Source organism: Arvicanthis niloticus, chromosome 2, assembly GCF_011762505.2.
Source record: "Arvicanthis niloticus isolate mArvNil1 chromosome 2, mArvNil1.pat.X, whole genome shotgun sequence".
NCBI lineage: Eukaryota > Metazoa > Chordata > Mammalia > Rodentia > Muridae > Arvicanthis > Arvicanthis niloticus.
The window spans coordinates 22,124,267-22,196,355 of record NC_047659.1 but is presented as its reverse complement, the minus strand read 5'-3'; the positions used below and the strand labels follow the sequence as shown (position 1 = coordinate 22,196,355).

Genomic DNA, 72,089 nt, shown 5'->3' with positions numbered 1-72,089 from the left:
GCCTTCCCTCTGCTTAGGCCCCTACCACTGAGACAGGAAGAAATCTCCCAGAGATAGTCCCTAGGAAAACTCCCAATACTGAACTTCGTGTTTGTTTAATAGTAAAATTACTCTTTTCTTATAAAATAGAAAGTAAGCTGATTTTTAGTCAGAAAAGCAAAATGTTCATTAAAATGATCTGAATAGGAGTTTTTCCACAATTGGAGTTTTACATCTGCATAATAACAAATTGTTTCCAAGCACCAGCTTGAACTGAAAATGCCCATCACAACAGATTGTAAATTTTTTTTCTGCTGCTTTAAAAGTGCCTCGATCATTTCTACGGCTTCCCTGCTAAAGTATTTGCTATTTTATTTAAACATTTTTTGAAAAATGAACATTCTGAGACTTTGCAGCATTATTAAGAAAAGCTGTCCATACTTTCCCATGTTGTTGAATGTGTTTATCTGCTGATTATAAAATGTGTTAAACAGTATTTTAGAAACAACAAAAATGCAGCGCTGCGCTTTGATGAATTCAGTGAACAAAGCATATGCTGCCGGGTCTGTCCCATGAAAGTCGGGTGGTCAATGGAATCTCGCAAAGAGCAGCGCTGGCATTTAGGAGAACACGGCCGACCAGGATTTCTGTCCCGGCTAGCTGTGGCTCTTCTGACTACAGTGCTCATGCCTACTGCCCTCCTGTCCTCTTTCTGACATTTCTGCAGGTTGGAAGCTGTGTACTGTGGCTGTTACCCACTCTGTCCCAAAGACTTGGTTTATCCTGAAATCTTTCCAGGTAGCTGCTTTCATGTGCTTTCTCTTTGTTGTGATTTAATACAGGATTCAGGCTAAACTAAAAGTTTGAAAATAAACTTAAGTAGGAGCAATTGTTTATTTGGCAAGTCAACATGTTAGTGTTAAGGAAAATTTTATGTGTTTTAATACATTAGAGTAAGCTTATATTTACCATCTGTTCTTTTAAGATAACAAAAAAAGCAAGTTTTCAAATAGCATTCTTTATTGTTAGCATACACATCTCATAATGATGGATTTTTATAAGCAGGTCAGTACTGCTGCAATTGCTAACAGATTTTTTTTAATGATATACACAGAGAAAATTCAAGGATTGAAAGTCATACCAAATTCTTTAAACAATTGACTAGTTAATAATATGCAACTGTTGTACAGAGTACATACAGCTATCGTACTGGTTCTTTGAAAAATTCTCATCACTAAATATATCACATATGCATTGTGCTGCCTTAGAATAATGTATTTTAATCACCCAGAGGAGATGTCTAAACAGCACAACTACACAGTCTTATTTAGCATTAAACATCCTTGTGAGCTGAGGTAACCCTTATAAAATCATGCTTAAATAATGTAAAACATGAGGCGGCACAGAGCAATATGCATTTTTAATTAGTAAAGTGACTAATATCGAGTGTGTGCTTTGAGGTTTTTGTTTCATTAAAAATGTATCTGTTTTTCCTGCAGCTGAGTATCTGTATTCCACACCTGAACAGCTTTCAAAAAGGCTCAAGAGTTTCTGCAAGAGACCAGATATTATAAGAAAACATCTTTATAAGGTAGCTATTGAGAAGAAGTTTACGTGATAGAAATGCCACATTTAAGTACAAAGAAAAATTTTTTTAAAAAAAATCTAATTAACATACTAATGTTTAAAGGAAACATGCTAGGGAGGGGTATCAGTTGTTACAGTAACAAGGATTAATAAACTGGATGCCAGTTGTATTAACCTAGGTCTTAGGAAATACGTGCACTTCATGCACAGTGCATGCTTTCTTTTTAATTTATTGTTTTCTAAGATGACTGTCCTGTACATTTAGCCTCAAGAGGCTTATAAAAATGAACCTGGATTAATGTAACTCATTAGTTTAAAAGGAAGTAAAGGAAAGAGTCCACAATTATACTAATAAGAATAAGCCTTTCTTCCCATCATAACGAAATCTTAAGTCCTCAAAAATTTAGCTGAATGACATTAGTGAAGTTTGCTGTTGGTTTTTAAACTACTATAAAGATACCTTTCAAAAGTTGTATTCCCCTCATCCTGTTTAAAATGAGACATTAAAAATTCTGTTTATTTAGAGTCAGATCCGTGGGTCTTAGCTGAAAACGCCAAGGCAAATGGTTCATATAAATAGTACCTTCAGCAGTCACCTCTCCCCTTACCTGAATCCATCCTCTTACACTGCTGAAACAGCATGGAGAGCCCCCCAACACTGTAAGGAGCTGAAGTGGGTCTGCTTTCTGGGTTTCAGAGGTAGCTTCAGGCCGTGAATAATTCACCTTTTGATGGTCTTTGACCATAGTGTCTTCATTTTTTCATAAGGCTAGTGTAGTTTACAGCCTAGTACTTTTATAATCTACAGACTTCTAATTTCCTTTGTTAATATGTAACCTTCCACATGAAATACACTCCTGCCTTTTCTCTCTCCTGTTTCAAGGCCTAAAATACATGTTTACATGGTGATACATGAAAACATGACTTTATTTCTCCAGGAAACAGTTAAGCTTCAGCAAAAAGGGAGAGAACCAAAAATGCAATTTAACACCCAATTTCAAGCTCATTATCTTTCATTGTCTATTAACTTGGCGATGGTTCAGAAGGTAGCTCATGATAGTTTAAACTGCTGACTGCACAGTTCCAGGCTTCAGTGTGGCTCCCGTAGTGGGTACTGTTGCATCGTGCCTGTGAAGCCTCCAAAGAGTCCAGGCCTCCAAGGTTTGCCCCAGTGTGTGCTCCTTCCACAGTTCAGTCATAGTTTTGCTCACATCCAGCATGCATCGGCCAGTGCCCCGTAGGGTAGGCAGGCAGAACATGAAGATTATGCAAGCTAAGGAAACAGACATTTTGGCTTAAGTAGATTCATACTATATTTGTAATGTGAACCTACTTCAGTAAGTTCACAGCTAAAATACCAATTTTTTTTTGTTATGCTTCAGGAAAATTTTGGATAAAATGTTTTCACATATGTTATACCATCAAATGTATTTGTTTTGATGTTGGTTAGGGTCAAACCTTATTAGCTAGCCCTGTTTCCCTACATCTGAGTCCTCAACTGTTTCTCAAGGGCCTGCAACAGTTGTCTGCAGTTTGAAAGGAAACAGATTTCTAGCTGACCTTTTTCAATAGAATTACCACCCTTCTGGGATATAGTGTTTATTTTATAAATAAATAAAAAACAATCTGAAGGAATGTTAGCTTGGTGTATATGATGTTAATATACAAAATTCCTCACGTACTTAAAAAATAACTCGTACTTGAACTGCTACATTCTAGCTCTGACAGCAAGTTCTAGTCTGCACATGATAAACCCTGCAACTCAGTGTTTTATAAACTACTAATCTATAAGAATTTACATGTATATTTTATGTATTTTGCAATGTATTTTAATTTTAAATCTGATATGCCATCATATATGTCCTTATTGATAGATATTAGTAATAATTCTATCTAAAAATTATTCTCCAACTTTAAAGAAATGTACCTAAAATTATAAGTAATTGAGAACTTTTAAGACAAATGGTCCACTATGAGACACTGGATTAAAAGCACTAGGAATGGTCTCAAGTTTGGTTTGTTAGAGTAGCACAGGTCACACAGGTGAGAATGCACGTGACCGAACGATAGCCTGACTCACAGTTCATGTCCGTTCACATCCGTTCACAGGTAGCATTGCTCGCACTGGATGGCAGAGACTCACTTCCAGCAGGGCAGCCTCTACTACTTATCCTACGCAATGGCAGAGCACCTTTTGTGTGTTTGTAAAAAGAGTGCAAGGACTTTTTAAAGTCTTTTCTTTTCTCTTCTTCCTTTTTTCCCTCCCATTGGACAGTTGTGCTTTTGTAAAGCATGCGCTTCCAAGATCTAAAAGGACAGAATGTCGCTGGATTCCTCAGTTTGTTCCTTTTACGGCTCACACTTACCTTATTGTTAAAGGTTTATGTTTAAAATCATTCGGGCTTTGTACCTTATAGAGTTTATCTTGGGGTAGACTTTTTCATGTGGAGTCACACTTAGAAATGTAATTTCTGGGGTAAGACTATTAATATATAATCTCTTATATGAAATTAACTTATAATTTCATATAAGAAAATTACTATCTTCATATAAGAAAATGCTAATTTTAAATATAATTATCACTAATATCTGAAAAATACTAATTTTTCTAATATGAAACATTACACATTCAATATGACTGAGAGCGTGGGGCTGTCACTTGCAGCAGGGTTTGAAGCAGACACGGAACCCATTCACTCTTGGTGTTCTTCCATTTCTTAAAATGACTGTTTGCATTAGAACCCTATGACCTTTTCACCTGAAGGATTTTAGGCCACACCTCTATACATACATATGTATGTGTATATGTGTGCGTGTACATGTGTGTGTATATGCACATATATGTGTGTATGTGTATATATATATATATATATATATATATATATATATGCATATATTTGTCTCTGTTGTCTCCCCCATATCTATCCCTATCTATCTGTCTCTCTCTCTCTCTCTCTCTCTCTCTCTCTCTCTCTCTCTCTGTCTTTCACACACACATATATACAAGATCATTGGAAAAATCTAATACATGTAAAAAGTAAATGTTTTTTAATAATCTTAAAATGTAAAGCCTTTTTTATTTTAAAAAAAAAATCTAAAAACCACTTCTTAAAAAGTTTCCATGTATGAATTACACACAGGTTTTAACTGTAACTTTTATCTAACATTAAGCTGTGTCTTGCTCCAGGTAGGACTTCCATAAGAAAAAAAGGTTAATTTCTCTCGAAGTAAGAGCCCTGTAGACTGTAAAGAGCTTTCTAGTATGACAGACACAGGTGTGTTGACTTTCACAGCACCAGCAGCACCCTTTCTGCAAGCACGTCTAGACCAAATACTACACTTTTTGCCTCTCTCTTTATCTGCAACTCACTTCAATACTCTAACAGTTGTGTGAAACTAGTACTTGATACTTTTAAATAACTTTTGTTGCTTGTATTTTAAAATACTTTGAAAAAAGAGATGGTCTCTTATTATCAGTATTAACAGTAGGACAGGACATGATGGAGCTGGTGTGTGAGGTGGACATGATGGAGCTGGTGTGTGAGGTGGACATGATGGAGCTGGTGTGTGAGGTGGACATGATGGAACTGGTGTGTGAGGTGGACATCACCTGGACTGACAACAGAGGCTTCCTTCATGTCCATCCTGTTCCTCACTTGTTTTGATTTACAAACTGAGCAGTGGGTTGTAAGTGCATGTAGTGTGTGCATCTATGTGTGCGTGTGTGTATCTGTGTGTGCACAGTTGCACATCTGCGCACATACGTCTGCACTTGTATATAAGCAAGTGTCTGTGTGTGTGTCTGTATGTGAGTGTTTATGGGTGTGTGTATGTGACTGTATGTATGTCTGCATGTTTCTGTGTGTGCATGTGTCTGTGTGTTTGTGTGTGTCTGTGGATGTGTTTGTATCTTGTCTGCGTGTGTGTCTGCATGTGTATGTTTTTGTGTGTGCTTGTATATCAGGGAAAAGAAAGACCATATCTTTTTACTTTTTGAGAGTGGCCTGTAGTTTCTTAAGGTTTTCAGAAGGTAACTGTTGATTTTTTTTTCTCTGTCCTTTTTAAATTCAACAGTTGAGACCTATAAAATCTATTATTTGAAGGAAAGAATTTTCAGATTTTTGTCTAAAACTAATTCCAAACAATGATTATGCTTACAAAGCAGACTTGGTGCCCAGAAAAGCCATTTGCAGTTGTCTTAATTCTGTCAGCTCCAGCCATCCAAACCGCAGCCATGCTGCTTCTGAGCTCTCTTCAGAGACAGGCATATTGTAATTTGAGCATATAGTCTAAATATGGACAAGGTGTTTCCCAGCCGCATTAGCTCTCCTCTGAAATCTTACTTTTTCCTAAGAAAATGCAAAGGTCTATAGTGATATCTTAAGAACTTAGAAAATCTCTAAGCAACACCTGTGAATTGTAATGCCAAGTTTCATTAAGCTCTCTCCTTTTTGTCTCCTATGTACTGTTATTCTCCCCTCCCCTCCCCTCCCCTCCCCTCCCCTCCCCTCCCCTCCCCTCCCCTCCCCTCCCCTCCCCTCCCCTCCCCTCCCCTCCTTTCTCAACTTCCTTTCGCTGTCCTGCCCATGGTTTTATGTGGTTTGGCTCTGTTTAGGCCAGTTCACCTTGGTTGAGATTTGTCTTCTTGCATAGGTAGGTTCTTGGCCTGTGGTTACTCATCTGCAGTTCGGAATTTTTCTCTTTCAACCATAATAGCATTTTCCCCTGAGGAAGTGCTGTAATGAAATAATGAATAAAACCCATTTGGAAATGTGAAGCACCTTATAAATTCCATGTACAAGTAAAGGCATTTATCTTGTGTCCTTGCTGCTTAAAAGTAGAATTCACATTGGCAAAGCTGTATATTGAGAGTACTGTGTACCTTTTGTGTATAAAAGCTCAGACAGGTGGTAAACTTCTAAGAGCAGTCATCTATGGCAGGAACCAGGGAATGTGTGCAGCACTGTCCCCATGTGCAAATGGCTTACAGTTAAAACGAAATGACACTAAAGCAATCAGAAGCCAGGCAATCTTGGGGTGATGGGACTTGGTGGCTTTGGGGTTAGAGTTGGAGAGATGAAACAAGTTTGCAGCATGAATTTCTGCATTCTCTTGTCTCTGGGCCTGTACTTATTCACTGCTTTCTAATCTCTTCCTCCCCCTTGTTACAGGGTGAAGTGGCTCCATTTTCTTGGGCAGCCCTACATGGTAAATTCAGGTCTCTGCTCACAACAGAACCCAGGGAAGATTTGTGACAGATGGGGCTAAGTCGCAAACTTGCAGCCTAAGGCAGAATCTGAAGAACTTTCCAGAGTGTGCCCATATTTACCTGATCAGAGAGAAAAGAAAATCTGCAGAGGAAGCCGAGCCTGGCTGCTTGTCATAGCTGACACAGAGCCATCTGCCACAAACCTGTGGCGGCTTCAGATCTCCAATCCCTGCCACCACCCCAACTCAAATTAAATACAGATTCCTAGAGACGTTATGATGGTTACACATGTCCTCGGCATCACATGTAGGAGACTGTTCAAAAAAAAAAAAATATGTGGCCTGTTGTATAACCGCACTCATGTATCCCATATGTGGTGCCACATTGAATTTCCGGTTGAATCCGTTTTTATCCTTTGTACTGGATGACATGGTGCCTGAATTCTTTCTTTCTGCCGACACGATGGCAGCCAAACTGCAGCTTCAAACACTCACACTTGGCTGAGTTTCTACCTGGGTTGCCAGGTTATCATCGGAGCCTTCTTGTGTCCTCAAAGGGCCACGGGGCCTAGAAAGAGGATCAGAATGCGACTGAACTAATTGGGCAGCCATCTCAAAGCTGCTGTAGGCAAAGGGCTGCTTTAGCACTTTTATTTTAGCAAATTAATGACTCTCTGGCAAAGGAGTTTTTAAGTGAAGGTATTAATAAGGGGTCTGGCAGGTATTCCCATGATTCACAGAGTTTCATTTGCATTTAATTAATCTTAAAGAAACTTGCAAGATAAACAGCTGTAATTCGGACAAACATGGCAGATTCGGTGAGTGAAGTCCTCTCATCCATAAAATGAACACGAGATACTTGTTTTAAAATTTTTTCCCTGTGGGTAAAAAAATAGAAAAATCAAAATGCTTATAGCAAAACATAATTTGCTACAAAATTCTTCAAAAAACTTGCATCCAACTATAAATATATTCTTTTTGAGATAAGTCACTTATGATTCTTGTAGTCAAGCTGCTCTGTTTGTTGGTGTAAAGATGTTTTAAATGGCTGGATTGTAAAAATAAATTTTTAATAAACTGCCCGCTGCAGTTTTAATTAGCATATTCATTTGTGTCTAAGTGTGTGCACCTATCTGTGTTTGTTACTGAGTGTTTTCTTGTGTCAGTGAAGACAGAATACAATTGTCTCTTGTAAAGATGAACAAGGATCTGTGTTGCAAATGTTTGTTACATATTATGACATTTCCAAGACTTTCTTTGCATTCTGGAAAGCAGGAGGTAAACATTTGTAGTCATTAAGGTAAAGTCTGTTGATAAACCATCTTCTGTTTACTAACAGGTAAATTGTAGCTTTCCTGGCTATTGAAATGAATAACTTCTATATACTGTAGAGCAAGAAAAAGCCAGAGAGAGGTGACTACAGGAGGGCCAACCTTGTTCTCTAGAGGAGCTGGGTGGTCTAACAGGCATCCAAGATGGAGCAGATGCTTGCACTGGAGGCCTACAGAGCCCATGTGATAGGTATCAAAATAGAAATCCAAAAATCAATCAGGGTTAGGGAGCCACACACAATCCTCAGGGTAACAATGGTCGTGTAGGTCAGTGAACCAGGAATGAAATTCCTGAGAGCTGCAGATTTCAAAGCAGGAAATGGAAACAGCAGAAACAACGAGATGTCTGTGAGTAAAGTCATTGTCACCTGCTATGAGAACCATAGCATGTGGGGGCCCTGTGTCACTGTCTCATCCTAGCCTTCGAGGAAGCTGCTAGACGAAGATACCTCTCCCTGCCCTGCACATAAAATAAAGCGCTCAGAAACTTTCAGAAGTCCCTTCTTGTCTAAGACTTTGGAATTGGGAATAAAGTAGGGATGATCCGTTTGAGAGCAAAATGAAAGATATCATTGTAAATAAGAAGCTTGGGCAAGGTTTTACTTTATACCCTCTAATGGAATGATCCAGTCAAAAAGATGCTTTTCCCAAGTGGCCAAGAAGAAATGCTTAGTTTTTCTGGTTTTCTATGGTGCTTTTTAACTAGTTAATGGAAATGAATGAATGAATGAATGAATGAATGAATATCTTCAGAAAGTATGTCCCAAATATTTAAATAGTTCCTGTTTTTTTTTTTTCCACAGTAAAGTCTTCTGTTCCCCTAGTTCATCTCAAACTTATTATATAATCCAGAGTGACCTCGAGCCCCCTGTCCTCTTTCCTCGGCCTCCAGGTGCTAGAATTTGTACTACTATGGCTTAGGTAATATTGGGAGATTAGAACCCAGAACTCTGTGCATGCTAGGCAAACTCTACCAACCAAGCTACATCCTTAGCCCTATTTTTCTGATTTTGGGCAGTGGTAATAATGATATTCCATGTAACTTTTACATGGGATTTTCTCCTCACTCATAAATCAAATCAATTTACGCTTTTCCCTGTCCTCATCATTCCATACAGGGTAAGAATCTACATTATAATTACCATATATGAAGAACTACACACTCACATTTGATATTCCTACATCTAAGTAATAAAAAGTTTTGTTGATCCATGTACTGCTCAATAATGGGTGTGGTTCTAACAAGCCAGCCCATGCTCTAAGTCAGGGAATAACTGAGAATATATAGACTCATCAGTATTTTAGAAGAGAGACTAAATATCCCCAGTATTTCCTGGGTTTTAGTATGTTGGGTTTTTTGGGGTTTTGTTTTTTAGAACTTTTGGTCTTTTATAAGCAATTCTATTTTGGTTTGTTGTTGTTGTTGTTGTTGTTGTTGTTGTTCTGTTGTTTTTTATTTTAAACATCTTTAAAAGGTCTACCATTCTCAAAAACTTGATGCAGTGTCTAGAATGCTTGCCTGTATTTACCTACTCTTTAAAAAAATAAGTAATAGGATATATAGTTCTTAACCTTGTAATTTATACCATATCAATAGATAGATCAAAAGACTGTCAAAACATTCCTCTTTGGTGGGTATCTTTCAGATACAATTAAGTTTAAATGGCCTGCTCTTATTCCCCAATCTTCAACCATGGCACATAGAAGGGGACAGTAAAACCCATAATATAATGGAAACTCTTAGCCATAGAAGGCTGCATGGATTAATTTCAACACCTTGAAATGCATCTGGAAGCAAAGACTTCATTTTATGTTGAAAGTGTTAATTATATTTGATATTTTTAAAAGTAAAATCTGGTTTTGAGAAAGCATCTGCTACCCAGAAATATCATGAGCCACAAAAAAGATTTCATGTAAGCCTCAAGACACTTCCCATGGGTGGTGGAGCCAGTCTTCAGATGCTTCCCTGATGTCTTTTAATGCTGACATGCTCTGCGGTTTCTATTCCTCTCTAGAATGTTAACAAGTCTCACCTCCACTGCCTCTGACTCTGGCAGAAAACTGGAGTGTTCATTATCAGATGTGATATTTAACCATGAAGAGAATATATTATAAGCATCAGAGGAGATGTGCTTCATCTTAAAACCTGAACTGAGATATAGGACATCTTGCCTTGAAGCATTCATCAAAATGCAGCTGAGGAAGTTTTAGAATAAACAGTTCTACCTGCTGTTCAAAGAAAGTAAATATGTGATTAAAATCCTGTACAACAAGCTCTAACTTTGCAACTGTTCCTTTGGAATTCAGGTGGAAAGAGGCCCACTCTGACATGCTCCTTCTCTGCATTGGCTCAGAGAGGTTTATTATCACTCGATGTCTGCATCTTTGTGCATCTTAAATGTTATTATCGATGTTATTATTATAAAAGGTGTCCCTTTTGACTGGAGCTATAAACACTTTGGGCAGCCTGTGGTAAGGGCAGGCTGTGGTAAAGTGCCCACTTTAACCTTTCTTGACTCCCTAAAAGCAGGAAAACATTGTTTTTCCACAGAAAGTAGTAAAAACATTATGCATGACAAAAGGTCTCTTGACTTGCCACGAGCCAAAGACTTGACTATAGCCTAAATGTGAATCATATTATGGACAAAGTCAGACTTCACGACCTATGGTTTCCCCAAGTATCTTGCTTTTTTGTCTTGAACACATAGAGATCCTAGAAGCACTTCCCAGTTGCCTGTGTTCAGAGCTCTTCCATCTGGACTTCCAACCCCGGAAGCTCTGCATTGATGGTTTAAAGAGAGTTTATAATGTTTGTATGACTATCTGTTACTGTGTTTAAAGACATACTGTAGCCTACTGGATGTCACTCCTACTGGAAAAAATATACTCCTGTGACTTTGGATTTTGGAATGTGAAGTCATTTGTATTTGAAATCCTAACGTTCCTAGTACCAATTCACAACTGAGAAAATTAAACCAGACCAACATACTTAAGAGCCAGACTATGTTAGAGCTACAGAAAGAGAATTTGATCTTTAGAGAAACACCAAGTTCAAGTTGCATTACTCAACTGGATCCTCAATTTGATTTCTTTCCCTCCATGTAAAAGATAGCAGCTTTGTGGCCATGCTGATGATGCTAAGAGGCACAGGAGAGACCATGAAGTGTGGCCAGTATTTTATGTATTTTTATATTGTTGTTGTTATCCAGTCCTTGAATATGAATGATGTCTGGAACAATCTCTGCCATTCTCTGTGTTTTTACATTTTTGTTTGTTTTGTTTTGTTTTGTTTTGTTTTGTTTTGTTTTGTTTTTCGAGACAGGGTTTCTCTGTATAGCCCTGGCTGTCCTGGAACTCACTCTCTAGACCAGGCTGGCCTCGAACTCAGAAATCCGCCTGCCTCTGCCTCCCAAGTGCGTGTTTTTACATTGTGCTGGATTCATCTATGTGGATAAATTATTAGCCCTCTTACCCAGCATTTGTCTCTGTGGCCTCACAATTTAATTTGCTTATGAGAATCTGGAGCCCTAAGAGAACACTGTGCTGCTTTAGGTCCCCTGGAGACAGGGACTTCCTTGAGTTTATGGTTGGTTGCATTGATCAAGTCCTATAAAGAAAAGGAAGTAGGAAGTATGTCTTCAACTATTGGCTTACTGTGTTCCCCCATCTGTGGTTATCAGAAGAAGCATGGAGAGGTAAGTTGCTAGTTACCCCACTAGAGACATACTCCCCATGCTTTTTCTGGCCATGTATACATTCTAAATGAACAAAAGGAGAGCAATGCAAGAGCATCGATAGCTGGTGTTAGGACCCCCAAATGCCAGCTGTGACATTTCTGAACTGACTCTTCTCTGTTGTCTTTTAAGTCTAGAAGGATGAATTTGCTCATCCACATGGATGAAGGCTCTGAAGGGCAGCCCCCATTCTCTCAGAGGGTCGGGGCCAGTGTGGAGCACTGATGCTGGCAGCACCTTTGATTGTGCATTGCTAGGTCTACTTCCTCTCATCGCTAGTAGATAACCAAGGAACAACATCCTGCAACGTATTTCCCAGGAAGAGAAAGAATAGAGGAGTAGCTTAAAAAGAAGCTATGAAATGGTATTAGGCTCTAATTCATAGGGAAATTTATGCCTGAGATATGAATTTCTGAAAATAGACGTTATTTTTTTAGAGGAAAACACTGACACATCCTTAATTATAGAGTAATAAATACCAATGGCATATTAGCTCCTGATATTTCCTTACACAGATATCAAAGCACACAGCTGGTTTTGAAAACTGATAATCAAGTACAATGTAACTCCATTACATCTTGTTCTTAGAGCCCTCCCTCCACCACGCACCACTGAAGGACTGAACAGTGAGAAGCAGAGCCGATTCTAGCAAAAACCTAACTGAACAAATTAGCTTTGAATTGAACTTAAGAATTGCAGTCAAACCAAAATGTCTGTCCTTGCCAGGAAAGACATTCCAAAGAGCACGCCAAGAAAAAGCTGTTGCTTCAGGATTATGGAGCAGTTCTGAAAAACCCAAAGAACTTGGTGATCAGTCAGGGGAATGCAGGGCACTAACTATGTAGCCGGAGGATATATAAAACTTAGAAAGCATTAATAGTGGATCAGAGACCTAGAACAAGATTTTACCAGAAAGGACTAAGCTCCTAGCTCTTCTTTTTGCCTTCAGTCCAGGCAGCAGGGAGAAAGAATCTCGGTCAAAGAAAAGTATGTGGACAAATGTGTGTGTGTGGGGGGGGGGGGGGAGAGAAGAGGAAATGAAGGTTAAACAAGGCCAATATGATTCAGAATAGAAGGGAGGGTGGAAGTGTAAGGAGCCAGCTGCAATTACTAACGTTACATTAAGAAGAGCTGAAATTGAGAGGGGGAGTTCTGGGTATTTTACTAAGTGGATTAATGTCTCTTTTTTGAGTGTCTGAACTTGCTGATTTTAATTTATTTGGTGCAGGGGTTTATTATGAAATTCTTAAGGGGAGGAGGGGGTAAATATGGACAGTTATAAACACTTAAAACTAGGAAAGAAAAACTGAGTTTGAAGCCATGCGCAAAGTTGAGTATAAAAAAAAAAAAAAAAAAAAAAAAAAAAAAAAAAAAAAAAAGCCATACAAGAACTTAAAGAGAAATAAGAAGTACATTCAAAAAAGAAAGAGAAAGCCTCTCCATGTGTGAAGCCAGATTCTGAGTGACTTAAGAGCCAGTTTTATTGCCATTCTCCTTTCTCCACCCATTAAACAATGAAGAAATCTTTACTCTGGCATCTAGAAACCTATTCGTGAGCATCATTTGTTAATATAAACTGAAGCCTGCCCCACTCTTCGGTGGGTGGTAAGAATTAAGAACTCGCCTAAATCAAGAGCAATGGGATGGTGCACCCAAGGGAGAGCTGTAAGAGAAGGCAATCTCCCAGTTTGCTTTTTCCGTACTTTTCTGGGGAATAAAGCCAGATTGTGCAGAGGGTGCAGCTAGCTCACCGAAGTGGATGCTAAAGAGCTTCTGTAACAGTCACCTAAAGATGCATGCATTGAACAGTGGGGAATGGACAAGACCCTGTGTGGTTTGCTAATCCCTTAGTCTGTTTGTGGGAAGTGAAAAAGCTGTCTCTCTGCCTTCAACTGTTGGAGAAACTTAACTGTGCTTCATTCCAACTGCAGGACTGTCATCTGGCTGCAACCAGTCCACATACATCTTGATTCAGGCATTTGCTTTGCCTGCCCAATAATGTCAGGATCATTTAAATTGAAATTATGCATCAGAAGGTATTTAAGAATCACTGATATGCAGCTATTAATCTTGAATGCAAATGGTATGATTTGGGGTATGGGCAAATCACTTCACTGGAACCACATGAAAAAGCATTTGGAATTTTTTTTTTCCTAAAGTACTGTGGGAAACAAAATAGTGTTGTTGGAGGAAAATACAGTTGAAAAGAAACCTACTCCTGTGACGGGGAGAGGCTGGTAAAAATGACTAAGGAGTTGTGTGGCCTTGTTGCCTGCAGTGTAGCTGGTGATATGCAGGCCGACCAACCCCTCTGCTTCTGAACTGATTGATACAGCAATGCCAGAAAACCCAAAAGGGAACACAGGTTGGTGATGCGATTTCAGAGGTCATTTCGCCTATTTTAGTATGTTTAGTATTGGCAGGCAAGAAGGACGAGAGGTTTGTAATGTTGAGCCAGGGAGCCTTGCACAATTACCTTCTTCGCAGAACTCAGGACATAGCTGAGTGACCTCTATCTTAAATCCCAGGGGCAGGGTGGAGATTGTTTCGGGATCGTTATTAATTACAAAGAAAGGAAACAAGTGGCCTTTTTTTCTGTTGATCCAGAGAGGCATCCAGAACTTACGCTGTTGTGCTTACAGCTACTTTCCCTAGATTTCAGTCTCTTGGCTTAGCCCCTATATTTCTAGTAGGCGGTACTAAGCCAATAAAATGGAATCTACAGAACTGCAAAATAAAATCTGTGTGTGTGTGTGTGTGTGTGTGTGTGTGTGTGTGTGTGTGTGTGTGTTGTAAGGATATTACTGAAGATAAATTGCAACACTTTAAGCACCAAATTTTAAAACTTAAAAAATGTATGAATAATGAAGTTTTAAAGCAGCAAAATATGCTGGAGCAGAGTATTTCTAGTCTTTTCTGTAAGAGGTTCCCTAGACCTCTGGGTGCATCAGCAAACTGTCCTCCTACACCGTTGAATGTGCAGCTGCGATTTGGCCCCAGGCACCACCTACCCGTAGTCACTACCTCATGCATTTTACATTGCACACATTATAAATGGGGGACACCCCCTCCATCGTGTTCTGTTTCCTTTTGTCGCGGACATCAGCTGACACGTGGGAAATGTGGCGTGCGTTTTTGGTGTCTTTTATCTGTAATTAAGGATCCCTTATCTGGGGCTTGCCACCTCTGTGTCCCTCCTTCCCAGAACCAAGTCTCTACCCTCGGTGGGGTCTGACCCTTGCTGCAGTCTGGGACTTTCCTGGCCGTGTTGCGGTACGCCCCACCGGAGAGTGCTGTCCTCTGTGCTGTGTGGGCCTGGGGTCACCGGTAGCAAGGCATCCCAAAGGACCTGATGGCTTCTGCCCTTGACAGCTCGCTCGGCTCGGTGCAAAAGGACGAGGGCGAGCAGCACCTTGGCGCTCAAAAGCAGAGCACAGGAGAGTTTCCGCGTCTCGCCGCCCTCGCAAGCGCAGGGCCCGGCCCCGCAGCCGCTGGAACCCGAGGGCTGTAGAGTCACGAGCCGGGGATTCCGCCAACTCGGGCTTCAGCATCCCTGCCTGCTCACGGGCACTACGTTGGGGACCCGGTTCTGAGGTGGCTGCGCTTGAATCCGAAGATGCAGTAGGCAGACAAGAACTGCTGCTTCTTTCACGTACACGCGCGAGCGCGAGCGCGCGCGCACACACACACACACACACAGAGAGAGAGACAGAGAGAGAGAGAGAGAGAGAGAGAGAGAGAGAGAGAGAGAGAGAGAGAGAGAGAGAGAGAGAGAGAGAGAGAGAGAGAGAGAGAGAGAGAGAGAGAGAGAGAGAGATGTTTTAAGTTTGGCCAATGCAAATCCCAGTGGAGATGGGCAATGGGCACCGGGACTGCAGCAAAGATCCCGGGCTATACGATTTCAAACACTCCTCTACTCCTCTGCACGCTGGCCTTGTCAGACTCTGATTTAAATCACATGCCCAGAACGAGTGTTGTTGGGTTGGTTTTCTGTTTTGTTTTTTCTTTTTTTCTCCCATGTACATCATGCCTATAACGGAGATTATGAACGGTTTTCCTGTCTGTCCACCGCTGTTTCTAGGAGGGTAGGGGCTCGGAGTATTTAAAGCGATTCCTTTGGACAGAGTCATTAGAAGGAGCTAATCGATTTGTCTTTGACTTGCTCTAAGTTTGGGAGAAATGGGAAAATAGTTTAGTATTTTGAAACTTCTAATTGCTTAAAAAGCGTTCCCATCAGTGCTAAGCCTCGCATCATTACCTACTTGAATGTGTACACATGTGAAGGAAAAAAGGGTTCACGTTCCCTGGTATCAACAGTGGCCTTTTCCTTCCCATCCCATGTAGCATTAATTACATCGTATATAGTCGACATCCGGTATGTTATCCACCCTCTTTTTTCACCAAATAAAATAAAATAAAACAGGTTGCATGCAGAAGTGAAGTTCAACTGGACCCCAAATGTTACCCGATTAACCCAGAATGCTGAGCGTCTCTGACGTCACTCAAGATTTTCCTCCAGAGAATTTGAAATATTCCTCGAATTATAGATTCAAGATATGAGTAGATTGTCAAAATGTGAGAAAAATCCGTATTCTGTCCCTATACATAAAAGAGGCTGAAAGAGGGTGACCTTCAAGAGCCTACCCCAGGAAAACTGCCCAAGAATGTGGCGAGCATACTTTAGAGGAGACTAGAAAGAGCCAAGATGGGGCTTTCGGATCGCAAAACAGATTGAAGTAGCTGATTCATTTATGCAGCACAGCAAACTCTGCAAACCTTAGAATAGTGTTTGGAAACGAAGCACCTTCTATTTTGTACGTCAAGAACAGCAGATATGTCTCCCTTCCAAACTGGATAAAGGGTTAAAGCTATTATCTAGAAAAACATCTCAGGTAGTAAAATTACGATCTGATACTTTTCCTTTTCTCTCTGGCAACAATGTCACCAGAGAAAAATATGCCTCTGAGTGTGTGTGTGTGTGTGTGTGTGTGTGTGTGTGTGTGTGTGTGTTTAAAACTGCGAGACACTTTCACTACTATGAAAGCTGTCAAGCCAATGAAGGGGGACTTCTTTTAACTCCATAATAGCAGGTTACATAGTAAATGAACACTGATGGTCAGATAGCCAATTATGGAATAAATATCTGTTGTTTACAGAGAGGTGTTAAATGACCCTTTGGAGGACTAAGGATTAGGCCTGCTAAGCTACAATTTGTTCTTCAACCCATTATGCCTTCCCTCCACCAGGCCAAGCCACTGTCGGCGGAGAGCACACAGAGCGTGTTTCTCTGTTGATTTTAGTTTGCTTTATTTCCATGCACACTGTTGTTTTCTTTTGAAAATTTAAATAAATGTCAGCATTGTATAATTTCTATGTTAACAAAGCAGTGAGCAAAATCCCTTGTATGTTTATAAAATATTATTGTTTAATTCACATAGTTTAGAAATTCCAAATGTTGAGAATAGGAAGGAGGCCAAATACCATCTGTTTATAACTATGATGCATCGTAATATGTGTACTTTTAAAAGGAGTTTGGTCAATCATGCCACTATTTTATCTGCTCAGAATATGTTGAAGATTTAAAATGCAATTTACAGGATTACTTTGAGTATGTTGCATCCAACTGTGAGTTGTAAAGAAATCACTGTCTTCTGTTTCCCTCAAATTAATCATGTAACAGCCCCCAATTAATAGGGGCTGTTAAACGTGGCACTTTTGCTTAGCTGCAGAATTATTCTAACTTTGGCTCAGTCCACGTTCTTTATGCTGATAAAAACCCCAAGGACAAATGAAACAAAAAACCTCCTGGCTGTGTCTTTCTGCCAGGAGATAGTCACTTAGAATGGGAGGCAGGGAGTGGTAGCTAATAATTAGCTAACATCAGCCGGGAGAAGTCACCTGTGAAACACCCTTTGGTAGTCAGTGGAAAACCAACATCTGACACTGCCTGTTTTAAAGTAGCATTTTCCTGTCTATGAAACTTCTTATTTAATGTACCTTTTATTTCACATGTATCTAATTACATACCATGTAACAAAGGAAGTATACTTTCTTAGATTACAAGATCAAGGATTCTTTTAGTTGGTTGGCTTCTTTGTTTTGTTTTTGTTTTGGTAAGTTACAAGCCCAACTTGTTTCAGTTAAGAACTCTGTGCAAACTATAGAGAGGAGAGAACCTGGTAGCCTTCTGCTACAGGCAACAATAGTTTTGCTGTCCAGAGGTGATTATAGAGTCTCACGCCAAAGCATCTGTCTCCCCTAGCCCTTCCCCACCACCACCAAAAGGAGAATCAAAGATGGAGGCGGATGTCTTGAAAGAGGGGTTGGGGAATGTGATTTCTTTAAAAAAAAAAAAAAAAAAAAAAAAATCCACTTAGTGGGTGATAGTGGCTTGTTTTGTTTTCACAGAAAGGGGCTGAGGCTTGATGCTTTCAGCCTGTGCAGAGGCTTGACAGCAAACTCACATCAACCGGGCACATTCTGGATGTTCTACTTCTCACTGAGAGTTCAGTGCCGTAAAGTCCTGTCTTTGTGCTCTATTCAATAGTATCTGTTTTCTCAAACATTTTAGTTTCAGCAGCTTAGTTGGAAATTATACCAACCTAGATTACCTAGTTATGCATAGCTAAGAACAGTGGGCATACTTTACCTGAGAAAACAAACTGACCTGTATATACTATGTTTCCTGCTTAAATTTCACATGCTAATTTTTTTTTCTTACATGTCCAATGGATCTCTATGTTCTAGAAAGATGCCGAGGCTCATCTGAAGGAACAATGAGAAAATATTCAAGTCGAGGAGGGGGTTTGGGAAGGTGGGCAGAAAGATGTGAGGGATAAAAATGAAAGTGTAGGAAATGAAGGAAAAAAATTCCAGATGGCGTTGGAATAAAATCGCTCTAGGACAAAATCGTCAAGATGACTTCCCATGGATAAGACCTAAGTATTAGGAGTGCCATCATTACCCGGATTGTTACATTCGGATACTAAACAGCTGAAGGAAGCTTCCAGAGAAGCCTTTTTGATGCACATGGGCCAGTTTTCCAATTCAGCATTCTTTAGCAAGCGTGTGCTAGATGCCCATATTCCCATTGTATGAAACAGCAAAGAAGGCCTAGAGGCAAGCTCTGCTTTTAAAGCATTTGCCATTTAGAAATGAGCCGCTAGAACATAAAATGAATATGACTGTATAATGTTACCTTCCCTACTTATGAAAATGATGATTTTTAAATGGATGAATTATTTGAACGCGTTTTCCTTCTGCATACTTTGGCTAGCCATTAATTCCTAAGCAAGTAAAGGAAGCCATAGAGTGAATAAATTCTTCAGTACTGCCCCCATCTAATGAACTGCAGTGGATAGATGATCAAGGCTGAAATTAGGTAGGTGTACAAATCTTGATCTTTTAGAGCAAATGCAGAGCCATAGTAATGACCCACCACGTGCATATATCAGCTATTGTTGCAGTTATGTAAAGTTGACAGTCAAAGCTTTTTATAAAATGTACTTTACTAGGAGCTGAATAGATGGTCCCATGGTTAAAAGGGGGCACATGTTGCTCTTGCAGAAGTCCCAAGTTCTATTCCCAGCACCTACATGATGGGTCACAATCTTCCATAACTCTGGTTCCTAAGGATCTAATGCCACCTTCTGACCTCTGCAGGCATCAGACACTCATGTGGTACATATACACACATGCATGCATGCAAAAACATGCACACACAATTAATTAATTAATTAATTAATTAATTAAAATATATCTTCTAAAAAATTACTTAGCCCTAGAGGAAAGTCATCCAACTTAAGCACTACTATGTGACCATTTATATGTATTATATTTCAATTGGGTAAAAGATAAAAGAAAAAAAAACAAGAAAATATATAAGCAATGCATGGCTTCTAATTACTCTAAAAAATGCCAGAAGGTTTATCTCATCTTGCTTTTTATGACTACCTAACCTGAAAAAAAAAAGTACATCAAGGACTTCAGCTAAACAAACAATAAAAGCTATATAGATGACATATAAATATATGGATAAAACACACAACGAAAACCACCCATTTTTTAAAATGAAGAAGATAAAATTTAATATACATAGTAAATAATAAATGTTATTCCACTTCACGTGACATCTCATTAAGGCAAAAGTCTGTGTGGACTCTTCAAGGGTTGGATATAACAGTATAATTAACTGTTTGCTCTTTTAGCTTAACGGAGGGAGAAGTGAGGTAAGATTTATTTTCTTTCAGACCTTCAGTAACCTCAGAAATCAAATCTGAATCTACAAAAGAAACAAAAGAAGGGGCCGGAAAGATGGCTTCACAGTTAGGAGTGCATACTGTCCTTCCAACGGACCTGACTTCAATCCCCAGCAACCTCAGTGAATGAGAGCTCACACCTGGTATAACTCCAGCTCCAGAGTATATGATATCCTCCTCTGACACACCACACACACAAACACACATGCACACACTCCTGCACATGCACATACAGATCATTCTAATGTGTGTGTGCATATGCATGCGAGAGAATGAGTGAATGAGTGAATGAATGAATGAATGAATGAATGAAACCTAAGAAGAAAACATAAAAGAAATTCTGGTTGCTCTCCAGCTAGAGATTGCCTTTAGCTCCACTGCCTGCTGTGCCCCAGCACCTCAGCTCCTGGTTTCTTTGCTTGTTAGTAGGAGCACCTTCCCAGATGTTACGAAGCTGGGTTCTCACATGAACCATGGGATTGTCTCCTGTCTGAATCTACTGTAAGGCAACCATTCTATTGCCCTTGTGTTGCTCCTTCCCATTTTAGATGGAGTCTTTCACCTGTCATCTGATTTAGTTCTTATAAACCCTTATGTACAGGTAAATTAGAGCTTAAGTCACAGATTACAGAGGAAGCAACTCAGACTACACTGCTGCTAAGTTACAAAGCCGGGTCTAGATGCTCTATTATGTGTTCTGCCCTTTCCCCTTAGTCTGGATAACGAGGAGTCCATACTCACTGTGATTGTGGGCAAAGAATGAATTTGCAAATACAAGACGATGATAATGGGGGTCGGGAGAAGAAATCAAAGAAAATGAAGAAATCAATGAAAATGATGATTTTAAATGGATGAATTATTTGAACTCTCTTTCTGCATATTTTGGCTAGCCATTAATTCCTGAGCAAGTAACAGTAGGCTTCAGGTAAGGGCTTTTGAATTTTTACCTTTTTTCTTAAGAAGTGTGTATCAAAAATTATACTATCTAAAACAAAGATAAATTCAAACGCTATCATAGGACTCCTGTGGTTTTTAAGGTATTTTTAAAGTTTTTTTTTTTTTAATTTTATGGGTGTATATGTGTGAGTATTTGCATGGCATATATGTCTGTGGACCAGCATGCATGCCTGCTGCTCCTGGGGGCAAGAAGAGGGCATCACCCCCTGGAAATGGAGTTAAGCCAAAGCACTGGTTCTAGAAATCAAACCTGGGGCTTCTGCAAGAACAGTAAATGTTCTTAACTACCAAGCTATCTCTCCAGCCCAACTCTTGTGTTTTAAAGGATAGAAATCTCAAGCAAATTGACACGGTTCTTTTAAATAGAAGATGAGGAGTTACTTTGTCTTTGAAATAAATTGAAGACTTTTAGAAAACTGGGAAGGAAAAAAAGGAAAAGATCTTAGAATGGAAAAAAAAAAAAAAAACAGTAGCTAGGATCGAGTTAACATGCCCGACAGTAAGTTCTCCATGTGGGATATGGCTGACTTTGCATTCTTTCTGTTAGAGAGGTACATCACCCACAGTGTTTAGCTTTTAGCTTGGCTCCCAGGTGTGTCTCCTGGGAGATTCCCAATCCTGTCACAGCTCCCTAACTTGCATGCTCCTGGCTGCCTTCCAATCTGAAGCCGCATGCATGTGCTGCCCCTTGTTTCTGTTCTTTGAATCATCTGAGATTTTCTCATAGGCAAAAATATAGAAAGACTTACTCAATAGAGAAAAACAATTATTTTGAATGGTAAGAAATACAGGTGCAGAATAACTGTAGCTTCCTAATCCGCTTCCCAACGTGTTAGATTCCCTTTAGATGGTCTCTTCTGGTTGGTCACCAAAAGGCTGGACCAATCAAAGCACCACATTCCTACAGTATCTCTTTCAAACACGGAACCTGATGCTTGCTTATTTGTATCATTCTGCAATCAAGGAAAGAAATTGTGAGAAGTCTTTCAAGAGAATCCGCCCACATAACCCATGGCATCATGGCGTATGCATACACTGGAGGCAGTGCGGGGAGGTGGTTCAGTCGCTCAAGAGCTGAGGGAGATTGCAAGTCCAGTACCAGCCAAGGTTACACTGAGACTTCTACTACAAGCTAGACTGGGGTATGTAGTGAGACCTCGAAAAAAAAAAAAAAACCACAAACAAACAAACAAAAAAACACACACAAAAACAAAACAAAAAACAACAACAAGACAAACAAACAAAAACCTGTAAAATCGAAAGCTCCTAAGGCTTACGGAGAAGATAAATGAGATTCACAAAGATAAGGAAGAAATGGCTTCGAGGCAGGCATGGCTGCTGCAGCTGCAACTTCCAGCAAATAGGTAGGTTAGCTTCTGTCATTAAATTAGCTTCTGTCCAAAGACTTCTAATGAAACATACTTTGTTGCATCCAGGCAGAGTGGCACACGCCTTCAATTCCAGCACTCTGGAAACAGACAAGGTGATCTCTGTAAGTCTGAGGTCAACCTGGTCTATGCAGACAGTTCCTGGACAATCAGAGCCACATAGAAAAACACCCTGTTTCAAAAACTAAAATTAAAAAAAAAAAAAAAAGTAGTATTTGTTGCAACTGCTACTGTGATTATTTGAACTTTAGATGTTTTGGTGAATATAGATACATAATTTACTTTGTCTCTCAAATTTCTATATTTTTGTTATGTAATATAGGCAAAACTTTGAATCTTAAAAAATGTACTTTTATCTTTCTAGTTGTCAATTTTTTTGTTGGTTTATTTTTGATTTGGTTTTGTTTTTCCAAGACAGGCTTTTTCTGTGTAATCTTGGCTGTCCTGGAACTCACTCAATAGACCACACTGGCCTCGAACCCACAGAGATCTGCCTGGCCCTTCCTCCCAAGTGCTGGGATTAAAGACCTACCACCCAGCATAATGTTTAATGATAAAGACCTCAAGTTTCTTAACAATAATGTCTCACATAGGTTTAAAGTATTGCTGTATACTGCTCATGTATTTCTTGTTTATTCATTCACTTAGGTTATTCATTTAGGTTATGTTTCATTATCTTATCATGGAAGGCAAGACTTAGTAAGAAAAGACCAGGAAATAAAGAACATTTAACTAGATAGCCCCAAATAAGGCAACCTTTCTACTTTAGAATATCATTAAAGATGAAGGTACAGACAAAAATGAGGCTGACATGGATGTGCCCACTTTCATGTTTGATGCTGGCGTTCCTCATTTCCCTATATGTTTTCTCCTTTGCTCCTGTTCTGTGGTGAGTCTTGCCCAGGCAAAGAAAGACAGACAGAGAAAATCGGGAGGAGAGGAAAAGAGAACGGAAGTTCAAAAGATTAAACTGCAGGGAGAGGTTATCTTGATAGGAGAGTGGAATTTGAAGAATGGAGCAGAAGCAGCTGTTGTGTGTTGGCCATTGAGTGGGGGTGGGGAGGAGGGAATGAGGACAGCCATGGAGACTGTGCCCTTTACAATGTTCAGTGAAGAAAATAAATGACTGCGTTGAGCTGCCTTGAAATTTGTGTTTGGCCTATGACCTGTTGTGTGTTCTTAACAATGTTGCTGTCCTTGAGGGTGATCCCTTTCTAGGAGCCACCACTCTATTTGATGGTCAATGACATGTGTTAAATCATACTAGTCAGACATAAACTAAGGCTCAATTTTATGTCAATAGACACTGGGATATGGTCTTGACCTTTATAAGGAACCAGTGCTGATCTTTGTAGTCCCTTCTCTGGTGCACACACACACACACACATACACAGCCCACTGGCTCTCCCTTCTCTAAGGCTTTGTCACATGATAGGAAAGAGGACTCTTGGACCTTTCATATGATCCATAGAGCCTCAGAGAAGAGGTGCTCTCATGTATATCATCCATATCAAACTCTAGCAAAAGAATGTGGGTCATTTTACCATACTTGAGGTAGGAGAACAATGGCTGGCGTTGTTTCAGATTTGGACCGGGCACTGCATTTGAATGGATGCTTCAAGAACACCCCAGAACTTAGGTAGAGCTGACACTGCCAAGCAAATCTGTTAGTTCTGTTACTTAACACTTTTATCACCATATGGGTATAATTTTAACTTAAATCTGGGTCTCTAATCATCCTTTTAAATGTCTTCCAAAGAATTACACTGCAAGGTAGCTTTGAAATGCAAGTTAGTATATGAGCAAAGAAAACCAAAAAGAGCTGGGGGCAAGGGCTATACAACAAAGTTACAATAATTAAGGCAAATACTCATGGTCGGAGAAAAGATGAGCTGATATTTAAATGTCCTCTCTAGACCCCACAAGAAGAGAAAAGACGCATTGGAAGATAAGCCTGTGTTTTGTTTGTTATTGAGACACACTCAAAAGAATTGCCATTGCATCCAGACAGTACAATTAAAAGACATTAGAAACAGATTGTAGAGTTTACAAGCTAGAGAGGTTGTACACCCACTTCACACACTACGGACTATAATTCAGATGTCAAGTGTCTGTTAAAGACTACTTGTTGATTTCTATACAAAGGCTTTTATCTCCAATGATAAGAATCATTGTAGGGGGGAAATGTCTGAACTTAACAAAACAGAGAATGCCTAGATTCTTTTTACACAATTGTTTCTGCATGTTCATGAGCTCTAGTTACGTAAGTAGTGCCAGGGGAATGATATGCATAACTGTGGATGGCCAAAAGTGACTCGGAAAGTGCTACAGGCTCTGACCATAAGGTTTTTCTCACACTCTGCAGAAAGATACATTTTCAGTACAGACACACAGGGAATCTATTGTAAGAAAATAAACTAGAAATTGGGTTTTGTCATCATATGATTGAACTATTATTGCCAATTCCTCATGGCATGTAATTGTGGCCTTTCTTACTGGCCCCTGTAATGTCTCCTGCCCATGACCTTGCAATATTAGTTGACCAGCAAAGTTGGGGGGTAAGTGCAGAGTAGCAAACCCAAGATTCTACCACAGCAGAAGCTTACTGTGTCTTCTTCAACTTCTGCCCCCTCTGTGAGGCAAGGTGGCCTGAGGAGATGCAATTCTGGGTAGAGAACTGGAAATACCTGAAGTGGTCCTAAACCTAACTTGCTAGACTAGACCAAGTTAGTCTCAGAGCACAGAGCTGCAACCTGCATGTGAGTCAAATACAAATTAATTTTAGCAAATCAAGTTACAGTTTCTCAAGAGAGAGAAATAAATGCCTGTTTTCTAAAGACACTGAATTTGGCGCTGCTTCGAATGCAAAGTTACTCTTTTTTAGTAACTGATTAATTGAGTAGAATTCGTGATTCTCCCGTCAAATGTACTGAAACCAGTGTTGTATCTAACAACTCGTTACATTGTAGAATGGAAGAATTTTAGTAAGTGCAAAAAGTAGCCAATTTATTGGAATTCTGGGAAGAGGTAAGAAAGCATACAAATCTCCAAACCTAGAGTTACAACCTCACCAGAGAGTCAGGAATTGTGTCTCTGGGGAAGTGACGTCAAAGCTGGCATCCAACCCTTGACTAAACAAGTTGGGAGATACTGTATGCCAGGTTCCAAGGAAAAGAAGCAGGGTCTGAACTTCCATTGGGCCAGGCAGTTTGTTGAGACAGATTTGGACATGGAGAGAGAAGACGCAGCAAATGAGGCTCAGAGAAAAGTTCATCTTATGAGTGTGGTAGACTGAACTGTGTCTCCCAAGATTCACATGCTGAACCACCGGCCCTTAGAACCTTGAATTGTGAAATGTAATCCTGCCTGTAAACACTGCAGGAGAAAATAGGCTGGATGCTGGTTATGTTCTCAGAAGTCTAAAGGAATTGTTATCACACTTAGAATACATAATCTTTAAATTTCTGAGGTGGGGGCAACTAGGTAACTGAGGTAGACCTTTCTGCATAGAAGTTCCAATGATAACCACAGATTAGTTCTTCCACATACAGGCAGGGGAAAGTGTTAGAAGGGAAAGCTTGCTTATGTAGATAAGTGCTTCTCAACCTGTGGGTCATGACACCTTTGGGGACCAAAATGACCTCTTCACAGGGGACACATCATGTATTTACATTATGATTCACTACAGTAGCCAAATTGCAGTTATGAAGTAGCAATGGAAATAATTTTACAGTTGGGTGTTGCCACAACAGGAAGAAGGACTGTACTTAAGGGTCCCAACATTAGGAAAGTTGAGAACCACTGATGTAGACCTTAGGACACATTAGAAAATGGCCTGGCCTGAGAATCTATAATCATAGCTTCTCCCTCTACTAAGGTCAGTACCTAAGCTGTGTGGTGCTAAAAATTCCATGTTCCAATGTTTCAGAGTGAGAACGACCTCAGCCTGTGAGAAAACCTCAGCCCTGCCCACATGTGATGTCTGCAGATGAAGAAGACTGGAAAGATGAGCACCCCATTTAAATTACAAGCAAGCAGGAAAACAGATCACCTGGAAAGACAGGAAAGAGATTAGCAGGGCTGGGCCCCGAAGAATTTCAGATTATACAACTATCAGAGCGATATCATATGATATCCGGGTCTAAAATTTATATATATATATATATATATATATATATATATATATATATATATATAGTGAGATGTAGGTCATTGTGAAAAGAAACACTTAGAAAGAGAACCATAAATATAAACTATAACCCTGACATTTAAATATAGTCAGTGATCTTCAATGCATATTAGTAGAGTTTAGAAAGGAATTTCCAACCATACAATGCCAATATCATGAGGATATAAAGACATATCATATACATATATACCTGTATACCTGCATACATGCATATATGCATACATGCATACACATGCACACATAGAACCATGTCTGCCTGCATGCCACTACGTTCCCTACTGTGAGGATAATGAACTAAACCTCCAAAACTGTACGTCAGTCCCAATTAACTGCTTTCTGTTATGAGAGTGCCATGGCCTTGGTGTCTCTTCACAGCAACAGAACACTAAGACACTGGGGAAGACTGTGCCTTTGGGGTTCTTAGTCTGTTTAATAAAAGAATTCAGAAACAGACCTGAAAGGAAGCTCGAGGATAATGTTATTAGGCTTTACTGGAAAAGCAACAGAGGAAGCAAGCTATAAATCTCAGTTACTGCTGGGAGAAGGGACAGAGGAAAGAGACCACCATAGTGTTCACACTGAAGGCTGGGCAAGCAGTTATGTGATGAACACATCAGAGAAACAGTGGGGAAAAGCCCAGAGTGACCAGAAAAGTAGTCTTAGCCTTTGACCAGTACTCAAAAAATAAAAATTCAAAAAACGAAACTTACATGTTTCTGAATCCTAACTCATAAAATCAGGTAGGCTAGTGCCATAGTGATCTGCAAGCCTCTGCACTAAAGGCTTCTGGGAAAGAAAAGTACATTATCTTATTAAGGTCATAATAATCCTTACCATGTCCTTTTGGGTAGCTTAGTGTCCTACTTTTCTATGGCTGTGATATGGCATCATGATCAAGGCAGTTTATAAAAGAGTGAGTATGTCTCGGGTTGCACTTTCAGAGGGTTAGTGCCCATGATCATCATGGTGGGGAGGATTATAGGCAGGCATGGCAGTGGAGCAGTAGCTGAGAGTTCACATCTTTAGACAACAAACACAAGACAGACAGAAAAAGAGAGACACTGGAAATGCCTCTGGTTTCCATGTTGGGCTTTTGAAACCTCAAAACCTATCCCCAGTGACACACCTTCTCTAACAAGGCCACATGTCCTAATCCTGCCCAAACAGGTCACAAACTGGAGACTATGTATTCAAATCTGAGTCCACAGGAGCCATTCTCATTCAAACCACTATATTTAGTTGGCTGGGTCTCCTCGCAGGGCTAGAGACTTAAAACAAAGCCTGAAAACTTTCACCTTTTCTTGGGGCAGTCTGAATTCCCAGGAATGGTGAAGCTGATGTGCCACTGAAGCTACTGTGGCAGGGGAGAGTTATGCTTCTCCAGCAGCATGGCTCTTGGTAGGTAGCTATGACCCTGCACCCATGCAGATGGACACCACGGAATACACTCAGTGGGCTACAGAAAAGTTGAGAGGAGGCTTATGCATTCATGGGGGCTGTTTGTTCCAGGCAAAGTTAGAGAAGTTGTGAGGCATGGATATGGTCTAAATATATTGGACTACTATATGAAAGTATCAACAAATATATGTTAAAAATAATAGATAGATAGATAGATAGATAGATAGATAGATAGATAGATGATGGATGGGTAGATAAATAGATATAGGTAGATGATAGATAGATAGATAGATAGATAGATAGATAGATAGATAGATAGATAGATGATGGATGGGTAGATAAATAGATATAGGTAGATGATAGATTAGATAGATAGATAGATAGATAGATAGATAGATAGATAGATAGATAGATAGACAGACAGACAGACAGACAGACAGATGTGGAGAACAATAGTGGAAGATACCCAACATCAACCTCTGGCCTCCATTTGCACACCCAAGTAGGTCCAAACTCAAAATCAAACAATAGGTCTGGGAAGACAGCTCAGTGAGAAAATACCTGCTACACAAACCTGAATCCTAGCATCCATGTAAAAAGCTGGGTATGGCAGCACCTGCCTCTAATTGTAGTTCTTGGAGGTAGAAAAAGGTGAACTGAATGGGCTCACTGGCTGCTTTAGAAGTGAGCTCTAGAGTCTGTCTCAAAACATGAAGGTGGAACGATGTAGAAAGACGCCTAATATCTAGTCCCTCGTCTCCACACATGCACACATAGGCTCCTAGACTCAACCCCACACTGCCTCACACACAGAACAAGAAAGGAGGAAATGAGAAAAGTGGTAAAAACACAAAACACTAAGAGAGAAGATAAGCGTGGATGTTTGTTCACCTGTAGGCAGTTGGCAAGGGCTTGCTTTCTTATTTACACTAGGGATGCTAGCTACTGTAGAGGTCAAAACCGACTCGGTGCCAGGCCATTTGAAACATAAACCTCCAGATCTTAAAATATAACATTGATATCAAGAATGCGAAGACTGGGGGGGGGGGGACAAACCAAAAGACAGTTTTATCTCCTCCTATTGCATAAGGACCCATCAGCTACTGGGGCAACAGAAGTGGTCAGAGGAAAAACACAGATCTCTGGTTGTTCGTGGTGTCTCTGCCCAACCTTCCTACAGCTAGATGGACGAGAAGCTGTAGGAGCAGAGAGGTCTGTGGTCTTGTAACTTGGAGGAGGCCAGGAGGCTGGCAGCCTCTGATTCTCCTGTGTGTAAATCAGAGAGGTAGCTGGGTGGAGTATTTGGTAGCTGGTCTGCAAGAGTCTCTGTGTCTGCGTGGTTTCTACAGGTCCAAACAGCTGGAAGATAGTTAGTCTAAGAGGCCTCCCACTGAGCACACCAAGGCTAAGTGGGAAGGCTAAGTGTAGACTAAAGAATGAATAGAACACCAGATTGGGTAGTAACAGTTCAGATACCTGTATTAACTGATGCTTGGGTAGGAAGTGCATAGCATCTCAGCCCCTTTATGTCTTTGCAACTTGTCCTGAGCACACTTGTTGAAAGTTTCTTAATGGCTTTTGTAAAGATGGATATAGATGGATGGATGGATGGATGGATGGATGGATGGATGGACGGACACGTGAGTTGGTGAAAACTAGAACAGAAGCCTAACTTTAAAACCCCTGACAAGGGTTTTCCCTGTGGAAACCACCTAGAGACAGGCAAAGCTCCCCATGGGCATCACGCCCAATACTCAGATCTGCAGCTCCTTACTGAGACCAGGTCACAGGATCTCATGCCCTTCCCATCTGCAGCTGAAGTAGGCCCACGGTTTCCAGATGAACAACAGCTTTGCAAAGTTGGGGGAGAAAAAAATGTCACTGGGTGGTGCAGCAAAAGAGAATTATTTCCAAAGTAAAACGTCGTCCAAGCAAGTGTGCTTGTTTACTCAAGAAAAATAAAGAGCACTTGAATCCTTTTATGCCCTGTGTGGAATCTCCTTTTTATGCCGTCCTTTATGGGTTTTATACTTAGAGAGATGTTAGTGGGAGCAAATTTTCGATTCCAAAGTTCTACAAATGCACACTCACACAGCATAACCAATCCACGGTCTTAAGCAGATTTTTTTTTTTTTTTTTTTTTTTTTTTTTTTTTTTTTTTTTTTTTGCTCTGTCTCCGGTTCTTAGAGGAAAATGTTGGTGCAGTGACGTGTCGCAGCTGCTATTAGAGAAGTCCAAGGCAGAAAGTGTGACAGGGCCATCAGCCTCGGCAGTCCCCACATGCAGTGCGATTACGTCGTAATACTGTTTGATGCAATCGTATGTTTGATCAGTTTCAAGAGATGAGTATCACCTCACTTCAAACAATATGGTACAGTCTCATTGTATAGAATTATGGCTGCTGTCAATCAGCATATGGCATAACCCTTAAAGTGCCAGCTTTGGGGAATGTCATAAAAATGATTGCAACACTTGCATTAATTAGTAAGTTTTTTTTTTTCACTAAAATGAAGCAAAACCTGTTAAGACAATTTATGTGCTGTATCTCTTGCTTGTTTTGGTTATTGCAGAAATGTGTATGTCACCCATATGTGTACACGTGCACCTGATTAACCTAATGGTTGTTAGAACAGCCATTCTTATAAACATGAGCCTCTCAGGTGCACAATGGAGTCTGTACAGTCTCTGTGAACTTCCCAAGAACCTACTGCCTTTTGTGCATTTGTCTTTTGATTAAGATGTAGACCTTTAAGGTTTATAGTTTTTACACGTCTAATACTAATTTGGTTTCATTGAGATATGTGAAGTAGTTTTTCATGTTGTCAATGTTATATCCAAAGATACAGCTGTGTTATCTTATATATCATCATATCACACCAATAGCTTATTAAATTTAGAATTTGTGAAAGAATTCATAATCTAACTACAGCCTTCAAGAGAAACTAAGACCTGTGTTTTCTTATTTTTGTGATTCCCGGAAGAAAATGCCCTAGAAGAGGACCATAGGGTCGGCTTGCTAGTTACTGTTTACCCAGTCACCTACAGTAATAAAGAACAGCGATTAAAATGTTGGCTGGAGAGATGGCTCAGTGGTTAAGAGCACTGACTACTCTTAAGGAAGATCTGAGTTCAATTCCCAGCAACCACATGGTGGCTCACAACCATCTGTAATGGGGTCCGATGCCCTCTTCTGAAGACAGTGTCTGAAGTGAAGACAGTGACAGTGCACTCATGCATAAAATAAATAAAAAAAAAATCTTTTAAAAAATGTTAAAAGAATTGGTAATCAAATATTTTTTACTCTGAGAGTCATTGCAACTATTTGATTTTCAAACAAGTATTTAGGCCCCACCCACAACTTGTATTCAAATGCACTGTTGCCATGAAGGGACAGCTACTGGGTAGGGAAGGAGAGTCAGTTTGGTGCCAGACATGTTCCATGGGGGTGGGAAAGTGTCCAGGTGTGACTTACTAAGAATTTATTTACTTAAAGGTTCTTAAGTGATTGAGGGCTTGAAACAGTAATAAAAACGTGAGACAATTTTCCCAATTAGATGAACAACATTTAAATGAATTTTAATTAATTTCAAGTAAATGATAGCTAGGTTAGAGGGAAAATGACTTAGGCGCAGTTGGTGGAGTGTAAATTGGCAGAGCCTGTTGGTAGGGCAATTTAGCAAAATTCTTCAACATTTTAAGTCCACTTCACATCGAGGAATTTATGCCAAAAATATTTCTGAATTTATGTTTAAATGTGTTTACTAAAACAGTTTATGAGAACACAAATTAATGCAACCTAGTACTTGTCAGTAGAATTAAATATATTGTGAAATAAACAAAATGAAGGTGATTATGCCCCGTTAAAGGAAAATGTTTGTGCTGGTAATTGCAATACATCAGCAATTTTTAAATTTCATCATCTACACATACAATACACATACAACACACACACATGCAAACACACACATTTGTACTTGACAACGTCAATTCTCTACATAGAGAAAAGTATATAAGTATATAAGTAAAGCTATCAAGAGCATTAACAACACAAGTCATTAAAGGTTGCTTTCTCTTGTTGAGAAATTATTCTAAGATGTTTGAATATTTTTTTTTTCAGTGAGCATGGTTAATCTAAAAGGCAAGTTGTTACACACCAAATATAAAAACGAGCTTCTGTGAGATAAAGGTTGCTGCATAGGAAAACACTACGTTAGTTACCCAGAATAAGTGTTCTAAACAACTATCCGTGAGATTTGATTTTTTTTACACAGGAGGAAAGAACGAACGAAGAAAGAGGTTTCACCTGATAGTACAGGTCATTGAGAATACACAGCTGAAGGATGGTGGAGATGGCTCCACAGTTAGAACCCTTGCAGAGGACTCAGGTTCAGTTCCCGGCACCTACTCGGTGGCTCACAATCACCTACAACTCCAGTTCCCAGAAATTCGACTGGTTCTTCCAGACTCTGTGGAAACATGAGTACATATGGCACACATAACAGACAATCAGGCAGGCACATGTACACAGGAAATAAATCTTTTTGAGAAGAAGGAAAAGAGGAAACAAAAGATTGCATATGGGCAAAATGCCAGTTTCTCTACCAATATAAAAATTTCAGAGTAATTATCTTCAATAACAACCACAAGGAAAAGGTGTTTGAAGAAGATGTAGTGAAACATGACTTGAACCATGGCATCCTGCCACATATGAGCCTGGAGAAGCCTGGTTTACTGCTGCCTCTCAGAGCGAATCAGAAGCTATGGGTCCAAGCTTGCTCTAAATGGCTGCGCAATGTGTTTCACTATTCTTACTGATCTATTGATCTAAAACACACTTACACCTGTGTGTAACTGCGATGGAAGGTTAAAGAAAAGCAAATCGAGACATTAGATACACAAAGAGTCCCTTCCCCTATACCGAACCATGAATTGACGACTTCAGTTATAAAAGTATATGACGTTTCAAAGAACAGATTGGTATTAATTATAAAAAAAAATACTTTATTGTGTTTTTGGTATCTTACTAATGATGGGGCAATTAGCAGTTTGACACCACAAAAAGCAGTTAACCCCATCAAGCTGAATTTTAACTCATTTTCAAAACATTTTTTTTTAGGAGTGTGTCTGGATAACATTGATTCTTTTCTTGAAAAATAAATTTATGTTTTGTTTCAAAATCATATCTGAACGGAAAAAAACTCAGTCTGGCATATGTAACAAAAAATGAAAGTAATCTAGGTGGGCGGGGTGGCATGATGTTCGTAGTCCGGCTCACAGTAATGCAACTGGATTGCCCTTTAAATTAAGTGAATTTGTATGTCCACTTTCTCTTAATGGAATCAGTTTCCATATACTCTTTGTTTGCACTGTTATCCGCTTCAGTCTGAGGGTGCTTTGTATTAACTTTTTTAAAGTTACATTACAAAGAGGTTTTAAGATTTCCCAACAGGCTTTTATTTAACCAGAGCTTTTGATCTCAAACCTGCTGGGGCCTAGTGAAATCCTCCCCAATTCTCCAGTAACTCTTCACTATTGGAATTTGAAAAGACCCACCTGAAGGATTTAACTCCCTCTAAGGTTCCAGCTGCCCTTCAGCTCGATCCTCTATTCAAGCTGACTGTGAGGGTTCTGGCAAACCCCTTTGTGATCTCTAAGCAGCCTAAGGTGTCCTTTGCTGTTTTATTCCCAAGGAAATAAAAACCAGGAGGACACAGACCTATATACCTCATGTCCTACCATCTTCACTTGAAGAGGACCGCAGGGGGTCTGCTTAACAACCTTTTCTACCAAAATACCTTTTGGACGTGGGAACTCCATAAAAGAACTTTCATTGCATCCATTACCCTACTGCGGTGCATAACAAATTAGATTTAAAAGGCTACCTCTTTCCCTTCCAGCCGGTTCCATCATTTCCTTAAAATTTCAATTTAGTGTCTAGCGACAGAATCTGCTAGCATGTACTTTAAAATCCTATAACGTCAATCATTCTAACAGAACATCAGTTCCAAAGACCTAGATTTATGTTATTATAGACAAATCACACTTCAAAAGATCAAGTAGAGGAAGAAATAGAAGAACGACGCCCAGTGGATGCAGATGTAAAACGATAGGCAGCAGACGCCAGGTGGGGATAACTTCAAAATCAAAGTTTGAGTTAATTTTGTTTATCCCACAATCCCCATTCTTAGAGAGTTGGAAGTTGTATTTGAAATGTATCCACTCTGTACATGAACCTGTTTAAGAAAGTGTAAATTAATTCCAAGAGAACTCTTGATCGTGGCGTTTTAAACATTTTGTTTATTTAGAAGCTTCACTGTGCAGAGACTTTAGGACATGGAAACAACAGGAAAGAGAGCTCTCAAAGCTTTGCAAAGAACATGATTTTGCCGACTTCGAGGGAAGAGCAGGTTTAAAATCTTTACCTTGATTTCCTATTAATATTATTTAAAAACCTCTTCACTATTGGAGAAATGTTGATAAGCACATATTGACTGCACGGATGACATCGCCCTGATGTTCAAGCATCAACTTAACCTTAACCTCTCATGAGATGACTGGGAAGAAGTCTCCCTCGAGGGGCCGTGTATGTTGTTCTATACTCATGGCTTCTCCAGGGTACACTGTACATACAGTCTCTATCACTGAAAGGGGCTCTTGGCACAGAACGGCTTTGCCCCTTGGGCTCTTGTGTAACTATAGAAAATGAGTCTTGACCAATTGGGATGTTTTTTACTTTGGACGAATGGAAAACTACTGCCAAGTCTGTAGAGCATGGGACGGTGACTCATTACCTTGCTTTATTTGTCATTTCAAGCATTTGGTACACATCAAGTGTTTGTTTATTTTTGTTCTTTTTTTCTCTTTCTGACTAGCTGCCTGGCCTGACTTCTGTATTTAACAATAATTGAGGAGATAAAGGTAAGATGCTATGAATTTTTCTCAAAAAAAAAAAAAAAAGTTCTTGAAGACCTTGTAAGCCACAAGAATGGTATGAGAATTAAAAATGTTTCCTGATGTTTGTGGGTGTTACAGATATTCTTCAGATATACTCTTTACACAATTGTATTGCAAAAAGATTCACTTTTATGTATAGACAAAATGCTCCTCAAGTATTTGTCATAATCCATAGTTGACTCTCATTGTTTTTATTCATAATGTAAATACCTAAGACTGTATTTGGCATTTTTTTAAAAGTACATATAACATTGGACAAACAACAACAAAAAAGTACTCCCAAGAGCTAGAGAGATGGCTCAGTGGTTAAAAGCACTGACTATCCTTCTAGAAGACTGGGATTAATTCCCAGCACACAGTTGGCAACTCACAACTGTCTAGAACTCCAGTTCCAGGGAATGGGGTGTCCTCTTCCTTAGACACCAGCATGCATATGATGTACATACCTAGATACAGGCAAAACACTCACACATATTAAATAAATAAATAAATAAATGATAAAAAGAAAAAAGTATACTCCCCAAATGGAGTCTAAAGGCTCTGGAAATACTGAAATGTTACTAGTTTGGTTAGGCTAAACCGGTAATCAGTGAGCTATGAGGATCTTCCTGACTGTCCCCCAGTGCTGGGGTTGCAGACATATATAATCCTACCTTTTTATGCATATGCTGATGGCTTGAATTCCATTCTTCATGTTTGCAGAGCAAATGCCCATATTCAGTGAGCCATCTCCTCAGAGCCTCGGTGAATTATTTTATCAATACATACAACAGTATGCTCATGTTTTCAAGTGCTGACAGTCAGCTGACCATCACGTGACATTACACAAAACTTTCATAGTATAGATTTTTTTTTTTTTTTTGCACTGAATTATGTGTGTGTGTGGCTGGTTCATGACAATGAAAACCAAAATCCTGAAGGCTTTTTTCTTAAACAACAGATTTTGTAAGTGACTGGGTTTTAAATATTGGAAAAAAAAAAAAAACGATAATCTTCTAGACATATGTCATTCCATGTTTTCTGTCTTAGGACATAAAGATTTATTCTTTGCAAATTATTTTCAGAAGGGAATTCTTACAACCTTTCTAATACACAACTCTGTATTGTATTTTCATTTACAAACACTGTATTCAAGGCTACCAGCGTTCTCAATGACACGTCATAATCTATGGTCTCAAAACTCAGTTTGGACTGGCTCTACAGCCCTACTGCTTGCATTTCAGCACTGAAAACTTAAAAAAAAAATTAAGATTAAAAAAAATCCTACTCCAAAGGTTTGGTTATGGCTATTGAATTATTTTAAAAGGTTATAGAGGACATTCTCTGTAATCAAGGATAAATAAAAAAATAAATAAATAAAAAATGGCGCCTAAGGGAGGGCGTACGGCAGCCAAACAGAAAACTTGACCCAACACCAAGCTCACTGTGAGACTCAACAGCTGCCACAGCAACCAATGAGACTAGACTAGAAGAGAGGCAGCCAGGAAGTCAGGTGCTGAGGCTGGAAAGAATCCCTTTCGCAGCCACTGGCAGTGGGCCCTTCAGCTGCTGAACAACCGTGGTACAGGCCCAGAGGTGTTGGATCTGATTTTGGACCCCAGCAGGGGAGTGAAGTACAACCAATATTGTCAGCAGCAAGACTGTCAAGTTAGCACAGATAATATATTCATGGAAGAGATATTGCTCTGCTGTGAGGATTCTAGAAGGAACTCGGGCCAAGGGAACGCACTGAGCAGCCCCGCAAGCAAAAACTACCCCTCATCGGAACTGAGAACGAAGGCTCCACTGGCCTCTGGCCTTTCCACTCTTGCAGGAAGTAGGTCTTGTTAAGTGGGGTCTCGAAAGTATGAGCAGAGGCTCAAGTACCTGCGTAAGGGCAAAGTACAGTCAGGAAGGATGGCATATGCAGATTTCAAAAGAAAAGGGGGTTTGAATTTGGCATGAGTAACAGAGAGCTGTCATGTTCCTTTCCTTCAGTAGAGAAAGCAAGTGACCCAAAATAGGAAATAAATGACCCTTGCTGTGATTAGCAACTCATTGTGTTGGCTTCATGTCAAGAATGCTGTCAACAAACTAATAATAAATACTCACTGACCACCTCTCCAGACCAAAGCGAAGAAGCAGAGAACACATCTGTGTGACAGGTCTCGGATGACTGGCACGTTTGCAGCTCGGGGGCCTGGGGCTTTTTGGAGGGTGTTGTCTGACTACTGCAGCTTTTCTCCAGCGTTGAGTGGTGGGGTGAGAATTCTGAATTTTGAGCTCTCTGTGCAGACAGATATCCCGGCTAGCTGATTGTCTGCTGTGTGGCCTCCAGACTGATAACATTATAACCATCACTGTGCCGCAGAGACTTGGTAGGACCCACCCAGGAAAATCTCCCCAGTTGACAAAACATACCAGTTCTCTACCCTGAGCACAATATGCTTTCAGGAAATGCTTGTTAAGTTTAATAGCAGCCACTAGGAATTGAGATAATTCAGGAGGTTTGAAACACAGTAAATGCTACCATTTAGTCACTTATTGAAGACTATTTCTCTTAATTATTTTTATTTTTTGACTTTATTGGGGGATGATTAAGAAATGACAATTTTGTGTATTTTACTGTATAGAATGCAATGTGTGAACATTTGTATATTGTAAATGGATTATTATAATTAAGCTGATTAACATACCACTGCTTCACAGTGTTACCTGTTTCATTTCCTGTGGTAAGGGCTGTTAAGGTTTTCTCTTAGCACATGCTATGTATTATTACTAAGTATATCCACCACACTGCCCATTAGGTCTCTAGTAATTTAGTTTTTGTGGATTTTGTTTGCTTGCTTGTTTCTGTTTCTTGAGGCAGGGCTGCCTAAAATCAAGACTAGGCTGGAACTAGCTATGAAGCACAGGATGACCTGGACCTTCTGAACCATGTGTTTCCTGTTCCCAAATGCTGTGCTGAGGACTGAACCCAGGGCTTCACACATGCGAGGCCAACATTCTGCCAATTGAGCTGCATCCCCAGGGTACAAAAGATTTGTACCTTTTCATCCACTTCTTCCCTCTGCCTTCAGGTTTTACCTTGTAGTCGGGGGTATAGAAGTTGTTAAAAAAAAATATGATGTGTAGATTAATACCCATATAACTAAAGCTTCATGCTACACACATGCGCAGAGAGAAGCATCTGGTGTGGCCACAGGTTAACTGACCAACATGTTCTTGATGAGGTCAATGAGTGTGACTCATTCCAATATTGTCGTCTGCACACAGTGCGAATTAACCTCAGATGTAAACTGTTTCGTGAACTTTTCATTAGAGCCTTAAGTAGATGTTTTGTGTCTTACTGATAGGAAGACCCAGGCTAACATTGTGAAAAACATTGTATGAGTTTAGTAGAGACACCAGCGAGGTTTGGCCTCGAGGGGCACTCTCTCGGGACTCCAGGGAAGGATACACACCAATGAGAAAGAGCAGGAGCCTGCCAGACATAAAGCTAAAGTTCTGCAGCCCTGTTGGGCAAAAATCATAGCTGAGTTGACAACTAGGTATTGTTAGCATAAGAGTGTCTCTTTAGCTAAACACTAAGCTAGGGGGAGCCGGAAGAAGAGGAGGAGAAGGAAGGAATTTAGGAGCCAGAGAGGTCAAGAACACCACAAGAACATGACCCACAGAATCAGCTAAGCAGGGCCAATAAGGCTCACTGAGTTAGGCCCTCTCTATTTACTTTAAGGTTGCATAGCTTGATGCTCTTCTGAAACCCCTAACAATGGGAGTGGGGAGTGTCTTCGACTCCTTTTTCTATGCTTGAGACCCTTTTCTTTCTAATGGGTCACCTCTGGCCTCTCTATGAGGGTATGTGCCTAGTCTTACTGTAATTTTTTATGCCTGTCCTGAGAAGCCTGGAACCAAGGAGGAGTGGATCCAGAGGAGAGGTAGGGAGGGGGACTGGGACTAGGAGGAGTGGAGTTAGTGGAAATTGCAGTCAGGATGTAGTGTATGCAAAGAACGAAAATTTAAAAACCAGAGAGTCACTGGGGGAGACCTAGTTATCTTTCTGTTTCTCCAGAAGTTAGTGCTTCTCTTCTGTGTGGATGACTCCTCATTCTTGCTACCTCCTTGCTTCCTAAAGGTTTTCCCACCATCTCGCACCTGCTTGACTTGGAAGGAGCCACATTTCCAGTTCTGAGTGCTCTCAAGGAAGGGAAGGAGTGACTTGAAATCAAATCGGTGAATGAATGGATAATTTTGTCCAGCAACTCTCCCAGCCTAGGATACATACATTTTTTTGTTAAATCAGGTGTAGATGTTATTTGAAGGGGTTGAGAGTAGTATTAGTTTGCTGTTTTGTTTTTTTCTTGTTATCTTACGGTGTAGCCCTGGCCAGGCTAAGAATTCTCATTGTAGACCAGGATGGCCTCAGACTTGACGGAGATCCACTTACCTCTGCTTCTTAAGGGTTGAAACTAAAGGTGTATACTACCATACCCAGCTGTTTGTTTTTGATAGGAAGATAAACCTCTGAATAAAGCACATTACTTTTGGTAATTCAGGTTAGGTCTCATCCAATCAGTGGACGGCATTAAAAGACCAAGTCCATGGATAAAGTAAGAATTTAGGGCTGAGACCATCTTTAGGTTTGATAAGTGAAACTAAGTTTTCCCCGATTCTCTAATAAGTGGTGTGCCTGTTTAACTGATTTTAGATTACTTGCATTGATAATCTCTGTCTCTCTGTCTCTCTGTCTCTCTGTCTCTCTCTCTCTCTGTCTCTCTCTCTCTCTCTCTCTCTCTCTCTCTCTCTCTCTCTTTCTCTCTCTCTCTCTCTGCCCCCTCTTTCATTCTTCTGTCCCCATGAAGAAAACCTCACTAATAGACCAGGGCACTGGGTACAGGCACACAGCAACGGTTGATAAACAGACTGTATTTGATTATATTCCTTGTACTAATGGAAGGCAGTAAAAATGGAAAGTAAGCAGTTGATTTAAGAAATGAGTGACAAGACTAAGAATACCTTAAATAAATAAACATGAGATTGTTCTCGGTTGGCACGTGGAGGATCAGACAGTCAGTCACAGACAACATTCCATTTTATCATTCTATTTAGAGCAAGCACTTCTAATGAGCAGGATGGCTTAGCTAAAACTCAGCGAGCAGCGGGGTAGGAAGGTAGTTTTATTTAGCACCTAGTAGATGATGGGGCTCTCACGTGCTCGCTTCCACTTAATTACCACAATATCTTGCCTTGTTGAACCCTGAGCTTTAGAATCATGTCTGTGGATGAGGGGCTTTTTTCTTGACCATGAACACCCCATCACTGTTTATTTGCTTGACTGGACTGAGCTTGCCCTCCCTCTGGACTTGTATGTCTACGTCACTCTTGGTGTACACAACTGTCCTTGTCCCCTGCTTCCTTGCCTTTTAAGCTCTGTCCTGAATACTCTCTTGAGGAAGACATTTAGCTCTCAGCCCAGCCCATCCATCCCAGCTTGCTCTGACTCTCTAGGCTCCCAGCACGTGTTTGCTTTAGAATGCATGTGATTATGGGGTTAGGGACAGTTAACCCTTTAGTGCAGTCTTCTGCACTAAGCTTTAAGGTACACAAGGACAAGAACTGTGGAGTTCTTGCCCTCCACAACACGAAAGTGACTAAAACATACCTAACACATCGATTTCAATACATTTGAAACCAAGTCTTTCTGGGGCTAAAGTCTCCCAGATGCATCTCACCTCCTTGAGTTCTTTTCAAGAAAAGTTCCATATTTCTCACTTTTGGAACTATGTGGGAAAGCATCTTTCCCCCATCCCTTTCCCCAGACTCTGCCTCAATTCAAATGCTACTTATAAAGAAATTGATTTTAAAAGCAATACCTGTGTTATTTTGACATCTAAGAAACTTACCTTTCCAGGTACAAACACTTCAGATGAAAGCAGCTTTCATCTTCTTGTTTAGCCTAGGCAGCCGAGTTTTGGAGTACATATATAAAACTTTTCTCAGTTAAGAATAAAAATTGGTTTATTTATTATTTTTTTTCTTGTGTGTATGTTCCTGACCATCTGTATGTGTGCTGTGTGCATGTAGGGGCCTGAGGAGTCTAAAGAGGGTGTTCAAATCCCTGAAACTGGAGTTATGGGAAATTATAAGCTGCCCTATGTGGGTGCGGGATTCAAACCTGGTTCCTCTGCAAGAGTAGTAAGTGCTCTTAGTTGACCCATCTCTTCCCACCCTTTGTCTTGTTTAACTATTAAAGCATTTATTTATTTAACTATTAAATACACACACATACACACACATATATATGTATATGAACAATCAAATATATATATATATATATACAGATCTACAGAATTGTTCTTAAAGATCTAAGAAACTAGTGTTGGTTGAACCTGTGTTTTTAAGGCATTCCAGCTAAATGCATCAAAACTCTAATAATGTATAGTTACTGATTTTTGAATGTCATGCGTCTATTACATCATATTGAAAACAAAATGTTCTGACTACCTATAAACAGACTACATCTCTATGGCTTTTTTTTTTTTTTTCTTCCTTAAGTCTACTGAACTGTTGGCTCTCTAGCAGAAAGTACAAACTAAAAGTCAGAGTGACAAAAAAATATAAATAAATAAAAAAATAAAAAGGCCTCCTCGCACCTTCTACTCACCTGCCCATTTGCTAGCACATTCCTCTGATCTTGATCTTGGGATGTTTAAGTTGCTTCACCATGCCAAAGTATCTGTTTCAAACTCAGCAATCAAGCACAGTGTTCAGCTATTCATAGCTTAGCTTCAAATTCATACAGTCAGTGTCTTGGTACTCCAGTATAGACCCTAAAACATGTATAGTACAATACATTCCATTTTGTAAGTACAGGTGGGGTTCAAAATCTGACTTTACTTTCTAAACATACTTCAGTTTGTCTGTTGGGTGATTGCTGATGCTAACTCTGACTTCTGTATACACAATTTACACATCAATGGGTAACTCTTTATCTGTAAATCTGGGTTTTACAGAAAAGATGGAAATGTGAGTTAATCAAAAAGTTTCTTCATCTTTAACAAGTATTAGAGGTAAGTGTCAACTGCCAGCCATTCAACATTGCCAGGACAGATGTCACTACAACAGTCTCTCCTTAACCATATTTCCTCTCAGATGAAAGACAGTTACTACCCCTCTAGACATGAAAAAGTCAGAAAGCATCTATATTTGTCTTCCAACTATGTTTCAATGAATAGAATTGTCTCAAGTGGTTATTTTCAGCATCAAGAAAGCCAGGACACTGTTAAAATGGTTGTATTGCCAACATAAATTCTTTTGTATGGAGGCAAAGAAAGAACGGGTGTCAGAGGCTCCCTAGTGTTTTCTCCATGGACTCTTTTCAGTCAATGGCCATCACAGTGGTCCAGATATGCAGATGTAGGCTTACATCTGTCATGTCTGCTGAATGCTGGAACTAAAAGTGTTCCCACCGTACCCAGCTAAAGTGTACAAGGAAATTTGTTTTTTAATTTCTATTTTGTTGTTGTTGTATTGTTGTTATTTTGTTTTTTTCTTACAAAGAAAAGAAAAAGAAGCTAAGGATTAAACTCCTTTGGCCACACCTTGTGAGACAGTACCATGTGCATTTGTGCTGCCTAAGGTCCTAGAAAATATCAAAGAAATAATTTTTTAAAAAAGCATAAAAGTGGCCTGGAGAGATGGCTCAGTGGTTAAGAGCACTGACTGCTCTTCTAGAGGTCCTGAGTTCAATTCCCAGGAACCACATGGTGGTTCATGACCATGTAATTGGATCCAATGCCCTCTTCTGGTGTGTCTGAACACAGCCACAGTGTACTCATATACATAAAATAAATAAGCCTTAAAAAAAAAAGCATAAAAGCATTACCTGGTTATGAGTGCTGACAGCACCAAAGTGACAAGCTATCTAAATGAGAAATTCTTTTTAAGGAAGACTGAGGATACTCGACAGGGGACCTATGATACATACTATAATGTGATAAAGCACACTATCAATATGTAGAATGATAAAAGAAGCAAAAGACAAAATTGCTATATAGTGAAAGAACAAAATATTAATGATAAGGAAAGCTAGACCTGAAAAATAAAACTTACAGAAAAAAGAAATCCAATGATTCAAATACAAGTCCTGACCTGATAGCTAACCAATAGATAAAGAATTGTAACTGAAAGATACGCCTAAATAAAGTACCACCAGTTAACACAGAGCAAAGACCAAACATGATGTTTTTATGGATGCTCAGAGAGAAGAAAGAATGACTCCAGAAAAGACATTGATCTATGGACGGGTAATAGAGGTGTGAGATGAATGAAAACAAATCTACATTTAGAAATATCATATTAAAAAGAAATAATTCAAAAGCAACATGCATATATATATATATATATATATATATATATATATATATTATGGGTTAGGAAGAGAGCTCCATACAGTGCTTGCCAAGCAAGCTTGGAGATCTGATTTGGATCCTCAGCATTGAGGTCAAGAGCCAAGCACAATAGCATGCATACACTTGTGGTCCTAGGGGCAGGACAGAGTGAATGGACAAACTCATGGAACTTGCTGGCCTGCCAGCCCTGCTGGATCAGTTACTTCTGAGAGAGAGAGAATCTGTCTCAAAAAGTAAAGTGGGAACCAATCAATGTGCAGAAAATAAGAATGTTCTGCTCCGGATGAGAGATCTGCACCACACCTCTTCCTGTAAGGCTCAGGGGTCATCTTTGAAGTGGGTGTGTATGGAAAGATGATAACAGACAGAAGGAGCAGACCTCAAAGTCAAGAAGTATTTGTCAGACACTGCAGTGCATTCACACACGTGCTATCACAGCAGCCAAGACAGCAAGTGCATGGTCAAGCCAACCAGAATCCCATCATAGATGAAGTGCTATAGAGTACCCCCACACCCAACATCGAGGAGCCAGTAGAAAGGGATGGCTGCTTGGGGAGGAACAGTTAATATTCTTCAAGGATGAGACTCCAAGAGGCCACCCATGTACATGTAAGAAACACTGAAGAGACAGAGATGAGAGAGAGAGAGAGAGAGAGAGAGAGAGAGAGAGAGAGAGAGAGAGGAGAGGGAGAGGCGAAGAGTCAGAGATAAAGACAGAGACAGACAGAGACACAGAAAGAGACAGAGACAGAGAGCAAGAAAGTGGGGGAGAGAATGAGAGAGTGAGAAAGCAAAAGAGAAAGAAAGAGAGGTAGAGGGGGAGAGAAAAGGGGAGAGAAAGAGTCAGAGATAGAGACAGAGACAGAAAGGAAGTGTGGAAGAGAGAGAGAAAGGAAGAGGGAGAGATGGGGAGAGAGGGAGTCAGAAATAGAGACAGACAAACGTACACAGACACACTCACACACAGAGAGAAAGAAAGTGGGGGAGAGAGGAAGACAGAGGAGAGAGAAAGAAGACACATAGGGAAGACAGAGGAGAGAGAAAGAAGACACATAGAATTAGGCAGGGAAGTGATGGGAAGGGAAGGACAGGGAAAGAATTGGAGTGGAGGGTTATGTGTTTGGTATGTGTTTGTACACTGAAGGTAACTGGAAGAAAAACTCAAATTATCTTAACCACAGTAATTATACTGGGCTACATAAAGTCCCAGGCCAGGTAGGGTTGTCTGACACCCAATCACAAAATGAATGAATGAATGAATGAATGCACAAACAAATAAAAAAGATATTGATTGTCCTTGCTCTGAAGAACTGTTTCTAAAGTTACTTTGTCAGTTGTCAGTTCTATTTTTAGAGAGACTCTCATTCCTTTTAAATAACTCTTTAAATTTTCAGCTATGTATTATATTCCTTTCTTGTTAGACAATGAAAAGATTTTTCACATCAGAGAGGGAGTTGTTTGTGTGAGTTCAGTTTTCACGTTATCAGAAATAAGAAGCACACTGGTGTTGCTTCCATGCCTTAGCTCTACTGAGCTATCAAAAGACTACTGTCATTGCTGAATTCTAAGAATGCAATCCTGTCACTGTTAGGATCACATCTGCAGCCAGCCCACACTAAAATCTCTACACATGTGTTCTTTGTAGTGCTGTGGATTAAGCCCAGGCCTTCGAACATACTAAACACATGTTATACTACTGAGGTAAAGACCTGGGCCCTCCATATTGTCATTGATTTCATATCAAAGATAAATAACTTATGTAAAGTTATATGCTTACACTGCTTTGAATTTCTTTATGTAAACAATGCCAGAATTTTATCTAAAGAGTACTTGGGGGAGGGGGAGCAGTCTTACCATGTAGCCCCTGGCTAACCTGGAACTCAGTATGAAGTCCAGGAGATCACTTCCCCCATGCTGAGATTAAAGATGGTCACTAGTGTGGGCACTCAGAAGGCTAGTGAATATGCTTTATAGAATATAGAGTGTAAATTTTCTTTCTATTCCTATTATGATCCTCTAAAAGAAAAAAAAAAAAAAAAAAAAAAAAAAAAGATTAAGCCAGGCCTGGTTTACATAGGACAGCCAGGGCTGTGGAGAGAGACCCAGTCTCAAAAACAAACAAAAAAGCAACAAAAGTTTATGAAAAAAAAAAAGATGAAAAGATGTTAAAAGAATCTGTGGGAAGAAACAAGAGATGGGGGGAGAGGATCAAATAACAAATTGACAGAAGGAAGGCATTTTTAAAAGTTAATAAAACAAAAACTGTGATAAGGATGTCGAAAGAATTCTGGGATATGAAGCCTGTGCCCACGGGACTCTCCTTTGTACCTTCTGGACAGGCTCCACGGCTACCTCAGCTACAAGTGTTTCTTGTATTTAGTCAGTGAAATCAGAGAACTTAAACAACTTATTGAAAACAGAAGGATTAGTAAAAGCTAGAAACAAACTCATACCCCAAATTATGTGTACTGGGAAGGCCTAGGCAGGCCACTCTGTCCCTCTGGGTAGAACAGAGAAGACTGTCTTCTCTTTGGGCCCTTTCTTCTCCAGCTAATTACACAGCTGATTACTACAGAACAAAGGGAGGCACAGAAGAGAAGGCTGACAGAGTGAACAGGGCCTAGCGGTGAGAAAGGAAGATGATTCATTGAAAAACCCTTTGTCCGGCCTGCTGCTGTGTCTGTGGTGACATCCTGGGCCTTGAAGAGGGGGGACTCCAGATGTGAGGAACTGAGGCGTTTTCAGACCCAGGCAAGCCACAAAACAGCCATAAAAGCTCTTCAGATTTCTTTCTTCATTTTCTTTCACAAGACCTGGCCTGGTTTGGCCTGGCCTTAGGGAAGGATCCTCCCTCCAAAGCAGCTAGCCAAGAGACCAGGGGCTCTTCCGCATCTGTGGAGTGCTCCGGACTCCTTTCCTTTTTTTATTAAGCGCCAACCAATTTACAGTTTCCACTTTGCTCACCTGAGAGCATTGGCACTGGACAGAAGTGCAAAGAACTAACGACTGTGGCTTTGAACCAGCCAACGTTGGTCTTCCATTTGCCAACAGTGAGGTGAAAAATGGGCCAGATAGACATGGCAAGGTAAAGTCAAAAAATGGCAAAGTTAAAAAAAAAAAAAAAAAAAAAAAAAAAATCTGGACCTTTCTCTGCTTAAGAAAATGGTCGGAAAAGATTTATTTTACTGCATCCAAAAAAAAAAATCATTCCCATTTTGTGATATTTTTTGAGAAAGAAAATAAAGGTCATTTTAAATTCCCCAGTTCTATTTTGCTGTTGTCTTGAATAATTTTGGATAAATCCATTGTTTAAAAGTTTCTGTTCTAACCAAAGATGGGTTTGAGGCCTTTAAATAAGACCCAGTGCTAAAGAATGACTATTTAGAGCCTGCTAAATATTTCAGTGAGGGAGTGGGAGTCTCAGCCTTTTGAGTTCTCTTCCTCCTTTCAAGTTCCTAGGTTAAAAATTAAGCCCCTGCAGTGAAGGGCACCTGTATTTGTTTGCCTTGTTATGCTGCTATTCTGAGATGCTTTACAGCTGTCTAAATTAGCATAATTAAATCCACATCAATTAAAAACCTCAATCACCTCTCTCCGCTTCACATGTAGATGGTGACATTTGTCTAAGGTGGTAAGTAACAAAGAGACTTTTTAACAGTTGAAGACCTGCCTGAAAAGGTGGCTACTAGGATTGATCCATTGTAAACGATTTACCTTAATGCTAGGCGAGTGGTCAATGAGAGTTATTTGGTCAAAGTAGTGGAAGTTTGCATTTCAATGGCGCTGGCCCTTAAAGAAGTGCCTTTTACCACCGGCCTCGCCTGGCAGTGCTCTTTATCCTCTAGTAATGAAGGGAAACAAAGAAGCATTCTGACCTGGCCGGAGAAGCCTTTACTTTTAAAGGGGAGAAGCCCCATGACCTTAGGACAGAGAGAGACTGCTCTGTGTGGTTCAGGCAAAGAAAATTCCTGGAGATGGAAACTGACATGGGTTCAGGGGTTAATTTCTGGAACAGAAAATTTTGCATACAAATGAAAAATGATGGGATTTCTGTTATTCTACATTTCCAATGTCATCAGCACGAAGCAGCAGCCCATGTTGCCTTACTATTAGAAGAATGTTCATTACCTCAGAGAAAGGGGCACCTTGCTGGTTATTCAGCTCAGTGCAGGTCAGTGATGTAATCTATGCAACTGCATCTGGAGCAAGAGTTTTCCGGGCATCTTTGTAATCTTCCGAATACATGTGAATGATGCTCATTTGTATAACCACAGACTTCTCTGTATAAACAGGGAATTTCCATGAGCACATACTTTTTTCATTGCCACGAGTTGCTTACATCATTTCTTCACACAAGCTCACATAGAGTGTGGCAAGTTGGTCTAGGTTAAAAACTCCAGAGACAGGACAAAAAATTCCCCAAGGCACATGGCATTTTTTTTTATTCTTATTTTCGCTTCTTGTTTGTTGGGATAGGGTCATTTAACCTTTTTTTCCACACCTCCCCTGATTATTAATATAAAAGAAAAGAGTCCTACCTAAACTTCAGAGGACATATAAAAGGAGAAGTTTAACTTGGGGCATCTGAGGTTTGTGAAATCCCTCAAAGGCACTGAGAGAGTCAGCAATATCCAAATGCAAAATGTGGGTAATATGATGTTCAGGCCAACCAAAAAAATCTTCTTTATCTGGGACCTTTACATAGATGTGTGTTGTCTGGTCATATGCATGTCTTGTGCAATAAACACTGATAGTACATATATAAAAATTATCACAAACACCTTAATTTTTGTCAGCTATTTCTTATTGTGACTATGGCTTTGGCGAAGAGAATTTGGAACCAGCAAGCCTAATAATTTGATGTCTAGATGTTCTATCTACATAGAGGTGTATATTGATTCTGTTATCTTTTCACCAAATCTCACCTACCCAATATTGCAGTGATATAATTGGAAATGTTGGTACAATGTTAGCCCTGGTGTCTGTGTGATGGAATTGGCTGAATGCTGAGTGACTGAAACTTGTTTGCATCCCAGTGTGTTGTGAAGGCAAACTTCAAAGGAAATGGTCTATCTCTTAACTCCAGCTCCTCAGTGTCTTGGAAGAATAAGGCAGGAAGCTTAACACTCCCTGTGGAGCAAGAGCAGTGTGACACTGCAGCTACTGTTAATCACTAGTGAAATACTGTTTGCAAAAAGGGCTCCTTATTAGATAAACAGCCAAAGCCCCAGAAAGTAAGTGGAAAATACACCCATAGTCATAGTCAAAATTTGGGGGAGAGAAATCTTGAAAGTTGGACCGTATGTGTTGACAAAATTTAGGGATTTTAAAACATGTATCTACACGTTTATTTTATAAATTGTACATAAGACTGGCTCCTTTTCCAGTGCAAAATCAAATATTTAGATTTGCACAAACCTATGGAAGCCAGATTTTAGACAAAAAGGGATTTTTTTTTTTCCTGTCAGACTGTCAGTCTGAATTCCATCACAATCTGTTCAGCTGTTTTTGTTACAGGCAGGCGTAAAAAAGTACTGGAGAAGTGTGTATTTGTATTTGGGAACATTTATTAAAATGAAAGAGCTGAATCCTGCTTTCTAATGACTTCCATTCTTAAAGCCAGTGCTAGCCAATATTTTATGAAGAAGTACATGGTACTCCTGTGAAACACATACAGAAAAGCAGAGGAAGAAGTCAGTGGTAAATGCCCATGGCTAACAACTACAAGATAGACTTTTAAATATTTTTAAAAATGACACTGAAATCTTGCCTGGATAAGTTTTCCTGTTACCTATATGATTTTTGCCTTGGTGGAAAAAAGGAAAATGATTTACTGAAAGCAAAATTGAATGCTTTATTTAATGTCATGATTTCTTTATTCCATCCTCTATGCTAATCTAAAATTAACTTGGGTTGGCATGTTCAATATCATTTAAAACACACACACAATTATATGCAAAACTTGCCTCTAAGAATCTTAAAGCTAGAACTCGAACCTATGGAAGATAGGCCATCACAATGAAGACCGAGTATTAATTCTTATTTAGTTGTTAGTTTACAGAGTTCTCAGCCGAGGCCTTTTGATACTTAGTGCTTTATATAAAGAACCACTTGTAACAGAAATGAGACTAGAATGTTATTCTTCCTAAGAGAGTCTCTCACACAAAAGGGAGATAATAGTACGGTTGTTGTCGTTCTTGGCTATGTCCCAGTAAACACTCAGAGTCTATTTTCATAGGTTAAAATCTATCACAAAAGAATCTACCTTTAAGAGAATGTATTGGCCTGCCTATGCTACTGTAATAAAACACCAGGGATAGTGTGACTTAATATAATGCAGGGTCTCCCAGCTCTAGAGGTGAGAAACCTATGCACAAACCTTGCTCTCTTTCTGAATTGCAAGGATTTCCTCTCTTCTTAAAAGGGCACACTCCTATTGGCTCAGAACCACTGACTGTATCATGCAACACTCATTCACTCCATAAAGCACCATCTCCCAACTATGGGAGTGTCCTGGCTCAGGGCCTCAGCAAATGCTTTGAAGAGACTCAGTGTAGTCCACACCGAGACAAAACAGGATTCTTCACGCTCATACCTATATCTACTCTGCGGAAGGGCAGCCATTCATTTCAGAAATTCTCATTTCAATTTTGCACAGTTATGAGCAAGAACACCATTGTGTAGCTTCAAGGTGTTGCAATGGCTGCTAAGGACACCACTGTCGCACACACAGAGGTAGACACCAAGTTCTACCGAGTCCCACCGAGTACAGGGAGCTGGAAGTGGTGGCATGTCTCATACTGCTGTTGTCTTTGACTTATTCTGGGCTTCCAATTGTTATTATACCTATCTGTCCACTGCAAAGAAGGTCTAGTCCTCTGAAAATATGTTTTAAGATTTCATATAACCCACTACACTACTGTTCTATTGGGTAAAATATAGCTTTTCATTTTGAAGCTTTGTTTACCTCAAAGATCAGGCTTTTGCTGGCTATGTATATAATGTATATGTGTACGTGTGTATGCATATGTATTGGAAATTTGTATTGGTAATATTCATTGTATTTCCAATTCTAGTGAAGATGGCATCAAGTAAGATTTAGTGTGTTAAAAAAAAAAAAAAACCCAAAACAATAACAAAGACCAAAACAAAACCAAAGACAAACCAAAAGATTTAGTATGTAGATCCTAAAATCACTGATCTACCAGTAGACATTGTACTTTTATTAGAACCCTGATTGAATATTCTCAGCACTGGCAAGGGAAAAAGGAAAAAAGTAAATAGTAAACATAATGGTACATATGGTGTTTAAAAAGCAAGCACTATGTATTGTTTATAGGGGTGTAGATCGCTACACAATTTCTAGAAATAAACATTGATACATTGAGCATATTTACATTTTTACTAAGTATTTGTATATTTGGGCTTTGTTCTAAAAATGTCGTTATACTACCATTAATAAAGACATCAGTTGCAATCTTACTTTCTATAGCAATCGTCACTATTCAAGGGTTATTGAAATATGGTGATGTGTTTACACAAATAATCTCGATGTAAGGCTGAACTAAGTTAAACACAATGAAAACCAATGTGACCTGTATTTGTTACCACATAATGTTGTAAAGATCAAAAGTTGTGGAACAATTTGTGTAGAATTATCTGATGTAGCTCAAACAGGAGTGACATCAGTCTTTATGATATAAAGTATGTTAGAACTGTTCAGCTGCCATGTTGAGAGACTCTCTCTGTGCATAGCACACAAGCAATGAGGCAGCTCGGTCAGGTGCACTGCACATTTTTGTACTGCCTGGTGTTTTCAGGTTATCATTTTACTAGCAGGAACAACATGACAATGTTATTGTGAACAGAGTGAAGAAGCACGGGGGGTGGGGGCTTTTCTCTTTTGTTACAGTGAAACTCATACAACGATTTAAAATCTCTGTGTGATAGTCAAGAATTCTTCAAACATTGTACAACGGATATTTAAGGTAATATTTATAGAAACACCACCTAAAGAAAATAGAAAGAATACCTGTGTGCTTTGGAAAGTATGAAATAAGTACCCTAATTTCCACGGAAATACACTGCTTTCTGTAGAATGTTAGGTTAGCTGTATTAAATCATGGGAAACCACAGTGGAAAGCGGAGACTGTGTCAAGATCAGGGTATATAGTGGATGGCTAAGCTACTGATCTTAACTTCCCCTGAATCCACTATCCCTTTGTCTGGTAGCAGAAACAAAAGCTGTTGTTGGTCCTTCATTTTCAGTGATTAGGCTTGCCATTCCCTGTTCACTGCGTGGTGGATAGAGGACTAGAGCCACACCCATCCCTCTCTCTCCTAAGCACTGGATGTAGAAATACGATTAAACCAGAGTACCTGGAGATTTGGTTTTGTTTTACTTTTCAGTGTCCATGTTGCATGCAACATATCTGTTTATGCACTAAATACTGAGCAAAAAATTAACATAGCTTTTTCCTACTATTTCCTAAAACCTGATCAATAATAAATGTAAGACAGTATGTAAGACAATGGTAAGTACAAAGAAGAAACCACGAAGGAGATCAGAAAGACTGGGTCATGGTGGCGTAGCACTGACGTTTCATATTTAATTAATTGTATTTATATGTATGGGTGCTCCCTGCATATATGTTTGTGAGCTATCTGAATGCACTGCACTTGGAGGACATCAGATCCATGGGGACTGGAGTTACAGATGGTTAGAGCCACTGTGTGAGTGCTTGGAATTGAACCCAGGTGCTCTGTCCAACCCCAGGACTGAGGTGTGAAGTACACATCAGAAAAGGCTTCTCTGAGATGATGTATGGGAAAAGATGGGCATTAAGAAGGGGAATGAGCGCCGGGCAGTGGTGGCGCACGCCTTTAATCCCAGTGCTTGGGAGGCAGAGGCAGGTGGATTTCTGAGTTCAAGGCCAGCCTGTTTTACAGAGTGAGTTCCAGGACAGCCAGGGCTACACAGAGAAACCCTGTCTTGAAAAACCAAAACCAACCAAACAAAGAAAAACAACACAAAAAACAAAAACAAAACAAGAATGGGAATGAGAGGCTAGAGTGATAGCTCAGTGGTCAGATGGTCGGAGTACTGACTGCTCTTCCAGATGACCCAGGTTCAATTCCTAGCACCAATATGGTACCTCACAACAGTAACTCGAATATCTAACATTCTCATACAGACAACCATGCAGGCAAAACACCAATGCACATCAAATAAAAATAAATAATGTTTAAAAAAGAGTTGGAAGAAACCTAACAGTGGTCTAGGGGAAGATCTGCAGAGATGGTAATCTCAGTTGGGACTGTGCTCTCTAGATGCTCATGGATGGGTGGTGACTGGAGCAAAGGGAAGGGAGAAAAGAATGGGAAGAGGCTGAGGCAGGAGCTTAGGCCTGGAGTCAGGTCACACAGGGCTGGGAGATCATTACGAAGGCATTGGCTTTGCTTTGGAGTGAGATGGGAGCCACAGAAGAGATTAAGAGTGGTGTTACTTGACCTATATTTTGGTACCAATCCTTATATCCATCAGATAGGAAGATGGCCCAGGAAAGGGCAAAGGCAGAGGCTAGGGGACCAGTCAGAAGTTTCATGAGTTGTTGAGGTGGCATGAACTGATGTTGACGTGATGGAAACAGTGGGGTTCTGGAAATAATCTTTTATTCAGCTTCTCCTTTCATTTGCTGGTAGTTCCACATCCTTCTGATACATTATTTTTTTTCTCTAAGTTAGACAGATTGGAATTTTATTCTTGTAACATGAGTACCCTATGAAATTAGGGGTGTTTATAAATAATTACAAAAATAATAACTTTTAATAAACTCTGTGCCCTTGGACAAGTTACTTAAGCTCTCTGTATTTCACTTACTCATGTCCAAGTTGAAAAAATAATAACAAGATGAATCACTTGAAATTGATGTTTTGTGGGTCAACTATCAATCCCCTCATATGGCTCACCTCTAGAACCCAGAAGATTGGTTGCCTTGAGGGTTAAATGAATGAATACATGTAAAACATGTAGAACCAAGCCTAACCCATAATAAGAGACAAACTCACTGTTAGTGGCAGCTGCTCTCACAGTTATTGGTGTTTCTATTCCCCAAAGTATCACATTTCCTCTGCCCTATCACAGCTTGGTAGCACAGGGTGGGTAGCATGACCCACGTTTAAAAAAGATCCTTTCCTGGCATGTTAAAAGATGACTGCTCACAGATCATGGCATTGTGTCTCAAAACAGCCCACGTGGTACATACATGCCTGCCCAAGTCTGTTTTGCATGTTTAAATTAACAAACAGAAAACAAACTGTTTTTCCTCTGTTTAGTAGGAGCAAAACTGTTCCATGTTATCCTATGCAGATATATATTTCTTCAAGTAATTTATTTATTGTGTCAAAGTCTCACTATGTATTCCTGGCTTGCCTCAAACTCACGGAGATCTGCCTGCCTCTGCTTCCTTTGTGCCGTTACATGCAAGCTATGTGGATATTTTTATTGTCTGCATGTCTGAAGGCAAGTTCAGAAAGAGCACTGAGTGTTCATAGCCTAGTTCAGGGGGTTTGTTCTTGCCTTGCAAAGCTCTTCTCTTGTGCTTGTTGCAGAGAGGCAGGCAGCGCAAAGGGTATGATGATGCCAACTTTCTGCTTCTATATCTCCTCTGCTCCCCACATCCTACATCCTATATTTATATTGGGTCTCTCCACTCCTGCCTCCAAAATAGTTACCAATGAACAAGGACGTAAATGAAGGAATGAGTTGGTGAATATTCTCTGTTTTATCAAAACAAAACAAAACAAAACAAAAAACCAAGACAACACATAAGAAGTAGATCGCCTGGCTTCACACAACTGCTAAATGAGGAAGCCTGAAACCCAGGTGGCAGAAAAACCACATCCAGAATGCCATCAAATCTGGGAAAAGCTTTAGACCAAAACGTAGCAGTAGGTGTGTTCAGCCTTGAATGTGCCTACCAGATGAACACCCACCGCAGATGGCATATCCAATTTAATCAACATCACCTGTGAGCCAAACTGAACAGTAAATGTTAAGACAGGATCACTAATAATGGGGACCTGGAATGTAGCCAGAATTAAAACAATGATCTGCTTAACAATCCCTCTGGGCTGGATGCATGTGGAGAACGGATAAATGCTGGATATCGAAACAGCTGTTCTATGGCAAACTGAAATGGGGCAATCAGACAGCAAAGGGAGAAGAAACACTTGAAAGTTGTCTTAAATAAAACCGTGCTTTAAATAGTATGTGACCTGGCTGTGGCCTTTTTAGAGTCAGCCACCACCCACAATGAGCCCTGCCAAGCCCCTCTAGAGAATGAATAGCTGTTGGTGTATATGCCTGTGAGAACACAAATACCCCAGGACAACTGGGACCCACCAGTGGCCATGAGTCCACACGAAGACCAGGAATGCTTAGACTTTAAAAGCTCCACACTAGAATATCAACACTTCCTGCTTAGCTTCCAGAACTTTACTTTCTTCTCCGGGCTCCTCATAGACGTTGAATGGAATAGCTTGGTGTTATTTATACTGGCGTTTGCTAGAATCATCTTAGATTATAGATCCATGTATCTTACCAGACTCACAAGTTGCCATAGAACAGAAAGCCAGTGAGGTGCAGACAGAGACCAGGCAGACTGCTACGAGTGTCAGTGTGTGTGCTCCTTGTGTGCTGGTGAGTACACACTTTCCCAGAAAGCCTCATCAATTGATTGATTCCCCAAGTGCATTGCTGTCTGTCATTTGAGGAAAGCTCACGTCAGTAAATAACTCATCATACTTATAACCATATTAAAATAAGTAGGCCCCTTACAGAGCTAACAGGAAGAACTACCAACAAGTAGGCAGCCAACCAAGTGAGATAGAAACGAAAAAATAAAAATTTAAACCAATAGTGATTTTAAAATATGCATAGTAGCCAGTTGTAGTGGTACTCGCCTTTAATCCTAGCACTTGGGATTAAAGAGGCAAGTAGATTTTTGTGAGTTCAAGGCCAGCCTCATCTGCATAGTAAGTAATAGGACAGCCAGAACTATATAATGGGACCCTGTCTCAAATAAATAAAACAAACAAACAAACAAACAAACAAAGGCTCATATTTTGTACCACTTTTTTTTTTTTTTTAATATTTGGGCATATATTTAAAAATGTGTATACTTACCCTAATGATGAGTACGTAGAATTGTAGAAATTCACATTTTATCATGCCTATTACCAATTATGGCCAAGTGTTTTAGGAACAGGTTCAATTGCATGCACTTAGCAGTTGTACTGTCATTTTGAGGGTATTAAATCATGTGTATGAGGTTGAATCAACTCCTATAAATGCCTCTGTGCAGAAATTCCTGCCATAGCAGCTTATTTCAGTGTTCACAGTTCTGAGGAGGAGGCTACTGCCTCCCAAGGGAAGGTACATATTTTAATAGAACAAATTTTCTTATTTCAAAAATTATCTTGTGTACCCATTGGCCAACTTACGGGATCAGCCTATGTGTTCATCAACAGATGATCAGATAAAGAAAATATGGCATGTACACACAATGAAATTTGTGTGTGTTTGTGTGTATGTGTGTATGATATAATGTGTGCACAGTGACATGTTTGTGGAGGTCAGAGGTTAATGTTTCATGTCTTCTATTGATCTTCATATTATAGTGGCATATTTTTTTTGTTGTTGTTTCTTAAAATATGGTCTGTTACTAAATTTAGAACTCACTGATTGGCTAGAATAATTGAACATAAAGCCCCAGATATCTTCCTACTCCTACTTTCCCATGCTAGGATTATAGACATACAATGTCATACTTGTGTTTCCTCATGGATGATAGTATATGAGTTGCTCAGCAAGAATTTTAAGCCACATCCACAGGAAGGTTTTGTGTTGTTTCTTTGATAGTTGAGACAGGGCCTGGCTGTCCTGAAACTCACTCTATAGATCAGGCTGGCCTCGAACAGAGATTCACCTGCCTCTGCCTCTCAAGTGAAAGGTGTGCATCACCACCTATCTTCTACAGGGAGTTCTTTCTATTCAGCCATAAAGAAGAATGAATATGTTACTTGCAAATGGATATCATAATGTATTAGGTGAAGTAAGTCCAACTAAGAAAGACAAATACCTCACATTATATCTTATCTGTGGATTCTAGATTTTCTGTGGACATGACATGAAGGTAGGAATGAGACTTGGGAATAAATGGGAACGATGAGGGGAGGAAAGGGGGAGGAGCAACTAGGGTCCAAGTTCATGCTGACTTAGACAAAAGCGACTTTATGAAACCTCACACTATGTACAAAGACTATATGCCTTAAATGAACACACAGGAAAAAAATAATTCTTAAAAGAATCCTTTAAAAAACATTATATAATTATGCTTTTTCTCAATGCTCTTCTTATTATCATTCACTACAGAGTTAAATAAATTACAGCTTAAAACCCAAAAGATTTTTAACTTGTCATCAAAATTTCATCTATTTTTTTTTTAAAATTCTTAGAGGTATTGAACCTAACTTTCGTCCAACCTTAATAGCTCCAGGATGACATTTAAGAAAAGCATACTTATCCAGTAGGAAACCTTCAATGAAGCCAAGGAAAATTTCCTCCCTCCTCCCTCCCCTTTCATTAAGTTGGTACCTTGTTCACCAGCTAGTCCACTTCCCTTTTAACGGAACTTCCAGCCTTTGAGATGGGCAAATTATTGTTTGGTATCTACTCAACTCCAGTACTACTGCAGGTAGTCAGAGATCTACACAGAAAACCATCCACCTTTCATAGAGCTGTCACTTTTAAGAATGGCCAAGGTGTAAGTAAATCAGATGATGATGAGAGTAACCATCAGAGACCTATGAAGAAGATGCTCACTGTTCTTTTCTGTCTTCAATGGCCTTCTCCAAGCTGTGTTTCAATGAAATGAAAGTACACACACACTTACACACACTGTACCACACATATGTACACACTTGTGAACATATACACACACATATACAACCACATCAGAACACCCCTCACCCCCAACACCCACACAGACTCCACACCACACTCCCCAGCCTGAGAGACACCTATCTGTTAATGCTTCTTGTAGGACTTTTGTAGACTCTTCTCTGTTTGTAGCTGAATTCATTTCATTTCTGTTGCTGTGATAAGACACCATGACAGAGACCACTTACAGAGGAAAGAGTGTATTTGGGTTTATAGTTGTTCCCAAGGGAAAAGAGTCTGTCATGACAAGAAGGCATGGTAGCAATCAGAAGTATGATACCTGGAACAGAAGACAGTGCTTGTCTTTTGAACTGCAAGCACCAAGTAGAGAAAGAGAAAACCAGAAAGAGTGTGAGTCTTTAAACTCTTAAAGCCCATTCCCAGTGACAGACTTCCTCCAATAAGACCACACCTCCTAAACCTCCCTGAACAGTGCCACTAGTTAAGAACCAAGTGTTCAAATAGATAAGCTTATGGGGGACATTCTCATTCAAACCACCATAATAGCTCTCTGGTGTGGGATCATACTGATTATTTGAAGCTGTCCTGTAGGTTATGCCTACTGTGTTTCTGATGACTAATAAAATCTGAGTGGCCAGCCGCTTCAGCACAGCATCCTCAGCCACTCCTGTACCACTAGACACCATCCTTAAACACCCCAGTAACACTAGACAGCATGCTGGGCATACCTTTCTGGCTATTCCTGATACAGCTCTAGCTCTGTGTCCACATTCATAAAGAGGCAGTCTACAACCTAAACAGTCTTGGGTGGACACATGAGAAGGGTCACAAATGTTTCCCCTCCTCTTCTAACTTAGTTGTTTTGGGTCCAGTCTCTGCAATACCAGGTGGACAAAATCATTCCAGTGTCTTTCTCACATTCTGTGACGTTGTTGCCCATTAAATATAACCGTACAGTAGCTTTGTAAGCGATGGCAGCACGATGTTACACAGCACAGATGTAAAACTAAAGGTTCACTAATCTGAATAAACTTAAAAAGAACATTTAGTTATGCCCATGACCATGCCAGGAGAAAGGAGACTTTGTGTCCGTGTCATTGAATAATACCAAGGGCAGGCTCTTCCATCGATATGGCAACTGAGAGAGTTTTGTTAGCAGTATTCTGTGAACAAAACACTTAAGAGAATGTATGTATACAATAGTTAAAAAGAAGGGTTACTGACACAGATGCCAATTTGGTGGGGCATATGGAACATTTACACTTGCCTTTTTCTTTCTTGCTCGCTACAGCTGGTGCTGATTTAGTATGTGAAATTTTACTAGCAGGAGCGCTAATCAAGACAGAGATTCGGTAAGGGTTTAGTCATTTATGTAGGGGAAACTACAGAGACCATTAGAAAGTAGAAGATCGTCTTATAGAAGAACATTATCATTATCAACCCCATTTTTAAACCAAACAGACACAATGGTACTGTAAGTGTCACTTTGCCAGCCGAAAGAAGTCAGAATGCTTCCTGGTAATGTTTAGAGAGAATGGCACCCACAGCTTAAAGTTTTGATAAAAATCATGTTCTTCAAGTTGGGTAGTGTCAGAGACACGCAGAAGGCAAGCGATTGAACAGTTAGTTGTTTAACATTTTCAGTCTGATTGTTCAGCAAAGATGCTTTGTGGAGACTCAGTTGTTTGAAGGAATGCAATTTGATGCTAACAGTGCAGATAGAGAAAGCATTTTCCCGAATCACCTGGGGAAATGGGCAGAAGATTTAAGAGCGTGCAAGATTTGGTTTTGTTCCTGTCCTACCTGAATACAAAGTTTTACAATATGAGGCATTTCGCATGAAAATTCCACAGGCTGAACAAGAGTTCATAGGAGAATTAAGCAAAACAAAACAAAAAATATCATTCATACGTAGCGACAGAACTGTAGTGAGTACATTAAATATGTTGTGCAGGTGGCCTGGCGGAGCTGCAGACCTGAGCAGCAGCTCCCCGACATCTGCTGCCTGAGGAAGCTTGCGACGTGGCAAGTGGTGTTTGACGCTCCCCATGGAGGAGTGCCAGCTGCCCACGGCTCCTCTGCTACAGATGAACAGAAAGGCTTGTGGGTGCATCCGTGGAAGCATGGTTTGCCCATCCTCCACTCTCTGCGAATTCAGACAAGAGTGGGCTATAGCCAAGGCACACTTAGGGATTGTTGGGCTCTTCAGATAATCCAAAGTGCTCTCTGTCTGTCAGAAGGAAAGTGCCTTTCCTAAACATGCCTGCAAACAAATCCTTTTGAATTCTATTTTTATGATTATTACTTAGTATGAGTCATTTTCTTTCTTTCTTTTTCTTTTTTCAGGATCACGATTCAAGTCTTCAACATTTTCAGAAAAATATTTGAAGAAAAGTTTGGCTTGCTAAAGTGTAAGCAATAAATTACTTAATTATGCAATAATGGATAGTTATAAACATTTAAGATGGCTACTTTGTCTTAGAATATTTTCATATTAACATGGCACCTTTAAAGGATGAGCATACATTTTGATTCATAAATATCAACCGAGACTGACCAATAAAATTTACTTCTTAAGTGAGTTTTAGGACAACTGTTAAGCTAAAACCAAAGGAGCAAAGATGGCATAGCCAGATGCAACCCTCACCATTCCCCAGACTATTTGGGAATTATGGAATCTCTTATTTTATTTTCTCAGACTTTAATGATTTTTTTTTTACAATAAAAAAACCACAAAACAGAACAACAAGAAGCTCTAATACAGCAAAACAAACAAACAAACCCATCAGCAGCTTAGCTATTTAACTCAAATCAGAAAAGTTTAAGAAATACTCTAAGGGCAAAAGGAAAGCTGTGTACATAGGTTTTGTTGCATTAAAATCTGAGACACTGGGTCCTATCCTGTCCCTTCTACAATATTGCCTGAGAAAGAGGGCAACCAGAAAGTGGGCTAGTTGGGTGCTTAGACACATTTGAAAGAGAAAGTAATAAATGTATCTTTAAAGAATAAAATTAGACAGGACATGTATTTTTCAGCTGTCACTAGGCTGCACATATATCCAAACAGAAACACATACACACAGCATTTGAAGTGGTGGGCTTTCCTAAGCAACAGTAGATAGCCTTTTAAGAGTCCTCCTATGCAGTCGAAAGAGATTATGTATTTCTGAAATTTCGTCTCATGGATATGGTTTGAGGATTTCTCAATGAGGCTACCATTTAAGCAGAACATCTTGGTCCTAGGTTGGGAGAGGTAGGTATACCCATTACTTCCCCTTAAAACCGGTCAATTACCTACCTAGCAGTCTCTTATTCTACTGTTCATGCTTCTGACTAATAATGAAAAATAAAATACCATATTTGAAAAACAAACAGGTATTCTTTCCCTGTATGATCCAGGAGGTTAGTCAGCTGGAGAATAATTTATGAGGGTTCACAAACTGCGAGCAGTGACAGGGAGCATATGGCGGGTCTGAACTGTGTGCAGGTCAGCTCTCACAATGTCTGTCTGTCATTGTTAGCATCCAAGCACACGTGTTAAGGGGTGAATTCAATGAGAAGAAATCACTTGGCAAATCTTTAGAAATGCGATTTAAAAAAAAAAAACCCAAATAACTTTTACTATACAGCCCTCATTGGGGCAATCTTACTGGATCCAGATCTTACCTGCAGAGAACAAGCCCCTTGAAATATTGCTGTCCCCCCCCACACACACACACACACTTTGTTTTGTTCAGCTAGGAAAAACTGGATAGTCAACTATTCCAAATAATCAAAATAATAAACCCGTGTACTTATGAGCATGCAGGTGTGTGAATGCTGGTATTCACACGATGAATACTTTCTCTAACTGCTCCAACTGGTAAGTTTGCCACCATTTTGATGAACAACTTTGGGGAGGACCACTTCTCCAGGTAAGCAGCATCAGTGCATGATGGGAAAGGAGCCGGTTAGCGGCTATTAGCCACTTCCTCAAGGTCATCAACTGCTGTGTGTGGTGGTAGTTTTCCCTGTTAATCTTCCTTATACATTTGGAAATTCTAACCAATCAGAACCTGAAGACTCCAGCTATGTTGAAATGCCTAACCATCCATAAAAACAACATTGTCCTTGTGAGGTTGATTTTCTAAGGTCTCTTCTGTGTGGTCTAGGGTTTTTATAAACTTCTAACAAATCATTTAGCCCTATGGTGGATCATGTGTATGGGCTATGCATATGAAATTGTGTATTTCAGACATGATAATATGTTCAACCTTGATAACGGCTCCGAGATGATCGAGGTTGCTGGAGTAGGTCACGAATCAGGCTAGCTGGCTCCGCGTCCAATTTCTGCTAAGCTTACCTTACTTTTTTGGCACACTTTTTATTTGTCTCTGTTTTCTTCCCTATTGTATTTCTTGCAGCTACACCTCCAAAGCCTCAAACCCTTTGCATCCCAAGTTCAGAAGGCTGTTCCTGCCCATTTCGTGCCAGCAAGCTCCAGTCGAACCCACTTCCCAGGGATTGAAGCGCTAAACATTCTGACTTCTTAACTCTTCAGGGCTTGGAGTTCTTCTGTCTGTCTCCTAATTCCTATCCCCCCTGAAGCCCTTCAAGTCAAGGGTATCCCTGGGATGGGTGGGTGGGGGACAGTTCTCTTGGTCACTGTTTGTCTTTTTAATAACAAGAGACTCAGAAGACAGCAGCACGAGCCCCCTACTCTATCAGATGTTCACAAGGCTTCTCTTCTAAATCGGACCATGACTTCGCCCAGGTGAAAACCTCACTTTTCCTTTCTAGTAAGATTGCTTTCTATGTGCAGTCGAGTAACCGTCCTAAAACAGGCCTGGTCTAGTTTTCCCACCTAGACATTCCGATTTTTTTTTTTTTTTTTTTACTTTTCTATTGTGAATAAAATATTTTATATTTCACGGTGAACATTTGAAATGCAGTTGTGCTAGAACGTTTTTAATAGAGAGCATTTGCAAACTATAAAATGAACGCTGCTTAGAGTTGGCCTAAGAAATCCAGCATTTCCTTTACTTTTGAAATTGTTTTTGACTTCCTGATCACTTATCACCCCCCTCCTCCAGCTCACTGCATTCTCTCTCTTGGGCCCCAATGGAACAACTACCCCGTTCTGTCAGCGAACTCATTTTCCCTAGGGTCTACTGTGTATATGTGTATGTGTACTTATTAATTTATGTTGATGCTGAGTGTGCATAAGTTTAAATAAAATAAATTCTATTCCATTATTTCATTTTGCTCATGTTTTGAACACTGAGAGACCAGCAACTTGCCTTTATCGTTCACAATATATTTTTAAGCACAATTGTGTTGACGATTGCAGCTGTAATTCCTGGATTTCCAGTTCTGCATAGTGTTCCATTTCAAGTGCCTTCCACTTTATGTTTCCATTATGCTCTTATCAGGTATTTGGACCGATCTACTGTTATAAGAATGTTGCTATAAAGGCTCGTGTGTACGTTTCAATGTGCTCAAGTATTGAAGAGTGCCTCACAGACTTCTCCCTCGAAATGATGCCTTCCAGAGCAATTGCTGTTGTGTTTCTAATCTATCATGCTTCCAACTTTCCTGTGTACACTGTTACTAGCACTGGCACTTGTTAGACTTGAGCTTTTAAAGTCTATTTGGATGTGGCTCATGTACCCCGGTGGATATAATAAATATTTTCTTGACTTTAAGTTTTTGAAACAATCTCTGTATGCTGGCCTCAGCTGCAGGATATGGATGTCTGATATCCTGCTGTCTCATCTCCCTGTCCTCTTTCTCCTCATTCTTCTTTTCTTCTTCTCTGAGATAGGGCCTCACCATGTGGCAATGACTGGCCTGGAATTTGTTATGGAGACAAGGCAGGCTGACCTTGATCTCAAAGAGATCTTCCTGCCTCTACTTCCTAATGTTAGAATTAAAGGTATGTATCACACCTGCCTTTAAAAAGTATTTATTTCATTTTTTATTTATTCAGTTATGTGTACATGTACACTTCTGTGTATAGGCATGCGCATGTGTAAGTGCAGATGCTCCAGATGTAGAAAAAAGAACAATCCCTTGGAGACAGACTTTCAGGCAGTGCTGAGCCACTTGATGTTGTTCTGGGAACTGAACTTCAGTTCTCTGAAAGAGCAGTGTTTTAGTCTGTGTCCTATTGCACACACACACACACACACACACACACACACACACATGCATGCACACACATGCACACGCACAAAATAAAGTGGAGAGTCATAGAGGAAGGACCCAACATCGACCCAGACTTCCATATATTTTTACACACAAACACACAAGCACACACAAACATGTGCATGCAAATATACTGTACACTCAGGCACAAAGAACTAAATGAGAAAAAGCTCAGATTTAAAAATTTAAAAGGGAGTATAGAAAGATATATTTATCATGTGGGTAATAAATCGTTTTATCTAAAAGAAAGAGAGAAACTGAGTGTAATGATTCACACCCATGATAATGGCCCTTAGGAAGCAAAGGAAGTTAACTGCACAGTGTGAGGAACATGGTTTCCTAGTTTGTAGTAAGCCCCAAGTCAGTCTAAACTAGAATGAGACCTGTCTCAGGAAAAGACAAAAGGAAGGAAGGAAGGAAGGAAGGAAGGAAGGAAGGAAGGGAGAGAGACAGAGAGACAGAGACAGAGAGAGCAAGAAATTGAACAAAACACCCAATAACTACTATCAGAAAGCATACACAGATAAGAAAAGGTCTAATTAAGAATTACTAGTCCAAACAAAAATTTAAAACCCTAAAGATGAAAATTAAAATATTGGACAACTCACTGAAACCTTGAGGAAACATAATAGATAATGTATAACACACAGGTAGAAGATGAATATGTAAAAAGATGCTTCATTTAAAAAAAACGGCCCAGTGGGCTGGAGAGATGGCTTAGCAGTTAAGAGAACATACTGCTAATGATACTTTGTATAAGAATATTCCCTATAGGCTCATATATCTGACTGCTTGGTCATTAGGGAGTGACACTACTTGAAAGGGATTAGGGGTGTGGCCATGTTGGAGGAAGTGTGTCACTGGGGGTGGGCTTTGCGGTTCCAGCTGCTCAAGTCAGGTCTGGAGTCTCACTCTCTCCTCCTGCTGTCAGCCAATCCAGATGTCTTTCTCTCAGCTACCTCTCCAGCATCACATGTCCTGCTGTATCACACTTTGCCTTTTTCCTTTGAGATGGACTCTCTCACTGAACCTGAAGCTAATATAACGGTTAGTGTATTTGTCAGGCTTCTCTAGAGTAACAAAACTTATAATGAATCTCTATATAGAGAACAGATTCATTAGAAAGGCTTTCAGCTTGGTTTCTGTAAAAAACACAGAAATAGTATATGTTGCATTATCTGTTTTTGTTTTTGTTATTTCAGCTGTGGAATATGGGGCTGCTTCAGATTGTCTACAGCATCTGACTATGGTTTTCTTTATATTCTAGCCTGGGTGTGGATATTGCCAGCTGCAGATAGTTTCTGTGAATATGCGGTGTTTGGAATTCTGGGGACTTTTTAGAGGGTATATAAATGCCTAGGCCCTGAGAGAGGTTGGTGAGTTGCTGGTTGGTTGCTACTGGTCATGGTTTGTTAAGTAGTTGCGCACAAAGAAGAGACAATAACAAGAAGAAATTAGATATCCTGCCATCGAAGATCAAACTTAACCCAACGAACTAGACACCCCTAATCATCAGGAAGTAGTCTAAGGATAGTATCACTGCATTTCCCTTCTAATCCTTTTTTCCCCTCCCCTAAATAGTGTGAACCATTAAAATATTGGAAAAAGGGAAGAAAGGGGTGGAAAAAAATACACAAAGTAGACAAAGACTGGCCACAATAGGCTGTGATTCAGATAATACAACCATAGCTGTCTATCAATGGAAGGCCTAAGAATTCAGTAGTCTTCTGTCTACAAGTCTGAATGTCTCATCTGGTCTTTAGTATATGTCAGAATCCCAGTGAGAAGGCTCTAATGCCAGTGAAGGAATGGAATTGCTCATGAGGTGAGTGCAAGCAGGCAAAGAGCCAAAGCTTTCTTCTTTCATATCCTCTTGATATAGGTTTCCAGCAGAAGGCACAGTCCAGATTAGGGGTGGGTCGTCCTACCTCAAAAGATTTAGATTAAAGGCTTATATTCCCACCTCTAAGATCTGGATTAGAAGTGGGTCTATCCATTTCAAATGATTTAATTAAGAAAGATTAATTACAGGTGTGTGCAGTCATTTTGGTTTTAGTTAATTCCAGATGTAGTAAAGTTGACAGCCAAGAATAACCATCGTAGGCAGTAAATCTCAGAAATTATCCTGTATCCTACAGCACTAGAGTTAGAGGCATGTGTAGTCATGGGGTATTTTAGGTGGGGGATGGTTTAGTGAAGACATGAATAAGTGTCTACTATAAAGTAATGTTATCACCAAACTCCACGTTGGCAAACCAACTCATTTGATTAATACTACTTACAGGAGCAGAAATAACTCAAAGGCAGCTACATCACCAAAGCCCATGCAAGCACAGGTGACAGCTTATGAAAGCTATAAAGCTCAAGTGTACTGAACAACCTACAGGCAGTTCCACAGATTAGAGACTGCCTTTTTCAGGCGTTTCTTCAAGGTAATTTGGCTAGTCTGCAGTGTGGTTTGTCTGAGGGTGTTTCTCAGCAGTTCTTACTGTTTATATAAACATTGGGAGGGGGATTAGTGAATCTAATCAGTTTCAGGGACTTCCTGAAGCTGTTAAGTTGTTTACTTCCTGAGTTTAAGGGGCTTCCCTGATAGAATTAGAATGCTTTTACCTCTTATTCAAACATCTTGAATCTTAGGGCGTTTCCTTTCAAGATGGTGTATTTTAGTTTCAGAGAAAATTGATATATAATAGTTATGGAATCTGAACCCAAGTGCCCATATTTGCACAGCAAGAACTCTTTATCTATTAAGCACTCATCCCACCCTCCAGAGATGGACACAACAGATTAACAGAGAGGTCACCTACCCTGGAATTCTTCAATGTGCATTAAATCATGCCTACAAGCTCACTTGGTTGTCTCTCTGTCTTGGTAATGGGAGACCCCAGCATGCTGAACTTCTACAGAATAAAACAGTCTTTTAATTTACATACTATTTGAGTCCAGGGTGTCATTCTTCGGTGAATCATGGACCCTTACAAAAGAAAGACTTATTATCTCAGAGGGGCCAGGGGCTGGAGGAGGGGTGCCTCTGTATTTTGCAAAGGCAGACATCAGGCAAAAGGTGTGTGTGTGTGTGTGTGTGTGTGTGTGTGTGTGTGTGTGTTTCTTTGTTTATTTGTTTTTACAAGAGTGCATTTTTTAAGGAGAACATGGGAAATCTGTGCTAGGGTGAATTGGTAAGCCTTGAATGGCTAGACTGTATAGCCAATAATGAATTTTGATCTTTGGACCTTGGTATTTAGTCTCAGGAATTAGTCAGTGGCCAAATAAGGGAACAGAACTTGAGGAGGGGAAAGAGGGAGAGAGGAAGAGGCAGAGTGAGAGGGAGAGTGAGAGGGAGAGAGGGAGAGAGGGAGAGAGGGAGAGAGGGAGAGAGGGAGAGAGGGAGACAGGGAGACAGGGAGACAGGGAGACAGGGAGACAGGGAGACAGGGAGAAGAAGAGGGAGAGAGGGAGAGGAAGAGGGAAAGAAGGAGAGGGAAAGAAAGAGGAAGAGGGAGAGAGGGAGAGGGAGAAAGGGAGAGGGAGAGGGAGAGGGGAAGAGGGAGAGAGGGAGAGGAAGAGGGAGAGAGGGAGAGGGAGAGGGAGAGAGGAAGAGGGAGAGAGGGAGAGAGGAAGAGGGAGAGAGGGAGAGGGAGAGAGGGAGAGGGAGAAAGGGAAAGGGAGAAGGAGAGAGGGAGATGGAGAGGGAAGGGAAAACCTGCCTACAATGCTTGGGCCTGTTAGAGAGCCATATACTGGATGCTTTCAAGGCTGTCTTTGAAAGTTTGGCTCTAATGTGCCTTGGTACAGATCTTTTTGCATTTATCCTGCATAGACCTTTTAGATACAATTCAGTATGTAGGTTTATATCTTTCATTCAGCTTGAGATGTAAGTGGCCACTATTTATTCAGGGTATCCCTCTGTTCCTTCTTCTGCTCTGGAAATGTCATTTTGTGTATTTAGTATCATGATGATGTCCTAAAGGTTTTCATGATTTGTTTATTTCTCTTCACTCTTTCTGCTTCTACAATGACTTATCTTCAGGTTTCCTCAATCTTCTCTGTTATCCCTTCTGAGGTAGAACACTGTGGTTGCTTTTATCTTAGTCATAGTAATTTTCAAGTCTACACTTTTCTACTTGGTTTTCTTTTAAACCCTCCTTCTCTTTTCTGTCTCTTCAGTGATACTTTCTGTTTATTGAGTCTCTAGTTCTCTCTCTTTAGTCCCCGCCCATGCTCCTTTACTTGTTTGAGTGTAAATAATAGACTTTGGTTAGCCTTTTAGTTAGCCAAGTTGCTAGGCTTCTGTGTGAACAGTTTTTTACTGATTTCTGTTTTCGTTTCCTGAGGACGGATGATATACTTCTTTTTATTTTCATACTGTTTCATTAAATACTAGGCGATTCTGACACTAAATTCAGATTTTCTCTTCTTCTACATCCTCAGGGCTTATAGCTCTTCTGTGTCAGGGGTGGTGAACATGTATTTGCTGGGTAGCTTTTCCAAGACATTTTTCAAGCCTTTTTGTTGTTGTTCTTAGTCCATATTCATAATAATAATTCATAATAAGTTCATAGGAGTCCATATTCTATAAGCTCAGTCATCATCATATAGTTTAACAATGTAATCTTGGACACCTGGGCTTGGAAAAAAGAAAAGAAAAACAGTTTTAGTGAGATCTTTGTTGCCTTTACTTCCTATAGCACTTCCCGGTGCTTCGTTTCTGTTACTCTGTTTAAGCCTCACTCACATGTATGGGGATTGGGAGTTGCCAGAGGTGAAATCTTAGGTCTTCCAGGTCTTTATCGAGCATTCCTTCCATCCCAAGCCCACACATGGATTTCTTGAGCCTCTGGCATACATAGAAGCACTTACTTTCTTGAGCTCTGCCTTCCCAGAGACTTTTTTGATCTATGTATTGATTGTCTTAAATGTTGTTTATCGCCTGCCCTAGGACACCCCAGCCAATGCTGTGCTTTCACATGACTCATCAAAGCCGTCTGAGAAACCAGAGACACTGAGTTAGTTGAACCATAAAGCAACTTTTTGCACTGGTTGAAAAAACTATCAGACAGGTGGAGATCCACACACACACACACAGTCGTTTGAGAGTAAGTTCTATATTGCTAACTCTGGCACTGGGAAATTGAATTAAGGAAGCCTGTGTGGGCATGGCAGACATAGACTTTCAAACATCGTAACATCTATTCTCTGACCACACAGAAGCAGCCTGTCCGTTTCCCAAGACACTCCTAGGTTTCCTTTGTTTTTTAAAGTTTAGTTGTCTTTTTTTTTTCTTCTAGCTTTCCAAATCCTCCAGAAGTTGAATCTGATAGGATTTGCTTGCTTAATCTCTGCTCTTAGGACGGGGAGAAAACCCTATATTTCTTTCCTTGTATGTTTGTCCATCACTGTTACTGTATAATTTTGGTTTTGGTCATGCTGGTTACGAAGCCTAAAGCCTTGTCCATGTTAAGCGAGCACTTAGCTGCTTATTTACACTCCTAAGCCACTACATAATTTCCACATCACTTTCCCACATTGATTTAAATTAATTTTTCAAGTTCCATGAAAAAAAAAAATCTGTTTCCAATAAAGCTTTTTAATTTTGAGATAATTATAGATTTACATGTGGAAATAATAGAGTCCGTGTGTACCATTTATCCAGCTTCTCTAATATTTATATTTTTAAAAGTACAGTACAAATCACAACCAGAGTGCTGACATTGGTACAACCGAGAGACAAAACATTCCATCACTATAAGAACCATTCATATTGCCTTTTATAGCTACGTGTTTCCCTGCTGTGATCCGTTAAGCCCTGGACAGCTACTAGTTTGTCTTCTGTTTCGATAAATCTGGTATTATGTAAGTGTTGTAGAAATGGAGCCATGATATGAGTGACCTTTGAGCATTAACGTTTTGCATGCAGCATCGTTCTCTGCAGATCTACTGACATTGTTTCATGGTGACAGTCTACTTATTTTATATTGTTGAGTAGTGTATGTTCCCTGGCGTGACGGTATCACAATTTATTCATATTCACCCATCAAGGGCACACAGATCGTTATTAAACACTTCCATGTAAATTGTAGTGTGGACATATCTCATTTCTCGGGTATAAACATCCAGTAAAAGAATTGCTACATTGTATGACAAATGTATATTTAGCTTTTAAATAAATTATCTCTCCCCCCTCCCCCCCCCATAGAATGGGTGATGGTGGAGGCTCTTATTTTTCACTAGTTGTCTTCATGTGCCATTAGTTGGGAGATGGAGAAACATTGAATTGCTGGTAGGTGAGGAACAAAAGCCAGGTTTCCTTATGGCAGTCATTGCTAACACAGAAGGGTCAGTTTGTCGTTGTTGTTGACATAAAGCTACAGCCTTCTCATTCTTCTTTGATACTTGGGCACACAAATACTGCACTGCAGCTGAGCAAAAGGAAGTATTTATGTCCTCAGGGTAGTTCTTACAGAGAGAGAGAGAGAGGAAGAGAGAAAGAAAGAGAGAGAGAGAGAGGATGTATATGTGTTTATAAAAATTTTTAGGTTGTCTAAATGGTTATTATCTAAAAGTATTTTATCATGGTAGTCTGTGTATTTCTTTAGCATTTGACTAGAAAAAGTAGATATTTGCAGGGCATTATTTGGTCTATAAGAATTGACATTAGCATTTGAAGTGTTCCTCAGTTCTAAATTTGAAATATAGGACTAAAGAAAAAGCCCAGGAAACATAGCTATGTTCTTTCCTGTCATGGTCTGTGGTTCTACTTGTTTCTCTCTTAAAATGATTATTTATTGATTATTTTAGTGTTTGTAGATGAGCTTATACCAGTATGGAGAAATTCATCTCAGGGCTGGAGAGATGGCTCAAAAGTTAAGTAGGTACTGATTTTGCAGAGGATCTGAGTTCACCACCCAGCACTTATGATGAGATCACAATTGCCTGCTTAGGACTCAAGACCTTTTCTGGACTCTACATAGCCCTCCCACCTCATAGGCATGTAATTAAAAATGATATAATAAATATAAAATGGTTTTAAAAGAGAACTGCATCTATACATTTTTTTTTTTTTTTACTGGAAACCCAAGTTTTTTCCATGAACTGTTCCCAAGAACAATTGGTTGGAACATGGAAGTCCTAATGATATTGAGCTAATTTGTTTATAAACATAGTATATCTTTACATGTAAGTAATTTCATTTGCTTACAAACAAATTTTAAAAATTATCTATTACTCATGGTCCAGGCTGATCCAAGCTGATCCTAGTCCTTTCCTTTCTATCTGTTCAGACAATTCTTAGTCTTGTAGCAGCCTGTTTGGAGGAGCCCCTCCTCCCTCCCTCCCTCCCTCCTTTATTCCCTCTCTCCTTCTTTTCCTCCCTTCCTCCTTTTCCTGGTTACTCAACCTTTTGATGCAGACCCATGGTCCCCCAGCCCTTTCATTCCTGTTTCTCCAGACTTATTATTAGTGCTAAGGTTGCATGCTAGAGCTCCCCCTCTTCCTCTGTTCCCATTCACTTTGGACTCTGATTCTTGGTGTAGACTTCAGTCCCTTTAGCTTTTCCCTGTGGTTCTTCTAAGCCTTTCTTTCTGCCTATCATCATTTCTGTCACCTGCAGACTTATTGTAGCACTCTCCACCAGGGACTGACTCCATATCCACTACATAGGATTAAGACAGGACAACAGTAACCAGAGAATGACTTACCCAACAAAGATAACACCAAATATTGACACCCAGAAATATCTTAAACATCATAACTCCAGATGCCTAGATCCCAGTGAAAAAAACACAAACATGAACAGTTTAGACAGAATGTCTTCTCAAGAAACCTATAATCCTATTGTGGTCAGCCTTGATAAATATAATTTAGCTGAAACACAAAATGAGAACTTCAAAATAATATGTCCAAGAACCTTAAGAGAATATGAATAAATCATTTAATGAAGTCTGTGAAAACACGAACAATGAATGAAATAAAAAAAAATAAGACATGGAAGTAGAACTTAACAAAAAAATAGAATAACTTAAAGAAAGTCCAGATTAAAATAAAACTTGAAGTGAAAAAAATGTAGAATGTCAAAGAAAACCTCTCAGATAAGCCTCACCAATAGAGTAAAAGGCATGGAAAAAAATGGGGGGCATTGAAAGTAAAGTAGAAGAAATGGATAGCCCAATCAAAGAAAATATTTAAACAAAATAATCCAGACACAAAACACCAATGGAATCTAGGATACCATGAAAACACAAAAAACAATACATAATAGGAATAGAGGGAGGAGAAAAAAAACCTCAAGTAGAGGCACAGAAAATATTTTCAACAAAATAATAGAGAAATTCCCCCAATCTAAAGAGGTATCTATCAAGGTATAAGAAGCATACAGAATACCAAATACATAGGACTAGAAAAGAAATTCCTTATTATACATAATAGTCAAAACACTAAAGGTACAAATAAAGTTAGAATATTAAAAGCTACAAGAAAAAAAGACCAAGCAACATACAGAGGCAGACCCATTAGAACAACATCTAGCTTCTCAATGAAAATTCTGGAGTCAGAAGGATCTGGTCAGA

General features: G+C 39.8%; 1 protein-coding gene and 1 long non-coding RNA gene across 14 annotated transcripts in view; both read left to right on the top strand.

Annotated features, from left to right (window-relative positions):
- Qtman (queuosine-tRNA mannosyltransferase) overlaps window positions 1-7,878 on the top strand; it is a 345,771-nt gene extending 337,893 nt beyond the window's left edge. For 8 of the 13 annotated variants that reach the window (XM_076928704.1, XM_076928703.1, XM_076928709.1 and 5 more), the window contains 4 exons: window positions 707-777; window positions 1,479-1,570; window positions 6,182-6,219; window positions 6,738-7,878. In XM_076928704.1, coding sequence (XP_076784819.1) covers window positions 707-777; window positions 1,479-1,570; window positions 6,182-6,219; window positions 6,738-6,834 — 298 coding nt within the window. In that variant the 3' untranslated portion in view covers window positions 6,835-7,878. Of the gene's footprint in view, window positions 1-706; window positions 778-1,478; window positions 1,571-3,675; window positions 4,410-4,753; window positions 4,842-6,181; window positions 6,220-6,737 lie in introns of those variants that run through there. The other 5 variants (XM_076928710.1, XM_034496190.2, XR_013108571.1 and 2 more) reach the window with 4 other exon arrangements.
- Window positions 7,879-14,080: 6,202 nt separating this feature from the next.
- On the top strand, window positions 14,081-62,560 carry LOC143441298 (uncharacterized). Its single transcript, XR_013108570.1, has 4 exons — window positions 14,081-14,204; window positions 34,902-34,947; window positions 59,683-59,747; window positions 61,740-62,560. It is a non-coding gene; the product is annotated as an uncharacterized LOC143441298 (long non-coding RNA).
- The last annotated feature ends 9,529 nt before the right edge of the window (window positions 62,561-72,089 follow it).